The sequence below is a fragment of the Taudactylus pleione genome, unplaced genomic scaffold, assembly GCF_031769625.1.
Source record: "Taudactylus pleione unplaced genomic scaffold, aTauple2 ptg000032l, whole genome shotgun sequence".
Classification (NCBI taxonomy): Eukaryota; Metazoa; Chordata; class Amphibia; order Anura; family Myobatrachidae; genus Taudactylus; species Taudactylus pleione.
This window is the reverse complement of record NW_028284434.1, coordinates 48,797,170-48,869,258: the sequence shown is the minus strand read 5'-3', so window position 1 is coordinate 48,869,258 and position 72,089 is coordinate 48,797,170.

Sequence of the window (72,089 nt, the reverse complement as noted above, 5' to 3'; positions counted from 1 at the left end):
ACTCAGTTAATTAGTGAGACAACTGGCTTTCAAGTTTCAGTAGCATTGGATCCCACCAGGATCGCTCGGGGTACACAAAATTTTAGATATATTCAGGATCTTGCTAAATTGATAGATAATATCACCGAGATGTATGATGACACTTTCAGGTATACAGGTAGAGAATTGCAAGCATACAAGAAAGAACTGGTGCAACACAGACTAGTGTTAAATTATTTAACCACTGTCACTGGAGGATATTGCGTAACCTTGGCCATCCAATTTGGAGTGAAGTATTGCACCTATGTCACCAATGATACCAGCGATCCCAAAGAGGTAATAGATTGAAAGATGGATGAAATTCTGCTGCTGAAATGGGAATTTTGGAAGAACCATAATGCTTCAGTGGCTGAAGTTGAGGAAAAGGTAGAGGAATGGGTGTCATGGTTGAACCCTATAAAATGGTTTTCAGGCCTAGGGAAATGGGCCCAGGAAATGATCGCAAGCGTAGGCAACTTCCTGATCCTTATACTGGTCATCATCATAGTAATTGGCATATGTGTCCGGTGTGCTCCTATTGTGTGGAAGTGTGGAAAATGTAAGAATAAGGTAAAACGAAGGAACAAAATTATGATGGTGGTCAGTAATGACAATATTAATACTGAGGTAAATATAGAACTGCATTACAACCCTGAACTTGGGAATACCATCATATAATATGTCTAAGACAGAGCTGATCATCTTCCCACCCTCCCACATAACCTCACTTCCCGCTATTTCTTTATCAATTGATGGTATAACTATCTCATCTAACCCCAAAGTGCGCTGTCTTGGAGTTATCCTGGACTCATCCCTCTCCTTCAAACCACATATCAAGAACCTTTCACAGTCCTGTCGTTTCCATCTCAAAAATATTTCTAAGATCAGACCCTATCTCACTCAGGATGCTACAAAAACCCTCATACACTCACTGGTCATCTTCAGATTGGACTATTGTAACCTCCTCCTGTCTGGCCTCCCCAAATCCCATCTCTCTCCTCTCCAGTCTATCCTTAATGCTGCTGCATGGCTTATCTTCCTCTCCAAACGCTCTACATCTGCCTCCCCTCTCCTACAAGCCCTCCACTGGCTCCCCTTCCCTTTTAGAACCCAATTTAAGGTTCTCACGCTCACTTACAAAGCCCTCACCCAATCTTCCCCATATACATCTCTGATCTCATCTCCCTTCACTCTCCTCTCCGCTCTCTTCGTTCAACTAATGCACGCTGCCTTTCATGCGAGCTGATTACTTCCTCCGACTCCCACCTCCAAGATTTTGCCCGCACTGCTCCCCACCTCTGGAACTCTCTCCCACTCCCCATCAGATGCTCCACCTCTTTGCAATCCTTCAAACGGGCTCTCAAAACCCATTATTTCATCAAAGCCTTCCAGCTGTCATTCTAACTCCCTGATACATACACCTTCCTCCCCATCTGTGTCACCCCTGTTTGTCTTCCCCTCCCCTTTTAGAATGTAAGCTCTTATGAGCAGGGCCCTCTAACCTCTTGTACTTCTCCCTACTTTAGTTTCATCTACTTCTTACTCACCACTAGGGCACCTAACACTTGGCTGCTTATGCTCTGTTGCTTATCTGGGTGTTATGGTCACTAATGTAGCAATATATATTATCCATGTCCTGGTCCTGTATTGTATTGTTCTGTAAGTCGCTTGTCTACAACTTGTTTATGTGCTTTGTAAGGCGCTGCGGAACATTTGTGGCACCATATAAATAAATGATAATAATAATGATAATAATAATAATGTATTATATTTAGATGTGCATAAAAAGTATTATCAAAATGTTATTTTAAAAACACCTCAAATAATGTAAGTCCCTAATTCCCCATCAAAACTTCCTTTATAGGACTGGTGCATCCCCACATCTTTAACATGATCTCCCAAGGTCCGCGTTGTGCGTATAATGGTAGTTTTATGTCCCCTCCTAGAGACACATTATTGATGGATTAAGAACCACCTTGTGCCATCCCCTAATAACATTAAGTAATATATGTATGTATACCTATAATTAATTTTAACATCAGGATGTGATAGCATGTTGTTCGCTATCAAAGGGTGGACTGTCGAAGCTGGATTAGTGGCTGAGACAGAATCAGCGTAAAAATTAGCGTGTGCAAAACCATCTTGTGAATGGCAGCTAGACTCCATTTTCGAAAGACGCCATTTTATGTATGTATATATATATATATATATATATATATGTTAAATCCATCATAAATAGAATCTCATGCATAAACACCGCACATTATGCATAGTTGCGCTGCTAACATGACGCACAGTAGCGAATGCACAATATCCTGCATGCGAACACTGTTTATTAGCTGCATGCGTGCACATCTGCCCCACATCAAATAAACCTAACTCGCGTCTTTTCTCATATCCCTAATACTTACATAATGCACACTTACACAAAAGGTTCCATAGCTATAAAGTAAAAGATCCAAGTTTTATTCATTTATTACAAATGCTGTGAAATAAAGACTATTTGGTATCTAAGGTTTAATACATGAGAAATAAACCGTGTTTGGTATTATACTGATCTGCACTTTATCCACAGCTTCCTGGTATCATCGGTGTGAAGATCGGAACATGTGTTCGCAACTTATGGACCATAAAGACATAAAGAACCAAAATGTACTTTGTAAAACCAACAGTCTAGATTGGCATGAGGTGGGAAAACGAAGGCAACAAGCTGTTGGAGGCTGGACTGTGGCCATTTGAATCAACCTGTTAAGTGCCTTGTAACAAACGCACCGTGAAGGAGAGCCAATGGAATCGCAACAAGACCTCTCTTTTGTTCAGCTTATTTCTGGGGGGGTATAAATATGTGCGCTCTGACCCTGGGTTGCTAGTCTATTCTGCTGATTGCTGATTGACGGAGGTCTCTTGCTGATGCCGGAATCTGGTCCCAGAGCACTTGCGTATGTATGACTGTATCTTGGGTCTGTATAATTCTTTGCACTAAATTGTACTTAGATCACAGCGTATAACTGACTGTACTTTACTTGAATAATACTTTGTGCTTTGGAACACATGTTCAAGGTCTAAAGTCTTTATTTTACTGTATGACTGCGTACACAAATAGCGTAAATTTTAGAGGTTTATAGGCAGGGTTTAGAAGGTATAGGTAGGAAGGTATATAGCTAGTATCCTTAAGGTAGATGTATGATTTTGGATGTCAACATGAAGGGACAGGATGTGAGATTGATTAATGTTTATGGGCCACAAACACCGGGTGATATAAAATGTCTCTTTAGGGAGATAAAACCTTTTATTTTTATAGCCCAGGAGGTTATCTTTGGAGGTGACTTTAATACAATTGTTAGGCTAAAAGACAGGGGAGTCTCAAGGTGACCTCTGGGCTATGATTCCAATTTTTTAGTTAGTATGATCAGACAGGCTGGTTTGGTAGATGTGCATATTCGTCACTCCCCAGACCTCATGGGTTTCAGTTATTTAAGTGGTAGCCATAGGTCTAGGATAGATAGGCTGTTTGTTATGGAAACTTCTAAAACTTCATCCCTTGGGGTGAGGTTGGTGGAGTTTTCGGATCACGGTTTTCTCTCTGTAACTTTGAATGCCTCAGAAACCCCTCAGAAAGGGTGGGGACTATGGCATTTGAACTCAGAGCTTCTGGAGGAAGAGAGAGTTAGGCAGTCTTTCAGGGTCTTCTTTCAATCTCAGGAGACACTTCTGCAGGCTGGTTGGAGTAGGTCAGAGTGGTGGAGGTTATTAAAAAGAGAATCTGCAAATTTTTCCGTGGTCTTATAGCTAAGAGAAACTTAATAAAGCAAAATACCCACCATAATCTGAGAAGGAAATTAGAGTTCCTGATCTCTGAGGAGAGAGATGATTGGGAAATCTCTCAAGTGAAGGCACAGATAAAGGATTTCCAATATAACCAACTGGCATCCTTGGTTTTGGAGAGGGATTATGGTATGTACCACTCGCCGGATCCCTACCAGAGCTGTAGGAGGTCGGTCGATGCTAAACAAGTCAGAGGACTGGTAGACAGACAAGGTGTCCTTCATATTGATAAGAGGGGCATTCTGTTTGTTATTGTGTCCTATTATTCTGATCTCTTGTCTGAGCAGCCACTTATCAGAGAAAGGATGGAGGAATTTCTGAGGGGAACCCCTGGTCTGAGTCCTCAGGGTACCTCTCTTGACTCTTTGGCAAGTGATGTAACTGCAGAGGAAGTTAGGAAAGCAATAATGGGGTTAAACCCCAAAAAGTCACCAGGACCGGATGGATTAACATCTGAGTTTTATAAGATCTTTGTTGACCTCCTGACTCCTCACCTAGTGGAAGTATTTAATGAGAGCCTTCCATGAGGTTATCTGCACTTATTTTGCTGTCTAAAGGAAAGGATTCGTCTCGTATTGAGAATTGGTGCCCCATAGCCCTTCTTAATATGGACAGGAAGATTCTGGCAAAAGTACTGTTTAACATGCTTTCAGAAAATTCTGATTTATTGCTTTCACCTTCTCAGCACTGTACTGTGAAGGTTCGTAGCACCTTTAGTGCTGTCCTTGGTGTCCGGGAGGCCATTGAGCGGTGCAGGGCTGAGAAGTGGAGAAAGTATCTACTGGCATTGGATCAGTCAAAGGCTTATGACTGAGTGAATCATGAGTTCCTTTGGGCCCTACTGAAATGGTATGGTCTTCCAGAGAGGGTGGTAAATTGGCTGCAAATGATATATCATATGGCTAAAAGCTTCCCACTGGTGAACGGTTGGGTGGGTCCTACCTTTGGTGTAGGCTCGGGGGTTTGTCAGGGTTGTCCCCTGAGCCCTCTCCTATATGTCTTTGCAATTGATCCCTTCATCAGGAGGGTAGAGTGTGGGACTGTAGGGGGGGGGGTGCAGCTGAGTCCGGAGTTTGCATTAAAGGTGGCTCACGCGGATGATGTTATGGTGGTTCTGTCCTCACAGGTGGAGGCCCATGACATAGAACTTCTCATTTGCGAATACTCTGAAGCCTCATGCTCTAGAGTGAACCGGGAAAATGTGATGTTTTCTGGATGGGGGAGGAAGGTGAGCTTTTCTCCCTTCCGGACAGCTTCCCTCAGGTCAACAAGCAGATCAAAATTTTAGGTATCAAATTCGATCATGGAGACTGTGCCTCCCTAAATTGGGATCAGAAGCTGGAAGATGCTACTAAGAAGGTGGAGAGCTGGAAAAGATGGAAAAGATGGAAATTATCTTTGAGGGAAAGGGTTGACTTGTGCAAAACTTATCTGCTTCTGATTTTTTTGTATGTCAGTTACGTGTCCTTTTTGCCCCAATCTATGTGGTCCAGATTGAATTCTTTATTCTTCCTGTTGTTGTGGAAGAATAGGATCAATATAGTTTAGAGAGGTATCACCTGTAGACAGAGGAAAGATGGAGGTTTAGGTATGGTAAACTCTATGATCTTTTTTGTTACTGCTTTTATAAAGCTTAACATTGGGAGTATGTTTTTAGATACTCCTCCTCGGTGGGTAGAGGGATTCAGACCTAGGTGTGTTCCCCTTCCTCAGGTTTTGGATAGACGGAGGCCAAGTAAGAAGTTTTCGGATTTGGCATGGTTACCTCCTGATCTATGTGATCCAGAGCTTGAAGGTGATAAAGCAATATGGTGTGGGAGTGAGTGAAGTCAAAAACTTTTCTAGGAGGGAGTTGGAGAAAAGAATTTTGCAGACTCACTTTCATGTCCCACTGTCACTGAGGGACTGCCCGGGTAATGTTGTTTCAGCTGGGTTAGCTTTGTTAAATTCACAGAGGATACCATCAAAGTTCAAAGATATTGCCTAGGTCACTTTTCATGGAAGGCTTTATGTTGGAGGGAACCTCAGGTGGTGGAGTGCCAGTGAACGTGGTTGTCCATGGGAAGAATGTCCAGGGGTGGAGTAGACGATGGACCAATTCCTGCTTGAGTGTCCCTTTAATGTAAAAGTTTATGAGGAGGTATCAAAGGCCATTGGTATCCCATGCCTTTCGGGTCTTAGTTACCCTGAGTGGGCTTATGGGGTAGTCAGAAGGTACGGTGGATTTAATTTAACCACAATTTTCTTAGTTAGTTTAGCTGTTAGACATCACACATGGAATGCACGGTGTCAGGTATCCATTCAAAGAAAGATCCTCCCCTGTGATGTGGTGGTGGGTATGGTTCTGCAAGAGGTGAAGAGGATGATGGATCTGGATAAGGGAAGGTTGGATGCTGTCAACTGGTCGCATTGGTGGGGCCAGTTGAAACCCCCTTGAGTGGGTAGTTGAAGGTTTTCCTTGTTCAGCTGGGTTTCTTTCTTCTAATACTCCCTGTAGTTTTTTTCCACAATTTTTTTATGTTTTGGAAAGGTTTTGCATACATCTACCTGAGGGTGGTGTGTAATGGTGAAGGGTCGTCTTAGATAAGTTGGTAGTTATGTTTAGGTAGGTAGTCGTGTTGAAATAGGTAGTTGAGTTTAAAGTAGGTGGTGTTAATTTTAAAATCCTTGCTTACTTTTCTCTGGTATGGGTTAGATAGTATTATGATAGGTTTGGTTTTGGATTTTGGGGCGTAATATGATGGAATATTATGTATACCTATGTTTATTTGGTTATTATGTATATTCTATTTATTTAGTTATGTATTTATAGTATATTTATATATATTTTATGTTGCAAGTTTTAATAAAAGATGCATATTCTTTCACCAAGGGGATTCATTTGGGAGAGGTACCTAAAGTTTCAAGCAGAATTTGGGGCGCTTTTAAAATGTTCATTTTTGGCCAAGTTTTAAGGTCTGTGGCTAAGGGAAATTTTTATATGGGCAATAGTATGGGTGACTCCTGCTTCAAAATTAAGCACCAGAATCAACTTCTTTCACCATGGGGATTCATTTGGGAGAGGTACCTAAAGTTTGGGAGAGGTACCTAAAGTTTCAAGCAGAATTTTGGATGCTTTTAAAATTTTCATTTTTGGCTAAGTTTTAACATCCGCTGCTTAGTTAAATTTTTATACAGGCAATAGTATGGGTGACTCCTGGGTCAAAATTAAGCACCAGAATCAACTTCTTTCAAAATGGGGATTCACTTGGGAAAGGTACTTATAGTTTCAAGCAGAATTTAGGGTGCTTTTAAAATTTTCATTTTTGGCCAAGTTTTAAGGTCCATGGCTTAGGGACATTTTCATATGGGCAATAGTGTCGGTGACTCCTGGGTTAAAATGAAGCACCAGAGTCAACTTCTTTCACCATAGGGATTCATTTGGGAGAGGTACCCAAAGTTTCAAGCAGAATTTGGGGCACTTTTAAAATCTTCATTTTGGCCAAGTTTTAAGGTTCGCGGCTTAGGGAAATTTTCATATGGGCAATAGTCTATGTGACTCCATGGAGGAGGCTGTGAGCTGCTGAGCTGTGCCTGTGTGTGCTGACATGGCAGTAGAGAGAGGGCTTCCCCTGCAGGCTTCCCCAGGCAGGGTGCTTCCTCCTGGGGAAGAGATTGCAGTCCTGGTGCTAAATTCTGCTGCTTTTGTTCAGCACTGTTTTGGTGTGGCACAGGAGCAGTGCCATGACCTGAAGAGGCTTCTTTGGTGGCTGGCCAGCCCGGGGGAATGGCAGGAGATGCAGCTGTAATGATGGAACTACAGCCACCGGTTGGTCCCGTGATCGCGGCAGTCATGGCAGCCCCGGCAGCCCCGGGAGTTTTGGTGAGCTAGGCTACCCCAGGGACATCTAGTGCACCAGCCCCTGGTCTGTCGGTGAGGAGAGCGGGGGACCCCATGGCTGTTGTTATGCGGGATCCACAATGATCGGAGGTCATGGCAGCTCCTGCAGCCCCTGGACTTTCGGTGGGCTTGCCTACCCCGGGGACATCATGTGCACTTGGTCTGCCGGTGAGGAGAGAGGGGCCGGTGTAAGTGGCAGTGGATCGGTGGCTGATGCTATGTGGGAGCTGCGGGGTTCAGAATTCACGGCAGCTGCGGTGGCTCTGGCGGGTATTCATTTGGATGGAGGTGACGAGTCGTCCTCCAAACTACCAGTGGTGGGACCCCCGAGTGAGGCAACTTGGGGGGGTATGGTGGCCCCCGCTGGTGGTGAAGCAGAGGATATGGTGGCTCTGGAGAAGGACAGTACTGAGATACTTATGGAGGCCCCCAGCCCAGTGGTGCTCTCCAAACTACTAGCCGTGGGACAACCGAGTGAGTCAACTTGGGGGGTATAATGGCCCCCGCTGGTAGTGAAGTGGAGGGTTCTGTGAAGGGGGAATTATAAGATGAAGAGCAACTGTCTGCTGGAGAAAGTGAAGAGGATGTATATGCGGCTTTCAGCATTGAACAGCTACAGAAGGAGATTAGGAAAATAAACAACAAAATAAGTGAGAAAAAAAAGAAGAGAAATGCCAGCTTTAATTGGGAGAGGCAGGCTTTTAGGGATGACTTAGCAGCCTTGTCTGTGTCCCTAGAAAATGACAAAGATCGTTTGCACTTTCTTAAAAAAATGAAAAAGAGAGCTGTAAAAACAGAATCAGAGCCTATGGTTGGCACAGAAGGAGTTAATCTTGTGAGCCTGGTGCAGGAGGATGTCCCATGTATGGAAATCGCTGAGGAGGATATGGAATCCATTTCAGGTCGAATGGAGGTCCAGTTGGCGGATGGCAGAGGTCAGAGGGTGCTGAATGAAATCGAACCAAGGGTAAGTGATGAAATGTTCTCTATGTGGGGGGGGCACCAAGAATTGTTGCATGGTCAGGTGCAATCTGTGCGGTGTGGAGGGGCACCCGTATAGTAGGTGCCCAATGGCAAATCATAATGTGGCACCTAGACAAGAAAGGCAGGAGGGAAGGGGAGGAGTGTCTGAGGAGGTAGTAGAGGAAGTGGTGGAGGAAGTAAGGGTGGAACAGGATAAGGTGGTTAGTGAGGGAAGAGGAGAGAGGGTGGTGGAGGGAACTTTCCAGGAAGTCAAGGAGGGAGGGAAGGAGAGAAGGATAAGTGAGGAGGTGTCAGTCGTACTATCAAATAAATTTGATGTTTTTTCTTCGGATGAGGATGGGGAGGTGGTAAGGGAAGGTGATGAATTGTTCCTGGTCACCAGAAAGAGTAAAAGGAAGGCAAAGAGGGCTTTGAAGCAAAGTGAGAAGCAAAGGGATGAAAAGAAAAGAAAGGGTTCAGTTCAGGAAGTGGAGAGGGGGGACCCCATTGGGACTGAACTAAAGGGGAAAACATTAGTCTTGGAGAAGGAAAGGGAAGAGGAGGTGGTGGAGATGGAGGAGACTCAGTTTGAGGTGGTGGAGGAGTCTGTGGTGGAGTCATCTCAGGGGTCAATGGTAGGTCCAAGTGGGGCTGGCAGTGGGGCAGTGTGCCAGGTGATAAAATTTGTGGCTAAGGCCCCTGATCCTGAAATCCTTAAGAGGGGTGGAGTACCATCCCAGGGAGGTTGGGAGAAGGTGGGGTGTGCCACAAGCAGTGGAGAGGCTGACCCACAGGCGGCTGGTTTGTAGGGTTATGTTTTTTGTGTCTGGTGGTGGGTTTTTGATGCAAGGTAAAAGTAAGCAAGGTCTTGTTTTTTATAACCTAGAAACATGGATCCCCATCCTATACGATGTGCCATGATTAATGTGGCTTCCGTGATATCTGAATGTGCTCGAAGGTTGACCTTTGATTTTTTCACCACGGTTGATGTTATTTTTTTATTTTTGCAAGAGACCAGGATTGGTAAGTTGGACCTCCTTCGCAAGGCGAAGCAGGGGTGGAGGAGAGATCCTTCTTACTGGTCTATTGTGGCTGAGCCATATGGTGGGGTGGCAATTCTTTTTACTGATATGGTATCTGTGCACAAGGTTATATAATTACAAGCAGGAAGATGTATGATTTTGGATATCAACATGAAGGGACAAGATATGAGATTGATTAATGTTTATGGACCACAAACACTGGGTGATAGAAAATATCTCTTTATGGAGATAAAACCTTTTATTTTTATAGCCCAGGAGGTTATCTTTGGTTGTGACTTTAATACAATTGTTAGGCTAATAGACAGGGGAGTCTCAAGGAGACCTCTGGGCTATGATTCCAATTTTTTAGTTAGTATGATCAGACAGGCTGGTTTGGTGGATGTGCATATTCGTCACTCCCCAGACCTCACGGGTTTCACTTATTTCAGTGGTAGCCATAGGTCTAGGATAGATAGTTTTTTTGTTAAGGAAACTTCTAAAACTTCATCCCTTGTATTGAGGTTGGTGGAGTTTTCTGATCACGGTTTTCTCTCTGTAACTTTGAATGCCTCAGAAACCCCTCGGAAAGGGCGGGGCCTATGGCATTTGAACTCAGAGCTTCTGGAGGTAGAGAGAGTTAGGCAGTCTTTCAGGGTCTTCTTTCAATCTCAGATGACACTTCTGGAGGCTGGTTGGAGTAGGTCAGAGTGGTGGGAGGTGATTAAAAAGAGAATCTGCAAGTTTTTCCATGGGCTCATAGCTAAGAGAAACTTAATAAAGCAAAATACCTACCATAATCTGAGAAAGAAATTGGATTTCTTGATCTCTGAGGAGAGAGATGATTGGGAAATCTCTCGAGTGAAGGCACAGATGAAAGAATTTCAATATAACCGGCTGGCATCCTTGGTTCTGGAGAGGGATTATGGTATGTACCACTTGCCTGATCCCTACCAGAGCTGTAGGAGGTCAGTCGATGCCAAACATGTCAGAGGACTGGTAGACAGATAGGGTGTCCTTCGTATTGATAAGAGGGGCATTCTGGATGTTATTGTGTCCTACTATTCTGATCTATTATCTGAGCAGCCACTTATCAGAGAAAGGATGGAGGAATTTATGAGGGGAACCCCTGGTCTGAGTCCTCAGGATGCCTCTCTTGACTATTTGGCAAGTGATGTAACTGCAGAGGAAGTTAGGAAAGCAATAATGGGGTTAAACTCCAAAAAGTCTCCAGGGCTGGATGGATTAACTTCCGAGTTTTATAAGATCTTTGCTGACCTCCTGATTCCTCGCCTGGTGGAAGTATTTTATGAGAGCCTGGATGAGGGAATCCTCCCTCCTTCCCTGAGGTTATCTGTGCTTATTTTACTGTTTAAAGGAAATAATTCATCTTGTATTGAGAATTGGTGCCCCATAGCACTTCTTAATACAGACAGAAAGATTCTGGCAAAAGTACTGTTTAATATGCTTTCAGAATATTCAGAGCTATTGCTTTCACCTTCTCAGCACTATACCATGAAGGGTCAAAGCACCTTTAGTGCTGTCCTTGGTGTTCGGGAGGCAATTGAGTGGTGCAGGGCTGAGAAGTGGGGAAAGTATCTACTGGCATTGGATCAGTCTAAGGCCTTTGACTGGGTGAATCATGAGTCCCTTTGGGCCCTACTGAAATGGTATGGTCTTCCAGAGCTGATGGTAAATTGGTTGCAAATGATATATTGTATGGCTAAAAGCTTTCCACTGGTGAATGGTTGGGTAGGTCCTACCTTTGGTGTGGGCTCTGGGGTTCATCAGGGTTGTCCCCTGAGTCCTCTCCTGTATGCTTTTGCAATCGATCCTTTCATCATAAGGGTAGAGTGTGGGACTGTAGGAGGGGAGCAGCTGAGTCTGGAGTTTGCATTAAAGGTGGTGGCCTATGCAGATGATGTCACGGTGGTTCTTTCCTCACAGGTGGAGGCCCGTGACATGGAACATCTCATTTGAGAACACTCTGACGCCTCATGCTGTAGAGTAAACTGGGAAAAGTGTGATGTTTTCTGGATGGGGAGGAAGGTGAGCTTTTCTCCCTTCTGGACAACTTCCCTCAGGTCAATGATCAGATCAAAATTCTAGGCATCAAATTTGATAATGGAGACTATGCCTCCCTAAATTGGGATCAGAAGCTGGAAGATGCTACCAAAAAGGTAGAGAGCTGGAAAAGATGGAAGTTATCTTTGAGAGAAAGGGTTGACCTGTGCAAAACTTACCTGATCCCGATTTTTTTGTATGTCAGTTACGTGTGCTTTCTGCCTCAATCCATGTGGTCCAGATTAAATTCCTTATTCTTCCTGTTGTTATGGAAGAATAGGATCAATATAGTGAAGAGAGGTATCACCTACAGACCAAGGAAAGATGGGGGTTTAGATATGGTAAACCCTGTGATCTTCTTTGTTACAGCTTTTTTAAAGCTTAACATTGGGAGTATGTTTTCAGATGCTCCTCCTTGGTGGGTAGAGGGATTCAGACCATGGGTGTTTCCCTTCCTCAGGTTTTGGATAGATGGAGGCCAAGTGAAAAGTTTTCGGATTCGCCATGGTTACCTCCCGATCTACGTCATCCAGAGCTTGAAGGTGATAAGGCGATATGGTGTGGAAGTGAGTGAAGTCAAAAACTTTTCCAGGAGGGAGTTGGAGAAAATAATTTTGCAGACTCACTTTCATGTTCGGCTGTCACTGAAGGACTGCCCGGGTAATGTCGCTTCGGCTGGGTTAGCTTTGTTAAATTCACAGAGGATACCATCAAAGTTCAAAGATATTGCCTGGCTCACTTTTCATGGAAGGCTTTATGTTGGAGGGAACCTCAGGTGGCAGAATGCCAGTGAACGTGGTTGTCCACTGGCGGAATGTCCAGGGGTGGAGGAGATGATGGACCACTTCCTACTTGAGTGTCTCTTTAATGTAAAAGTTTATGAAGAGGTATTGAAGGCCATTGGTATTCCGTGCCTTTCAGGTCTTAGTTACCCTGAGTGGGCTTATGGGGTAGTCAGAAGGTATGGTGGATTTTATTTAACCACAATTTTCTTAGTTTAGCTGTTAGACATCACACATGGAATGCACGGTGTCAGGTATCCATTCAAAGAAAGATCCTCCCCTGTGATGTGGTGGTGGGTATGATTCTGCAAGAGGTGAAAAAGATGATGGATCTGGATAAGGGAAGGCTGGATGCTGTCAGCTGGTCGCATTGATGGGGCCAGTTGAAACCCCCTTGAGTGGGTGGTTGATAGTTTTTTCCTTGTTCAGCTGGGTTTCTTTTTTCTTCTTACACTCCCCATAGTTATTTTTTCTTTGTCATTTTTTGATGAGAAGGTTTGCATACATCTACCTAAAGGTGGTGGGTAATGGTGGAGGGTAATATTAGATAAGTAGATAGTTATGTTTAAAGTAGGTGGTGTAAGTTCAAATCCTTGTTTACTTTTCCCTTGTATGGGTTAGGTAGTACTATGTTAGGTTTGGTTTGGTTTTATGGTAGGTCGTGGCATAATATGAAGAAATATTATGTATACCTATGGTTTATTTTGTTGTTATGTACTTATGTATTTATTGTATTTATATATCTTTTATGTTGCAAGTTTTAATAACAGAAGCATATTGTTTCGCCATGGGGTTTAATTTGGGAGAGTTATCTAAAGTTTCAACGATATTGGTATATGTAGTAAACAAACTACAATACCCGGCGCTCAAAGATAACTATCTGAAATATTCCACCTGCTAGCTAGTAGCAATCTTTGATCTAGCTAAGACCAAATAATTAAGAAATCAACCTAAAAGCAACAACCTTTGTAGCTACTGCGCAAGGTGGATGGTAATGGTTGGTGTCAATACAAATGTTGTATGTGCTCTCCGTTCAAATTAAATGGAAGACTGGATCAGTAAAATACTCTATTTAATAGCAAATAATTGCACATGAATAATCACAATCCTATTGCTAAGAACTTCAGATGATAATAAATATCATAGCGACAATTGCAACTAGATAAAGAACACAATAGTTAAAAATAAATGGTAAAAGAAATGCTGGCGTCCCAGCTATTAATATAAAATGTAGGACTTCTTGCCCAGCAAGCCCTACCAGGAGGATTTAACATCACTACAGCCGCTCTACTGAGCATTTGCCGAGTAGGACTTGCTGGGCAAGAAGTCCTGCATTTTATATTAATAGCTGGGACGCCAGCATTTCTTTTACCATTTATTTTTAACTATTGTGTTCTTTATCTAGTTGCAATTACCCAGCCAGAAATTGGCATTGTCTTAACACAGGCGTGTTGAGGTCAGGAGCTGCTGGAGGACTTCTTGCCCAGCAAACCCTACCCGTCACACGCATAGCGGGACTTGTCGATCAGCTGACCTTCAGCACACACCTTGCTTGGAATTATCCAGCGGCCAGAGCCGCTACATTGTTACACGCACCTGAGGCAGGAGTCACTGGAGGACTTAACGCCCAGCAAGCCCTGCATGTTTTTTATCAATGGTATATGCCGATTGTGTCTACAGTCTTCATTAGAAGATTAGAAGAGCATACCATTTAGTGCCTTCGATGTGTACATCATATTTACATCATTGTATCCCATGAGATATATATTTATTTGGATACTACTTTGACACAATTGTGAACATCTCCATGGGACCGTATGTATATTAGCGTGGCCACGCTTAGAGCACCTTATATTGTTTACTAAGAGATCAAGTGAATTCCTGCATTTTATATTAATAGCTGGGACGCCAGCATTTCTTTGACCATTTATTTTTAACTATTGTGTTCTTTATCTAGTGCAATTGTCGCTATGATATTTATTATCATCTGAAGTTCTTAGCAATAGGATTGTGATTATTCATGTGCAATTATTTGCTATTAAATAGAGTATTTTACTGATCAAGTCTTCCATTTCATTTGAATGGAGAGCACATACAACATTGTATTGACACCAACCATTACCATCCACCTTGCGCAGTAGCTACAAAGGTTGTTGCTTTTAGGTTGATATCTAAAGATTCAAGCAGAATTTGGGGCGCTTTTAAAATTTTCCTTTTTGGACCAGTTTTAAGGTCCGCGGCTTAGGGAAATTATCATACGGTCAATATTGTGAGTGACTCCTGGGTCAAAATTAAGCACCAGAATCAAATTCTTTCACCATGGGGATTCATTTGGGAGAGGTACCTAAAGTTTCAAGCAGAATTTGGGGCACTTTTAAAATTTTTATTTTTGGGCCAGTTTTAAGGTCTGCGGCTTAGGGAAATTTTCATACAGTCAATATTGTGAGTGACTCCTGGGTCAAAATTAAGAACCAGAATCAACTTCTTTGCCACGGAGATTCATTTGGGAGAGGTACCAAAAGTTTCAAGCAGAATTTGGGGTGCTTTTAAAATTTTCATTTTTGGCACAGTTTTAAGGTCCGCGGCTTAGGGAAATGTTCATAAAGTCAATATTGTGAGTGACTCCTGGGTCAAAATTAAGCACCGGAATCAATTTCTGTCACTGCAGCAAATCTTTTTTAAGGTGTACCGAAAGTTTTAAGCAGAATTTGGGGCACTTTGAAAATTTTTTTTTTGGCCGATTTTTAAGGTCCGGGGCTCATGGAATTTTTCATATGGGCAAATATATTTTTGGAGAGTTCTGTGTCAAAATTAAGCACCAGAATCAACTTCTGTCGCCGCATCAAAATATTTTGGAGATATACCGAAAGTTTTAAGCAGAATTTGGGGCACTTTGAAAATTTATTTTTGGGGCAATTTTTAAGGTACGGGGCTTATGGAATTTTTCATGTGGGTGTATATATTTTTTGGGAGAGTTGTGTCAAAATTAAGCATCAAAATCAACCTTTGTCACTGCAGCAAAACATTTTGGAGGTGTAACGAAAGTTTTAAGCAGAATTTGGGGCTTTTTGAAGCCCAAATTGAAGCCCCAAATGAAAAACATTTTTTGGCCGATTTTTAAGGTCTGGGGCTTACGGAGTTTTTCATTCAGGTAAATATAATTTTGGAGAGTTCTGTGTCAAAATGAAGCACCAGAATCAACTTCTGTCACCTCAGCAAAACATTTAGGAGGTGTACCAAAAGTTTTTAGCAGACTTTGGGGCTTTTGAAAAAACATTTTTTTGGCTGATTTTTAAGGTCCGGGGCTTATGGAATTTTACATAAGGGTAAATATATTTTTGGAGAGTTATGTGTGAAAATGAAGCACCAAAATCAACTTCTGTCACCGCAGCAAAAATTTTTGTGTGTCTATCGAAAGTTTAAGCCGACTTTGGGGCTTTTTAAAAAAAAAAATTTTTGGCCGATTTTTAAGGTCCAGGGCTTCTGGCAATTTTCATATGGGTAAATATATTTTTGGAGAGTTCTGTGTCAAAATTAAGCACCAAAATCAACTTCTGTGACCACAGCAAATCTTTTTTAAAGTGTACCAAAATTTTTAAGCAGAATTTTGGGATTTTGGAAAAAAAAAATTTGGGCAGATTTTTAAGGTCCGGGGCGTATGTAATATTTCAAATGGGTAAATATATTTCTGGAGAGTTCTGTGTCAAAAAAGCACCAAAATCAACTTATGTCACCACAGCAAATCTTTTTAAGGTGTACCGAAAGTTTTAAGCAGAATTTTGGGATTTTGAAAAAAAAAAATTTTACCCGATTTTTTAAGGTCCGGGGCTTACGTCATTTTTCATATGGGTAAATATATTTCTGGAGAGTTCTGTGTCAAAATTAAGCACCAAAATAAACTTCTGTCACCGCAGCAAATATTTTTTAAGGTGTACTGAAAGTTTTAAGTAGAATTTGGGGATTTTTGAAAAAAAAATAATTTTTGGCCGATTTTTAAGGTCCGGGGCTTACGGAATTTTTCACATGGGTAAAAATATTTTTGGAGAGTTCTGTTTCAAAATTAAGCACCAAAATCAACTTTTGTCACCGCTGTAAATCTTTTTTAAGGTGTACCGAAAGTTTTAAGCAGAATTTGGGGCTTTTTGAAAAAAACATTTAACGGACGATTTTTAAGGTCCGGGGATTATGGAATTTTTCATATGGGTAAATATATTTTTGGAGAGTTCTGTGTCAAAATTAAGCACCAAAATCAACTTTTGTCACTGCAGCAAATCTTTTTTAAGTTGTACCAAAAGTTTTAAGCAGAGTTTGGGGATTTTTGGCTGATTTTTAAGGTCCGGGGCTTAAGGAACTTTTCTTACAGGTAAATATATTTTTGGAGAGTTCTGTGTCAAAATTAAGCACCAAAATCAACTTCTGTCACTGCAGCAAATCTTTTTTAAGGTTTACTAAAAGTTTTAAGCAGAATTTGGGGATTTTTGAAAAAAAAAATTTTTAGTCCATTTTTAAGATCCGGGGCTTACGTAATTTTTCATACGGGTAAATATATTTCTGGTGAGTTGTGTCAAAATTAAGCACCAAAACCAACTTCTGTCAAAGCAGCAAATCTTTTTTAAGTTGTACCAAAAGTTTTAAGAAGAATTTGGGGACTTTTGAAAAAAAAAAATTTTCCTCGATTTTTAAGGTCTGGGATTTATGTCATTTTTCATACTGGTAAATATATGTCTGGTGATTTGTATCAAAACTAAGCACCAAAATCAACTTCTGTCACCGAAGCAAATCTTTTTTAAGTTGTACCAAAAGTTTTTAGCAGATTTTGGGGATTTTTGAAAAATAAAAATTTTGGGCTGATTTTTAAGGTACGGGGCTTACGTAATTTTTCATATGGGTAAATATATTTCTGGTGAGTTGTGTCAAAATTAAGCACCAAAACCAACTTCTGCCAAAGCAGCAAATCTTTTTTAAGTTGTACCAAAAGTTTTAAGCAGAATTTGAAGATTTTGAAAAAAAAAAAATTTGTCCGATTTTTAAGGTCCGGGGCTTACGTAATTTTTCATATGGGTAAATATATTTCTGGTGAGTTGTGTCAAAATTAAGCACCAAAACCAACTTCTGCCAAAGCAGCAAATCTTTTTTAAGTTGTACCAAAAGTTTTAAGCAGAATTTGAAGATTTTGAAAAAAAAAATATTTTTGCCCGATTTTTAAGGTCCGGGGCTTACGTAATTTTTCATATGGGTAAATATATTTCTGGTGAGTTGTGTCAAAATTAAACACCAAAACCAACTTCGGTCAATGCAGCAAATCTTTTTTAAGTTGTACCAAAACTTTTAAGCAGAATTTGGGGATTTTTTTCAAAAAAAATTTTGGGACGATTTTTAAGGTTCGGGGCTTATGTAATTTTTCATACGGGTAAATATATTTCTGGTGAGTTGTGTCAAAATTAAGCACCAAAACCAACTTCTGTCAATGCAGCAAATCTTTTTTAAGTTGTACCAAAAGTTTTAAGCAGAATTTGGGGATTATTGAAAAAAAAAAATTTTGGCTGATTTTTAAGGTCGGGGGCTTACGTAATTTTTCATACGGGTAAATATAATTCTGGTGAGTTGTGTCAAAATTAAGCACCAAACCCAACTTCTGTCAACGCAGCAAATCTTTTTTAAGTTGTACCAAAAGTTTTAAGCAGAATTTGGGGACTTTTGAAAAAAAAAATTTTGGCCCGAATTTTAAGGTCCGGTGCTTATGTAATTTTTCATACGGGTAAATATATTTCTGGTGAGTTGTATCAAAATTAAGCACCAAAATCAACTTCTGTCACCACAGCAAATCTTTTTTAAGTTGTACCAAATGTTTTAAGCAGAATTTGGGGACTTTTGAAAAAAAAAAATTTGGGGCCGATTTTTAAGGTCCGGTGCTTATGTAATTTTTCATACGGGTAAATATATTTCTGGTGAGTTGTATCAAAATTAAGCACCAAAATCAACTTCTGTCACCACAGCAAATCTTTTTTAAGTTGTACCAAAAGTTTTAAGCAGAATTTGGGGACTTTTGAAAAAAAAATTTTTGGCCCGATTTTTAAGGTCCGGTGCTTATGTAATTTTTCATACGGGTAAATATATTTCTGGTAATTTGTATCAAAATTAAGCACCAAAATCAACTTCTGTCACCACATCAAATCTTTTTTAAATTGTACCAAAAGTTTTAAGCAGAATTTGGTGAGTTTTGTAAAAAAAAATTTTTGGACGACTTTTATGGTCCGGGGCTTACGTAATTTTTCATAAGGGTAAATATATTTCTGGTGAGTTGTGTGAAAATGAAGCACCATAATCAACTTCTGTCACTGCAGCAAATCTTTTTTAAGTTGTACCAAAAGTTTTAAGCAGAATTAGGGGATTTAAAAAAAAATAAAAATTTTGGTCGATTTTTAAGGTCCGGGGCTTACGTAATTTTTCCTACTGGTAAATATATTTCTGGTGAGTTGCGTCAAAATTAAGCAACAAAACCAACTTCTGTCAATGCAGCAAATCTTTTTTAAGTTGTACCAAAAGTTTGAAGCAGAATTTGGGGCACTTTGAAAATTTATTTTTGGGGCAATTTTTAAGGTACGGGGCTTATGGAATTTTTCATGTGGGTGTATATATTTTTTGGGAGAGTTGTGTCAAAATTAAGCATCAAAATCAACCTTTGTCACTGCAGCAAAACATTGTGGAGGTGTAACGAAAGTTTTAAGCAGAATTTGGGGCTTTTTGAAGCCCCAAATTGAAGCCCCAAATGAAAAACATTTTTTGGCCGATTTTTAAGGTCTGGGGCTTACGGAGTTTTTCATTCAGGTAAATATAATTTTGGAGAGTTCTGTGTCAAAATGAAGCACCAGAATCAACTTCTGTCACCTCAGCAAAACATTTTGGAGGTGTACCAAAAGTTTTTAGCAGACTTTGGGGCTTTTGAAAAAACATTTTTTTGGCTGATTTTTAAGGTCCGGGGCTTATGGAATTTTACATAAGGGTAAATATATTTTTGGAGAGTTATGTGTGAAAATGAAGCACCAAAATCAACTTCTGTCACCGCAGCAAAAATTTTTGTGTGTCTATCGAAAGTTTAAGCCGACTTTGGGGCTTTTTTAAAAAAAAATTTTTGGCCGATTTTTAAGGTCCAGGGCTTCTGGCAATTTTCATATGGGTAAATATATTTTTGGAGAGTTCTGTGTCAAAATTAAGCACCAAATCAACTTCTGTCACTGCAACAAATCTTTTTTAAGGTGTACCGAAAGATGTAAGCAGAATTTGGGGCTTTTTAAAAAAAAATTATTTTTTGCCGATTTTTAAGGTCTGGGGCTTACGTAATTTTTCATATGGGTAAATATTTTTTTGGAGAGTTCTGTGTCAAAATGAAGCACCAAAATCAACTTCTGTCACTGCAGCAAATCTTTTTTAAGGTGTACCAAAAGTTTTAAGCAGAGTTTGGGGCTTTTTGAAAAAAAAAATTTTGGCCAGTTTTTAAGGTCCAGGGCTTATGGAATTTTCCATATGGGTTAATATATTTTTGGAGAGTTCTGTGTCAAAATTAAGCACCAAAATCAACTTTTGTCACCGCAGCAAATCTTTTTTAAGGTGTACCGAAAGTTTTAAGCAAAATTTGGGGCTTTTTAAAAAAAACATTTAACGGCCGATTTTTAAGGTCCGGGGCTTACGGAATTTTTCATACGGGTAAATATATTTTTGGAGAGTTCTGTGTCAAAATTACGCACGAAAATCAACTTCTGTGACCACAGCAAATCTTTTTAAGGTGTACCGAAAGTTTTAAGCAGAATTTTGGGATTTTGAAAGAAAAAAATTTTACCCGATTTTTTAAGGTCCGGGGCTTACGTCATTTTTCATATGGGTAAATATATTTCTGGAGAGTTCTGTGTCAAAATTAAGCACCAAAATAAACTTCTGTCACCGCAGCAAATATTTTTTAAGGTGTACTGAAAGTTTTAAGTAGAATTTGGGGATTTTTGAAAAAAAAAAAAAATTTTGGCCGATTTTTAAGGTCCGGGGCTTACGGAATTTTTCACATGGGTAAAAATATTTTTGGAGAGTTCTGTTTCAAAATTAAGCACCAAAATCAACTTTTGTCACCACTGTAAATCTTTTTTAAGGTGTACCGAAAGTTTTAAGCAGAATTTGGGGCTTTTTGAAAAAAACATTTAACGGACGATTTTTAAGGTCCGGGGATTATGGAATTTTTCATATGGGTAAATATATTTTTGGAGAGTTCTGTGTCAAAATTAAGCACCAAAATCAACTTCTGTCACTGCAGCAAATCTTTTTTAAGTTGTACCAAAAGTTTTAAGCAGAGTTTGGGGATTTTTGGCTGATTTTTAAGGTCCGGGGCTTAAGGAACTTTTCTTACAGGTAAATATATTTTTGGAGAGTTCTGTGTCAAAATTAAGCACCAAAATCAACTTCTGTCACTGCAGCAAATCTTTTTTAAGGTTTACTAAAAGTTTTAAGCAGAATTTGGGGATTTTTGAAAAAAAAAATTTTTAGTCCATTTTTAAGATCCGGGGCTTACGTAATTTTTCATATGGGTAAATATATTTCTGGTGAGTTGTGTCAAAATTAAGCAGCAAAACCAACTTCTGTCAAAGCAGCAAATCTTTTTTAAGTTGTACCAAAAGTTTTAAGAAGAATTTGGGGACTTTTGAAAAAAAAAAAATTTTCCTCGATTTTTAAGGTCTGGGATTTATGTCATTTTTCATACTGGTAAATATATGTCTGGTGATTTGTATCAAAACTAAGCACCAAAATCAACTTCTGTCACCGAAGCAAATCTTTTTTAAGTTGTACCAAAAGTTTTTAGCAGATTTTGGGGATTTTTGAAAAATAAAAATTTTGGGCCGATTTTTAAGGTACGGGGCTTACGTAATTTTTCATATGGGTAAATATATTTCTGGTGAGTTGTGTCAAAATTAAGCACCAAAACCAACTTCTGCCAAAGCAGCAAATCTTTTTTAAGTTGTACCAAAAGTTTTAAGCAGAATTTGAAGATTTTGAAAAAAAAAAAATTTGTCCGATTTTTAAGGTCCGGGGCTTACATAATTTTTCATATGGGTAAATATATTTCTGGTGAGTTGTGTCAAAATTAAGCACCAAAACCAACTTCTGCCAAAGCAGCAAATCTTTTTTAAGTTGTACCAAAAGTTTTAAGCAGAATTTGAAGATTTTGAAAAAAAAAAAATTTGTCCGATTTTTAAGGTCCGGGGCTTACGTAATTTTTCATATAGGTAAATATATTTCTGGTGAGTTGTGTCAAAATTAAGCACCAAAACCAACTTCTGCCAAAGCAGCAAATCTTTTTTAAGTTGTACCAAAAGTTTTAAGCAGAATTTGAGGTTTTTTGAAAAAAAAATATTTTTGCCCGATTTCTAAGGTCCGGGGCTTACGTAATTTTTCATATGGGTAAATATATTTCTGGTGAGTTGTGTCAAAATTAAACACCAAAACCAACTTCGGTCAATGCAGCAAATCTTTTTTAAGTTGTACCAAAACTTTTAAGCAGAATTTGGGGATTTTTTTCAAAAAAAATTTTGGGACGATTTTTAAGGTTCGGGGCTTATGTAATTTTTCATACGGGTAAATATATTTCTGGTGAGTTGTGTCAAAATTAAGCACCAAAACCAACTTCTGTCAATGCAGCAAATCTTTTTTAAGTTGTACCAAAAGTTTTAAGCAGAATTTGGGGATTATTGAAAAAAAAAAATTTTGGCTGATTTTTAAGGTCGGGGGCTTACGTAATTTTTCATACGGGTAAATATAATTCTGGTGAGTTGTGTCAAAATTAAGCACCAAACCCAACTTCTGTCAACGCAGCAAATCTTTTTTAAGTTGTACCAAAAGTTTTAAGCAGAATTTGGGGACTTTTGAAAAAAAAATTTTTGGCCCGAATTTTATGGTCCGGTGCTTATGTAATTTTTTATACGGGTAAATATATTTCTGGTGAGTTGTATCAAAATTAAGCACCAAAATCAACTTCTGTCACCATGGCAAATCTTTTTTAAGTTGTACCAAAAGTTTTAAGCAGAATTTGGGGACTTTTGAAAAAAAAAAATTTGGGGCCGATTTTTAAGGTCCGGTGCTTATGTAATTTTTCATACGGGTAAATATATTTCTGGTGAGTTGTATCAAAATTAAGCACCAAAATCAACTTCTGTCACCACAGCAAATCTTTTTTAAGTTGTACCAAAAGTTTTAAGCAGAATTTGGGGACTTTTGAAAAAAAAATTTTTGGCCCGATTTTTAAGGTCCGGTGCTTATGTAATTTTTCATACGGGTAAATATATTTCTGGTGATTTGTATCAAAATTAAGCACCAAAATCAACTTCTTTCACCACAGCAAATCTTTTTTAAGTTGTACCAAAAGTTTTAAGCAGAATTTGGTGAGTTTTGGAAAAAAAAATTTTTGGACGACTTTTATGGTCCGGGGCTTACGTAATTTTTCATAAGGGTAAATATATTTCTGGTGAGTTGTGTGAAAATGAAGCACCATAATCAACTTCTGTCACTGCAGCAAATCTTTTTTAAGGTGTATCGAAAGTTTTAAGCAGAATTTGGGGCTTTTTGAAAAAAACATTTAACGGACGATTTTTAAGGTCCGGGGATTATGGAATTTTTCATATGGGTAAATATATTTTTGGAGAGTTCTGTGTCAAAATTAAGCACCAAAATCAACTTCTGTCACTGCAGCAAATCTTTTTTAAGTTGTACCAAAAGTTTTAAGCAGAGTTTGGGGATTTTTGGCTGATTTTTAAGGTCCGGGGCTTAAGGAACTTTTCTTACAGGTAAATATATTTTTGGAGAGTTCTGTGTCAAAATTAAGCACCAAATTCAACTTCTGTCACTGCAGCAAATCTTTTTTAAGGTTTACTAAAAGTTTTAAGCAGAATTTGGGGATTTTTGAAAAAAAAAATTTTTAGTCCATTTTTAAGATCCGGGGCTTACGTAATTTTTCATACGGGTAAATATATTTCTGGTGAGTTGTGTCAAAATTAAGCAGCAAAACCAACTTCTGTCAAAGCAGCAAATCTTTTTTAAGTTGTACCAAAAGTTTTAAGAAGAATTTGGGGACTTTTGAAAAAAAAAAATTTTTCCTCGATTTTTAAGGTCTGGGATTTATGTCATTTTTCATACTGGTAAATATATGTCTGGTGATTTGTATCAAAACTAAGCACCAAAATCAACTTCTGTCACCGAAGCAAATCTTTTTTAAGTTGTACCAAAAGTTTTTAGCAGATTTTGGGGATTTTTGAAAAATAAAAATTTTGGGCCGATTTTTAAGGTACGGGGCTTACGTAATTTTTCATATGGGTAAATATATTTCTGGTGAGTTGTGTCAAAATTAAGCACCAAAATCAACTTCTGTCAACGCAGCAAATCTTTTTTTAAGTTGTACCAAAAGTTTTAAGCAGAATTTGAAGATTTTGGAAAAAAAAAAATTTGTCCAATTTTTAAGGTCCGGGGCTTACGTAATTTTTCATATGGGTAAATATATTTCTGGTGAGTTGTGTCAAAATTAAGCACCAAAACCAACTTCTGCCAAAGCAGCAAATCTTTTTTAAGTTGTACCAAAAGTTTTAAGCAGAATTTGAAGATTTTGAAAAAAAAAAAATTTGTCCGATTTTTAAGGTCCGGGGCTTACGTAATTTTTCATATCGGTAAATATATTTCTGGTGAGTTGTGTCAAAATTAAGCACCATAACCAACTTCTGCCAAAGCAGCAAATCTTTTTTAAGTTGTACCAAAAGTTTTAAGCAGAATTTGAGGTTTTTTGAAAAAAAAATATTTTTGCCCGATTTTTAAGGTCCGGGGCTTACGTAATTTTTCATATGGGTAAATATATTTCTGGTGAGTTGTGTCAAAATTAAACACCAAAACCAACTTCGGTCAATGCAGCAAATCTTTTTTAAGTTGTACCAAAACTTTTAAGCAGAATTTGGGGATTTTTTTCAAAAAAAATTTTGGGACGATTTTTAAGGTTCGGGGCTTATGTAATTTTTCATACGGGTAAATATATTTCTGGTGAGTTGTGTCAAAATTAAGCACCAAAACCAACTTCTGTCAATGCAGCAAATCTTTTTTAAGTTGTACCAAAAGTTTTAAGCAGAATTTGGGGATTATTGAAAAAAAAAAATTTTGGCTGATTTTTAAGGTCGGGGGCTTACGTAATTTTTCATACGGGTAAATATATTTCTGGTGAGTTGTATCAAAATTAAGCACCAAAATCAACTTCTGTCACCACATCAAATCTTTTTTAAGTTGTACCAAAAGTTTTAAGCAGAATTTGGGGACTTTTGAAAAAAAAAAATTTGGGGCCGATTTTTAAGGTCCGGTGCTTATGTAATTTTTCATACGGGTAAATATATTTCTGGTGAGTTGTATCAAAATTAAGCACCAAAATCAACTTCTGTCACCACAGCAAATCTTTTTTAAGTTGTACCAAAAGTTTTAAGCAGAATTTGGGGACTTTTGAAAAAAAAATTTTTGGCCCGATTTTTAAGGTCCGGTGCTTATGTAATTTTTCATACGGGTAAATATATTTCTGGTAATTTGTATCAAAATTAAGCACCAAAATCAACTTCTGTCACCACATCAAATCTTTTTTAAATTGTACCAAAAGTTTTAAGCAGAATTTGGTGAGTTTTGTAAAAAAAAAATTTTGGACGACTTTTATGGTCCGGGGCTTACGTAATTTTTCATAAGGGTAAATATATTTCTGGTGAGTTGTGTGAAAATGAAGCACCATAATCAACTTCTGTCACTGCAGCAAATCTTTTTTAAGTTGTACCAAAAGTTTTAAGCAGAATTAGGGGATTTAAAAAAAAAAAAAAATTTTGGTCGATTTTTAAGGTCCGGGGCTTACGTAATTTTTCCTACTGGTAAATATATTTCTGGTGAGTTGCGTCAAAATTAAGCAACAAAACCAACTTCTGTCAATGCAGCAAATCTTTTTTAAGTTGTACCAAAAGTTTGAAGCAGAATTTGGGGCTCTTTGAAAATTTATTTTTGGGGCAATTTTTAAGGTACGGGGCTTATGGAATTTTTCATGTGGGTGTATATATTTTTTGGGAGAGTTGTGTCAAAATTAAGCATCAAAATCAACCTTTGTCACTGCAGCAAAACATTGTGGAGGTGTAACGAAAGTTTTAAGCAGAATTTGGGGCTTTTTGAAGCCCCAAATTGAAGCCCCAAATGAAAAACATTTTTTGGCCGATTTTTAAGGTCTGGGGCTTACGGAGTTTTTCATTCAGGTAAATATAATTTTGGAGAGTTCTGTGTCAAAATGAAGCACCAGAATCAACTTCTGTCACCTCAGCAAAACATTTTGGAGGTGTACCAAAAGTTTTTAGCAGACTTTGGGGCTTTTGAAAAAACATTTTTTTGGCTGATTTTTAAGGTCCGGGGCTTATGGAATTTTACATAAGGGTAAATATATTTTTGGAGAGTTATGTGTGAAAATGAAGCACCAAAATCAACTTCTGTCACCGCAGCAAAAATTTTTGTGTGTCTATCGAAAGTTTAAGCCGACTTTGGGGCTTTTTTAAAAAAAAATTTTTGGCCGATTTTTAAGGTCCAGGGCTTCTGGCAATTTTCATATGGGTAAATATATTTTTGGAGAGTTCTGTGTCAAAATTAAGCACCAAAATCAACTTCTGTCACTGCAACAAATCTTTTTTAAGGTGTACCGAAAGATGTAAGCAGAATTTGGGGCTTTTTAAAAAAAAATTATTTTTTGCCGATTTTTAAGGTCTGGGGCTTACGTAATTTTTCATATGGGTAAATATTTTTTTGGACAGTTCTGTGTCAAAATGAAGCACCAAAATCAACTTCTGTCACTGCAGCAAATCTTTTTTAAGGTGTACCAAAAGTTTTAAGCAGAGTTTGGGGCTTTTTGAAAAAAAAAATTTTGGCCAGTTTTTAAGGTCCAGGGCTTATGGAATTTTCCATATGGGTTAATATATTTTTGGAGAGTTCTGTGTCAAAATTAAGCACCAAAATCAACTTTTGTCACCGCAGCAAATCTTTTTTAAGGTGTACCGAAAGTTTTAAGCAAAATTTGGGGCTTTTTAAAAAAAACATTTAACGGCCGATTTTTAAGGTCCGGGGCTTACGTAATTTTTCATAAGGGTAAATATATTTCTGGTGAGTTGTGTGAAAATGAAGCACCATAATCAACTTCTGTCACTGCAGCAAATCTTTTTTAAGGTGTATCGAAAGTTTTAAGCAGAATTTGGGGCTTTTTGAAAAAAACATTTAACGGCCGATTTTTAAGGTCCGGGGATTATGGAATTTTTCATATGGGTAAATATATTTTTGGAGAGTTCTGTGTCAAAATTAAGCACCAAAATCAACTTCTGTCACTGCAGCAAATCTTTTTTAAGTTGTACCAAAAGTTTTAAGCAGAGTTTGGGGATTTTTGGCTGATTTTTAAGGTCCGGGGCTTAAGGAACTTTTCTTACAGGTAAATATATTTTTGGAGAGTTCTGTGTCAAAATTAAGCACCAAATTCAACTTCTGTCACTGCAGCAAATCTTTTTTAAGGTTTACTAAAAGTTTTAAGCAGAATTTGGGGATTTTTGAAAAAAAAAATTTTTAGTCCATTTTTAAGATCCGGGGCTTACGTAATTTTTCATACGGGTAAATATATTTCTGGTGAGTTGTGTCAAAATTAAGCAGCAAAACCAACTTCTGTCAAAGCAGCAAATCTTTTTTAAGTTGTACCAAAAGTTTTAAGAAGAATTTGGGGACTTTTGAAAAAAAAAAAATTTTCCTCGATTTTTAAGGTCTGGGATTTATGTCATTTTTCATACTGGTAAATATATGTCTGGTGATTTGTATCAAAACTAAGCACCAAAATCAACTTCTGTCACCGAAGCAAATCTTTTTTAAGTTGTACCAAAAGTTTTTAGCAGATTTTGGGGATTTTTGAAAAATAAAAATTTTGGGCCGATTTTTAAGGTACGGGGCTTACGTAATTTTTCATATGGGTAAATATATTTCTGGTGAGTTGTGTCAAAATTAAGCACCAAAATCAACTTCTGTCAACGCAGCAAATCTTTTTTTAAGTTGTACCAAAAGTTTTAAGCAGAATTTGAAGATTTTGAAAAAAAAAAATTTGTCCGATTTTTAAGGTCCGGGGCTTACGTAATTTTTCATATGGGTAAATATATTTCTGGTGAGTTGTGTCAAAATTAAGCACCAAAACCAACTTCTGCCAAAGCAGCAAATCTTTTTTAAGTTGTACCAAAAGTTTTAAGCAGAATTTGAAGATTTTGAAAAAAAAAAAATTTGTCCGATTTTTAAGGTCCGGGGCTTACGTAATTTTTCATACGGGTAAATATATTTCTGGTGATTTGTATCAAAATTAAGCACCAAAATCAACTTCTTTCACCACAGCAAATCTTTTTTAAGTTGTACCAAAGTTTTAAGCAGAATTTGGTGAGTTTTGGAAAAAAAAATTTTTGGACGACTTTTATGGTCCGGGGCTTACGTAATTTTTCATAAGGGTAAATATATTTCTGGTGAGTTGTGTGAAAATGAAGCACCATAATCAACTTCTGTCACTGCAGCAAATCTTTTTTAAGGTGTACCGAAAGTTTTAAGCAGAATTTGGGGCTTTTTGAAAAAAACATTTAACGGCCGATTTTTAAGGTCCGGGGATTATGGAATTTTTCATATGGGTAAATATATTTTTGGAGAGTTCTGTGTCAAAATTAAGCACCAAAATCAACTTCTGTCACTGCAACAAATCTTTTTTAAGGTGTACCGAAAGATGTAAGCAGAATTTGGGGCTTTTTAAAAAAAAATTATTTTTTGCCGATTTTTAAGGTCTGGGGCTTACGTAATTTTTCATATGGGTAAATATATTTTTGGAGAGTTCTGTGTCAAAATGAAGCACCAAAATCAACTTCTGTCACTGCAGCAAATCTTTTTTAAGGTGTACCAAAAGTTTTAAGCAGAGTTTGGGGCTTTTTGAAAAAAAAAATTTTGGCCAGTTTTTAAGGTCCAGGGCTTATGGAATTTTCCATATGGGTTAATATATTTTTGGAGAGTTCTGTGTCAAAATTAAGCACCAAAATCAACTTTTGTCACCGCAGCAAATCTTTTTTAAGGTGTACCGAAAGTTTTAAGCAAAATTTGGGGCTTTTTAAAAAAAACATTTAACGGCCGATTTTTAAGGTCCGGGGCTTACGGAATTTTTCATACGGGTAAATATATTTTTGGAGAGTTCTGTGTCAAAATTACGCACGAAAATCAACTTCTGTGACCACAGCAAATCTTTTTTAAAGTGTACCAAAATTTTTAAGCAGAATTTTGGGATTTTGGAAAAAAAAAATTTGGGCAGATTTTTAAGGTCCGGGGCGTATGTAATATTTCAAATGGGTAAATATATTTCTGGAGAGTTCTGTGTCAAAAAAGCACCAAAATCAACTTATGTCACCACAGCAAATCTTTTTAAGGTGTACCGAAAGTTTTAAGCAGAATTTTGGGATTTTGAAAAAAAAAAATTTTACCCGATTTTTTAAGGTCCGGGGCTTACGTCATTTTTCATATGGGTAAATATATTTCTGGAGAGTTCTGTGTCAAAATTAAGCACCAAAATAAACTTCTGTCACCGCAGCAAATATTTTTTAAGGTGTACTGAAAGTTTTAAGTAGAATTTGGGGATTTTTGAAAAAAAAAAAAAATTTTGGCCGATTTTTAAGGTCCGGGGCTTACGGAATTTTTCACATGGGTAAAAATATTTTTGGAGAGTTCTGTTTCAAAATTAAGCACCAAAATCAACTTTTGTCACCACTGTAAATCTTTTTTAAGGTGTACCGAAAGTTTTAAGCAGAATTTGGGGCTTTTTGAAAAAAACATTTAACGGACGATTTTTAAGGTCCGGGGATTATGGAATTTTTCATATGGGTAAATATATTTTTGGAGAGTTCTGTGTCAAAATTAAGCACCAAAATCAACTTCTGTCACTGCAGCAAATCTTTTTTAAGTTGTACCAAAAGTTTTAAGCAGAGTTTGGGGATTTTTGGCTGATTTTTAAGGTCCGGGGCTTAAGGAACTTTTCTTACAGGTAAATATATTTTTGGAGAGTTCTGTGTCAAAATTAAGCACCAAATTCAACTTCTGTCACTGCAGCAAATCTTTTTTAAGGTTTACTAAAAGTTTTAAGCAGAATTTGGGGATTTTTGAAAAAAAAAATTTTTAGTCCATTTTTAAGATCCGGGGCTTACGTAATTTTTCATACGGGTAAATATATTTCTGGTGAGTTGTGTCAAAATTAAGCAGCAAAACCAACTTCTGTCAAAGCAGCAAATCTTTTTTAAGTTGTACCAAAAGTTTTAAGAAGAATTTGGGGACTTTTGAAAAAAAAAAAATTTTCCTCGATTTTTAAGGTCTGGGATTTATGTCATTTTTCATACTGGTAAATATATGTCTGGTGATTTGTATCAAAACTAAGCACCAAAATCAACTTCTGTCACCGAAGCAAATCTTTTTTAAGTTGTACCAAAAGTTTTTAGCAGATTTTGGGGATTTTTGAAAAATAAAAATTTTGGGCCGATTTTTAAGGTACGGGGCTTACGTAATTTTTCATATGGGTAAATATATTTCTGGTGAGTTGTGTCAAAATTAAGCACCAAAATCAACTTCTGTCAACGCAGCAAATCTTTTTTTAAGTTGTACCAAAAGTTTTAAGCAGAATTTGAAGATTTTGAAAAAAAAAAATTTGTCCGATTTTTAAGGTCCGGGGCTTACGTAATTTTTCATATGGGTAAATATATTTCTGGTGAGTTGTGTCAAAATTAAGCACCAAAACCAACTTCTGCCAAAGCAGCAAATCTTTTTTAAGTTGTACCAAAAGTTTTAAGCAGAATTTGAAGATTTTGAAAAAAAAAAAATTTGTCCGATTTTTAAGGTCCGGGGTTTACGTAATTTTTCATACGGGTAAATATATTTCTGGTGATTTGTATCAAAATTAAGCACCAAAATCAACTTCTTTCACCACAGCAAATCTTTTTTAAGTTGTACCAAAGTTTTAAGCAGAATTTGGTGAGTTTTGGAAAAAAAAATTTTTGGACGACTTTTATGGTCCGGGGCTTACGTAATTTTTCATAAGGGTAAATATATTTCTGGTGAGTTGTGTGAAAATGAAGCACCATAATCAACTTCTGTCACTGCAGCAAATCTTTTTTAAGGTGTACCGAAAGTTTTAAGCAGAATTTGGGGCTTTTTGAAAAAAACATTTAACGGCCGATTTTTAAGGTCCGGGGATTATGGAATTTTTCATATGGGTAAATATATTTTTGGAGAGTTCTGTGTCAAAATTAAGCACCAAAATCAACTTCTGTCACTGCAACAAATCTTTTTTAAGGTGTACCGAAAGATGTAAGCAGAATTTGGGGCTTTTTAAAAAAAAATTATTTTTTGCCGATTTTTAAGGTCTGGGGCTTACGTAATTTTTCATATGGGTAAATATATTTTTGGAGAGTTCTGTGTCAAAATGAAGCACCAAAATCAACTTCTGTCACTGCAGCAAATCTTTTTTAAGGTGTACCAAAAGTTTTAAGCAGAGTTTGGGGCTTTTTGAAAAAAAAAATTTTGGCCAGTTTTTAAGGTCCAGGGCTTATGGAATTTTCCATATGGGTTAATATATTTTTGGAGAGTTCTGTGTCAAAATTAAGCACCAAAATCAACTTTTGTCACCGCAGCAAATCTTTTTTAAGGTGTACCGAAAGTTTTAAGCAAAATTTGGGGCTTTTTAAAAAAAACATTTAACGGCCGATTTTTAAGGTCCGGGGCTTACGGAATTTTTCATACGGGTAAATATATTTTTGGAGAGTTCTGTGTCAAAATTACGCACGAAAATCAACTTCTGTGACCACAGCAAATCTTTTTTAAAGTGTACCAAAATTTTTAAGCAGAATTTTGGGATTTTGGAAAAAAAAAATTTGGGCAGATTTTTAAGGTCCGGGGCGTATGTAATATTTCAAATGGGTAAATATATTTCTGGAGAGTTCTGTGTCAAAAAAGCACCAAAATCAACTTATGTCACCACAGCAAATCTTTTTAAGGTGTACCGAAAGTTTTAAGCAGAATTTTGGGATTTTGAAAAAAAAAAATTTTACCCGATTTTTTAAGGTCCGGGGCTTACGTCATTTTTCATATGGGTAAATATATTTCTGGAGAGTTCTGTGTCAAAATTAAGCACCAAAATAAACTTCTGTCACCGCAGCAAATATTTTTTAAGGTGTACTGAAAGTTTTAAGTAGAATTTGGGGATTTTTGAAAAAAAAAAAAATTTTGGCCGATTTTTAAGGTCCGGGGCTTACGGAATTTTTCACATGGGTAAAAATATTTTTGGAGAGTTCTGTTTCAAAATTAAGCACCAAAATCAACTTTTGTCACCACTGTAAATCTTTTTTAAGGTGTACCGAAAGTTTTAAGCAGAATTTGGGGCTTTTTGAAAAAAACATTTAACGGACGATTTTTAAGGTCCGGGGATTATGGAATTTTTCATATGGGTAAATATATTTTTGGAGAGTTCTGTGTCAAAATTAAGCACCAAAATCAACTTCTGTCACTGCAGCAAATCTTTTTTAAGTTGTACCAAAAGTTTTAAGCAGAGTTTGGGGATTTTTGGCTGATTTTTAAGGTCCGGGGCTTAAGGAACTTTTCTTACAGGTAAATATATTTTTGGAGAGTTCTGTGTCAAAATTAAGCACCAAATTCAACTTCTGTCACTGCAGCAAATCTTTTTTAAGGTTTACTAAAAGTTTTAAGCAGAATTTGGGGATTTTTGAAAAAAAAAATTTTTAGTCCATTTTTAAGATCCGGGGCTTACGTAATTTTTCATACGGGTAAATATATTTCTGGTGAGTTGTGTCAAAATTAAGCAGCAAAACCAACTTCTGTCAAAGCAGCAAATCTTTTTTAAGTTGTACCAAAAGTTTTAAGAAGAATTTGGGGACTTTTGAAAAAAAAAAAATTTTCCTCGATTTTTAAGGTCTGGGATTTATGTCATTTTTCATACTGGTAAATATATGTCTGGTGATTTGTATCAAAACTAAGCACCAAAATCAACTTCTGTCACCGAAGCAAATCTTTTTTAAGTTGTACCAAAAGTTTTTAGCAGATTTTGGGGATTTTTGAAAAATAAAAATTTTGGGCCGATTTTTAAGGTACGGGGCTTACGTAATTTTTCATATGGGTAAATATATTTCTGGTGAGTTGTGTCAAAATTAAGCACCAAAACCAACTTCTGCCAAAGCAGCAAATCTTTTTTAAGTTGTACCAAAAGTTTTAAGCAGAATTTGAAGATTTTGAAAAAAAAAAAATTTGTCCGATTTTTAAGGTCCGGGGCTTACGTAATTTTTCATATCGGTAAATATATTTCTGGTGAGTTGTGTCAAAATTAAGCACCATAACCAACTTCTGCCAAAGCAGCAAATCTTTTTTAAGTTGTACCAAAAGTTTTAAGCAGAATTTGAGGTTTTTTGAAAAAAAAATATTTTTGCCCGATTTTTAAGGTCCGGGGCTTACGTAATTTTTCATATGGGTAAATATATTTCTGGTGAGTTGTGTCAAAATTAAACACCAAAACCAACTTCGGTCAATGCAGCAAATCTTTTTTAAGTTGTACCAAAACTTTTAAGCAGAATTTGGGGATTTTTTTCAAAAAAAATTTTGGGACGATTTTTAAGGTTCGGGGCTTATGTAATTTTTCATATGGGTAAATATATTTCTGGTGAGTTGTGTCAAAATTAAGCACCAAAACCAACTTCTGTCAATGCAGCAAATCTTTTTTAAGTTGTACCAAAAGTTTTAAGCAGAATTTGGGGATTATTGAAAAAAAAAAATTTTGGCTGATTTTTAAGGTCGGGGGCTTACGTAATTTTTCATACGGGTAAATATAATTCTGGTGAGTTGTGTCAAAATTAAGCACCAAACCCAACTTCTGTCAACGCAGCAAATCTTTTTTAAGTTGTACCAAAAGTTTTAAGCAGAATTTGGGGACTTTTGAAAAAAAAATTTTTGGCCCGAATTTTAAGGTCCGGTGCTTATGTAATTTTTCATACGGGTAAATATATTTCTGGTGAGTTGTATCAAAATTAAGCACCAAAATCAACTTCTGTCACCACAGCAAATCTTTTTTAAGTTGTACCAAAAGTTTTAAGCAGAATTTGGGGACTTTTGAAAAAAAAAAATTTGGGGCCGATTTTTAAGGTCCGGTGCTTATGTAATTTTTCATACGGGTAAATATATTTCTGGTGAGTTGTATCAAAATTAAGCACCAAAATCAACTTCTGTCACCACAGCAAATCTTTTTTAAGTTGTACCAAAAGTTTTAAGCAGAATTTGGGGACTTTTGAAAAAAAAAAATTTTGGGCCGATTTTTAAGGTCCGGGGCTTATGTAATTTTTCATACGGGTAAATATATTTCTGGTGAGTTGTATCAAAATTAAGCACCAAAATCAACTTCTGTCACCACAGCAAATCTTTTTTAAGTTGTACCAAAAGTTTTAAGCAGAATTTGGGGACTTTTGAAAAAAAAATTTTTGGCCCGATTTTTAAGGTCCGGTGCTTATGTAATTTTTCATACGGGTAAATATATTTCTGGTAATTTGTATCAAAATTAAGCACCAAAATCAACTTCTGTCACCACATCAAATCTTTTTTAAATTGTACCAAAAGTTTTAAGCAGAATTTGGTGAGTTTTGTAAAAAAAAAATTTGGGACGACTTTTATGGTCCGGGGCTTACGTAATTTTTCATAAGGGTAAATATATTTCTGGTGAGTTGTGTGAAAATGAAGCACCATAATCAACTTCTGTCACTGCAGCAAATCTTTTTTAAGTTGTACCAAAAGTTTTAAGCAGAATTAGGGGATTTAAAAAAAAATTAAAATTTTGGTTGATTTTTAAGGTCCGGGGCTTACGTAATTTTTCCTACTGGTAAATATATTTCTGGTGAGTTGCGTCAAAATTAAGCAACAAAACCAACTTCTGTCAATGCAGCAAATCTTTTTTAAGTTGTACCAAAAGTTTGAAGCAGAATTTGGGGCACTTTGAAAATTTATTTTTGGGGCAATTTTTAAGGTACGGGGCTTATGGAATTTTTCATGTGGGTGTATATATTTTTTGGGAGAGTTGTGTCAAAATTAAGCATCAAAATCAACCTTTGTCACTGCAGCAAAACATTGTGGAGGTGTAACGAAAGTTTTAAGCAGAATTTGGGGCTTTTTGAAGCCCCAAATTGAAGCCCCAAATGAAAAACATTTTTTGGCCGATTTTTAAGGTCTGGGGCTTACGGAGTTTTTCATTCAGGTAAATATAATTTTGGAGAGTTCTGTGTCAAAATGAAGCACCAGAATCAACTTCTGTCACCTCAGCAAAACATTTTGGAGGTGTACCAAAAGTTTTTAGCAGACTTTGGGGCTTTTGAAAAAACATTTTTTTGGCTGATTTTTAAGGTCCGGGGCTTATGGAATTTTACATAAGGGTAAATATATTTTTGGAGAGTTATGTGTGAAAATGAAGCACCAAAATCAACTTCTGTCACCGCAGCAAAAATTTTTGTGTGTCTATCGAAAGTTTAAGCCGACTTGTCACTGCAGCAAATCTTTTTTAAGTTGTACCAAAAGTTTTAAGCAGAGTTTGGGGATTTCTGGCTGATTTTTAAGGTCCGGGGCTTAAGGAACTTTTCTTACAGGTAAATATATTTTTGGAGAGTTCTGTGTCAAAATTAAGCACCAAAATCAACTTCTGTCACTGCAGCAAATCTTTTTTAAGGTTTACTAAAAGTTTTAAGCAGAATTTGTGGATTTTTGAAAAAAAAAAAAATTTGTCCGATTTTTAAGGTCCGGGGCTTACGTAATTTTTCATATGGGTAAATATATTTCTAGTGAGTTGTGTCAAAATTAAGCACCAAAACCAACTTCTGCCAAAGCAGCAAATCTTTTTTAAGTTGTACCAAAAGTTTTAAGCAGAATTTGAGGTTTTTTGAAAAAAAAATATTTTTGCCCGATTTTTAAGGTCCGAGGCTTACGTAATTTTTCATATGGGTAAATATATTTCTGGTGAGTTGTGTCAAAATTAAGCACCAAAACCAACTTCTGTCAATGCATCAAATCTTTTTTAAGTTGTACCAAAAGTTTTAAGCAGAATTTGGGGATTATTGAAAAAAAAAAATTTTGGCTGATTTTTAAGGTCGGGGGCTTATGTAATTTTTCATACGGGTAAATATAATTCTGGTGAGTTGTGTCAAAATTAAACACCAAACCCAACTTCTGTCAATGCAGCAAATCTTTTTTAAGTTGTACCAAAAGTTTTAAGCAGAATTTGGGGACTTTTGAAAAAAAAATTTTTGGCCCGATTTTTAAGGTCCGGTGCTTATGTAATTTTTCATATGGGTAAATATATTTCTGGTGAGTTGTATCAAAAGTAAGCACCAAAATCAACTTCTGTCACCACAGCAAATCTTTTTTAAGTTGTACCAAAAGTTTTAAGCAGAATTTGGGGACTTTTGAAAAAAAAAAATTTTGGGCCGATTTTTAAGGTCCGGGGCTTACGTAATTTTTCATACGGGTAAATATATTTCTGGTGAGTTGTGTCAAAATTAAGCACCAAAATCAACTTCTGTCACAGCAGCAAATGTTTTTTAAGTTGTACCAAAAGTTTTAAGCAGAATTTGGTGAGTTTTTGAAAAAAAAATTTTTGGACGACTTTTATGGTCCGGGGCTTACGTAATTTTTCATAAGGGTAAATATATTTCTGGTGAGTTGTGTGAAAATGAAGCACCATAATCAACTTCTGTCACAGCAGCAAATCTTTTTTAAGTTGTACCAAAAGTTTTAAGCAGAATTAGGGGATTTTAAAAAAAAAAAATTTTGGTCGATTTTTAAGGTCCGGGGCTTACATAATTTTTCCTACTGGTAAATATATTTCTGGTGAGTTGCATCAAAATTAAGCAACAAAACCAACTTCTGTCAATGCAGCAAATCTTTTTTAAGTTGTACCAAAAGTTTTAAGCAGAATTTGGGGACTTTTGAAAAAAAAAAATTTTTGCCCGATTTTTAAGGTCCGGGGCTTACATCATTTTTCGTATGGGTAAATATATTTCTGGTGAGTTGTGTCAAAACTAAGCAGCATAATCAACTTCTGTCAACACAGGAAATCTTTTTTAAGTTGCACCAAAAGTTTTAAGCAGAATTTGGGGATTTAAAGAAAAAAAATTTTGGCCCGATTCTTAAGGTCTGGGGCTTACGTAATTTTTCATATGGGTAAATATATTTCTGGTGAGTTGTGTCAAAATTAAACACCAAAATCAAGTACTGTCACCACAGCAAATATTTTTAAGTTGTACCAAAAGTTTTAAGCAGAATTTGGGGATTTTTGAAAAAAAAAATTTTGGGCTGAATTTTAAAGTCCGGGGCTTACGTCATTTTTCGTATGGGTAAATATATTTCTTTTGAGTTGTGTCAAAATTAAGCACCATAATCAACTTCTGTCAATGTAGTAAATCTTTTTTAAATTGCACCAAAAGTTTTAAGCAGAATTTGGGGACTTTTGAAAAAAAAAAAAATTTTTGCCCGATTTTTAAGATCCGGGGCTTACGTAATTTTTGTTACGGGTAAATATATTTCTGGTGAGTTGTGTCAAAATTAAGCACCAAAACCAACTTCTGTCACAGCAGCAAATCTTTTTTAAGTTGTACCAAAAGTTTTAAGAAGAATTTGGGGACTTTTGAAAAAAAAAATTTTTCCTCGATTTTTAAGGTCTGGGATTTATGTCATTTTTCATACTTGTAAATATATTTCTGGTGATTTGTATCAAAACTAAGCACCAAAATCAACTTCTGTCACCGAAGTAAATCTTTTTTAAGTTGTACCAAAAGTATTTAGCAGATTTTGGGGATTTTTGAAAAATAAAAATTTTGGGCCGATTTTTAAGGTACGGGGCTTACGTAATTTTTCATATGGGTAAATATATTTCTGGTGAGTTGTGTCAAAATTAAACACCAAAATCAACTACTGTCACCACAGCAAATATTTTTAAGTTGTACCAAAAGTTTTAAGCAGAATTTGGGGATTTTTGAAAAAATAAAATTTTGGGCTGATTCTTAAGGTCTGGGGCTTACGTAATTTTTCATATGGGTAAATATATTTCTGGTGAGTTGTGTCAAAATTAAACACCAAAATCAACTACTGTCACCACAGCAAATATTTTTAAGTTGTACCAAAAGTTTTAAGCAGAATTTGGGAATTTTTGAAAAAAAAAAATTTTTGCCCGATTTTTAAGATCCGGGGCTTACGTAATTTTTCATACGTGTAAATATATTTCTGTTGAGTTGTGTCAAAATTAAGCACCAAAACCAACTTCTGACACAGCAGCAAATCTTTTTTAAGTTGTACCAAAAGTTTTAAGCAGAATTTGTGGTTTTTTGAAAAAAAAATATTTTTGCCCGATTTTTAAGGTCCGGGGCTTACGTAATTTTTCATATGGGTAAATATATTTCTGGTGAGTTGTGTCAAAATGAAACACCAAAACCAACTTCGGTCAACGCAGCAAATCTTTTTTAAGTTGTACCAAAACTTTTAAGCAGAATTTGGGGATTTAAAAAAAAAAAATTTTGGGCCGATTTTTAAGGTTCGGGGCTTATGTAATTTTTCATATGGGTAAATATATTTCTGGTGAGTTGTGTCAAAATTAAGCACCAAAATCAACTTCTGTCAATGCAGCAAATCTTTTTTAAGTTGTACCAAAAGTTTTAAGCAGAATTTGGGGATTATTGAAAAAAAAAAATTTTGGCTGATTTTTAAGGTCGGGGGCTTACATAATTTTTCCTACTGGTAAATATATTTCTGGTGAGTTGTGTCAAAATTAAGCACCAAAACCAACTTCTGCCAAAGCAGCAAATCTTTTTTAAGTTGTACCAAAAGTTTTAAGCAGAATTTAAAGATTTTGAAAAAAAAAAAATTTGTCCGATTTTTAAGGTCCGGGGCTTACGTAATTTTTCATATGGGTAAATATATTTCTGGTGAGTTGTGTCAAAATTAAGCACCAAAACCAACTTCTGCCAAAGCAGCAAATCTTTTTTAAGTTGTACCAAAAGTTTTACGCAGAATTTGAAGATTTTGAAAAAAAAAAAATTTGTCCGATTTTTAAGGTCCGGGGCTTACGTAATTTTTCATATGGGTAAATATATTTCTGGTGAGTTGTGTCAAAATTAAGCACCAAAACCAACTTCTGCCAAAGCAGCAAATCTTTTTTAAGTTGTACCAAAAGTTTTAAGCAGAATTTGAGGTTTTTTGAAAAAAAAATATTTTTGCCCGATTTTTAAGGTCCGGGGCTTACGTAATTTTTCATATGGGTAAATATATTTCTGGTGAGTTGTGTCAAAATTAAACACCAAAACCAACTTCTGTCAACGCAGCAAATCTTTTTTAAGTTGTACCAAAAGTTTTAAGCAGAATTTGGGGACTTTTGAAAAAAAAATTTTTGGCCCGAATTTTAAGGTCCGGTGCTTATGTAATTTTTCATACGGGTAAATATATTTCTGGTGAGTTGTATCAAAATTAAGCACCAAAATCAACTTCTGTCACCACAGCAAATCTTTTTTAAGTTGTACCAAAAGTTTTAAGCAGAATTTGGGGACTTTTGAAAAAAAAAAATTTGGGGCCGATTTTTAAGGTCCGGTGCTTATGTAATTTTTCATACGGGTAAATATATTTCTGGTGAGTTGTATCAAAATTAAGCACCAAAATCAACTTCTGTCACCACAGCAAATCTTTTTTAAGTTGTACCAAAAGTTTTAAGCAGAATTTGGGGACTTTTGAAAAAAAAATAATTTTTGGCCGATTTTTAAGGTCCGGTGCTTATGTAATTTTTCATACGGGTAAATATATTTCTGGTGAGTTGTATCAAAATTAAGCACCAAAATCAACTTCTGTCACCACAGCAAATCTTTTTTAAGTTGTACCAAAAGTTTTAAGCAGAATTTGGGGACTTTTGAAAAAAAAATTTTTGGCCCGATTTTTAAGGTCCGGTGCTTATGTAATTTTTCATACGGGTAAATATATTTCTGGTAATTTGTATCAAAATTAAGCACCAAAATCAACTTCTGTCACCACATCAAATCTTTTTTAAATTGTACCAAAAGTTTTAAGCAGAATTTGGTGAGTTTTGTAAAAAAAAAATTTGGGACGACTTTTATGGTCCGGGGCTTACGTAATTTTTCATAAGGGTAAATATATTTCTGGTGAGTTGTGTGAAAATGAAGCACCATAATCAACTTCTGTCACTGCAGCAAATCTTTTTTAAGTTGTACCAAAAGTTTTAAGCAGAATTAGGGGATTTAAAAAAAAATTAAAATTTTGGTTGATTTTTAAGGTCCGGGGCTTACGTAATTTTTCCTACTGGTAAATATATTTCTGGTGAGTTGCGTCAAAATTAAGCAACAAAACCAACTTCTGTCAATGCAGCAAATCTTTTTTAAGTTGTACCAAAAGTTTGAAGCAGAATTTGGGGCACTTTGAAAATTTATTTTTGGGGCAATTTTTAAGGTACGGGGCTTATGGAATTTTTCATGTGGGTGTATATATTTTTTGGGAGAGTTGTGTCAAAATTAAGCATCAAAATCAACCTTTGTCACTGCAGCAAAACATTGTGGAGGTGTAACGAAAGTTTTAAGCAGAATTTGGGGCTTTTTGAAGCCCCAAATTGAAGCCCCAAATGAAAAACATTTTTTGGCCGATTTTTAAGGTCTGGGGCTTACGGAGTTTTTCATTCAGGTAAATATAATTTTGGAGAGTTCTGTGTCAAAATGAAGCACCAGAATCAACTTCTGTCACCTCAGCAAAACATTTTGGAGGTGTACCAAAAGTTTTTAGCAGACTTTGGGGCTTTTGAAAAAACATTTTTTTGGCTGATTTTTAAGGTCCGGGGCTTATGGAATTTTACATAAGGGTAAATATATTTTTGGAGAGTTATGTGTGAAAATGAAGCACCAAAATCAACTTCTGTCACCGCAGCAAAAATTTTTGTGTGTCTATCGAAAGTTTAAGCCGACTTGTCACTGCAGCAAATCTTTTTTAAGTTGTACCAAAAGTTTTAAGCAGAGTTTGGGGATTTCTGGCTGATTTTTAAGGTCCGGGGCTTAAGGAACTTTTCTTACAGGTAAATATATTTTTGGAGAGTTCTGTGTCAAAATTAAGCACCAAAATCAACTTCTGTCACTGCAGCAAATCTTTTTTAAGGTTTACTAAAAGTTTTAAGCAGAATTTGGGGATTTTTGAAAAAAAAAAAAATTTGTCCGATTTTTAAGGTCCGGGGCTTACGTAATTTTTCATATGGGTAAATATATTTCTAGTGAGTTGTGTCAAAATTAAGCACCAAAACCAACTTCTGCCAAAGCAGCAAATCTTTTTTAAGTTGTACCAAAAGTTTTAAGCAGAATTTGAGGTTTTTTGAAAAAAAAATATTTTTGCCCGATTTTTAAGGTCCGAGGCTTACGTAATTTTTCATATGGGTAAATATATTTCTGGTGAGTTGTGTCAAAATTAAGCACCAAAACCAACTTCTGTCAATGCATCAAATCTTTTTTAAGTTGTACCAAAAGTTTTAAGCAGAATTTGGGGATTATTGAAAAAAAAAAATTTTGGCTGATTTTTAAGGTCGGGGGCTTATGTAATTTTTCATACGGGTAAATATAATTCTGGTGAGTTGTGTCAAAATTAAACACCAAACCCAACTTCTGTCAATGCAGCAAATCTTTTTTAAGTTGTACCAAAAGTTTTAAGCAGAATTTGGGGACTTTTGAAAAAAAAATTTTTGGCCCGATTTTTAAGGTCCGGTGCTTATGTAATTTTTCATATGGGTAAATATATTTCTGGTGAGTTGTATCAAAAGTAAGCACCAAAATCAACTTCTGTCACCACAGCAAATCTTTTTTAAGTTGTACCAAAAGTTTTAAGCAGAATTTGGGGACTTTTGAAAAAAAAAAATTTTGGGCCGATTTTTAAGGTCCGGGGCTTACGTAATTTTTCATACGGGTAAATATATTTCTGGTGAGTTATGTCAAAATTAAGCACCAAAATCAACTTCTGTCACAGCAGCAAATGTTTTTTAAGTTGTACCAAAAGTTTTAAGCAGAATTTGGTGAGTTTTTGAAAAAAAAATTTTTGGACGACTTTTATGGTCCGGGGCTTACGTAATTTTTCATAAGGGTAAATATATTTCTGGTGAGTTGTGTGAAAATGAAGCACCATAATCAACTTCTGTCACTGCAGCAAATCTTTTTTAAGTTGTACCAAAAGTTTTAAGCAGAATTAGGGGATTTAAAAAAAAAAAAAAATTTTGGTCGATTTTTAAGGTCCGGGGCTTACATAATTTTTCCTACTGGTAAATATATTTCTGGTGAGTTGCATCAAAATTAAGCAACAAAACCAACTTCTGTCAATGCAGCAAATCTTTTATAAGTTGTACCAAAAGTTTTAAGCAGAATTTGGGGACTTTTGAAAAAAAAAAATTTTTGCCCGATTTTTAAGGTCCGGGGCTTACGTCATTTTTCGTATGGGTAAATATATTTCTGGTGAGTTGTGTCAAAACTAAGCAGCATAATCAACTTCTGTCAACACAGGAAATCTTTTTTAAGTTGCACCAAAAGTTTTAAGCAGAATTTGGGGATTTAAAGAAAAAAAATTTTGGCCCGATTCTTAAGGTCTGGGGCTTACGTAATTTTTCATATGGGTAAATATATTTCTGGTGAGTTGTGTCAAAATTAAACACCAAAATCAAGTACTGTCACCACAGCAAATATTTTTAAGTTGTACCAAAAGTTTTAAGCAGAATTTGGGGATTTTTGAAAAAAAAAATTTTGGGCTGAATTTTAAAGTCCGGGGCTTACGTCATTTTTCGTACGGGTAAATATATTTCTTTTGAGTTGTGTCAAAATTAAGCACCATAATCAACTTCTGTCAATGCAGTAAATCTTTTTTAAATTGCACCAAAAGTTTTAAGCAGAATTTGGGGACTTTTGAAAAAAAAAAAAAAATTTTGCCCGATTTTTAAGATCCGGGGCTTACGTAATTTTTGTTACGGGTAAATATATTTCTGGTGAGTTGTGTCAAAATTAAGCACCAAAATCAACTTCTGTCAAAGCAGCAAATCTTTTTTAAGTTGTACCAAAAGTTTTAAGCAGAATTTGAAGATTTTGAAAAAAAAAAAAATTTATCCGATTTTTAAGGTCCGGGGCTTACGTAATTTTTCATATGGGTAAATATATTTCTAGTGAGTTGTGTCAAAATTAAGCACCAAAACCAACTTCTGCCAAAGCAGCAAATCTTTTTTAAGTTGTACCAAAAGTTTTAAGCAGAATTTGAGGTTTTTTGAAAAAAAAATATTTTTGCCCGATTTTTAAGGTCCGAGGCTTACGTAATTTTTCATATGGGTAAATATATTTCTGGTGAGTTGTGTCAAAATTAAGCACCAAAACCAACTTCTGTCAATGCATCAAATCTTTTTTAAGTTGTACCAAAAGTTTTAAGCAGAATTTGGGGATTATTGAAAAAAAAAAAATTTTGGCTGATTTTTAAGGTCGGGGGCTTATGTAATTTTTCATACGGGTAAATATAATTCTGGTGAGTTGTGTCAAAATTAAACACCAAACCCAACTTCTGTCAATGCAGCAAATCTTTTTTAAGTTGTACCAAAAGTTTTAAGCAGAATTTGGGGACTTTTGAAAAAAAAATTTTTGGCCCGATTTTTAAGGTCCGGTGCTTATGTAATTTTTCATATGGGTAAAAATATTTCTGGTGAGTTGTATCAAAAATAAGCACCAAAATCAACTTCTGTCACCACAGCAAATCTTTTTTAAGTTGTACCAAAAGTTTTAAGCAGAATTTGGTGAGTTTTTGAAAAAAAAAATTTTGGACGACTTTTATGGTCCGGGGCTTACGTAATTTTTCATAAGGGTAAATATATTTCTGGTGAGTTGTGTGAAAATGAAGCACCATAATCAACTTCTGTCACTGCAGCAAATCTTTTTTAAGTTGTACCAAAAGTTTTAAGCAGAATTAGGGGATTTAAAAAAAAAAAAAATTTTGGTCGATTTTTAAGGTCCGGGGCTTACATAATTTTTCCTACTGGTAAATATATTTCTGGTGAGTTGCATCAAAATTAAGCAACAAAACCAACTTCTGTCAATGCAGCAAATCTTTTTTAAGTTGTACCAAAAGTTTTAAGCAGAATTTGGGGACTTTTGAAAAAAAAATATTTTTGCCCGATTTTTAAGGTCCGGGGCTTACATCATTTTTCGTATGGGTAAATATATTTCTGGTGAGTTGTGTCAAAACTAAGCAGCATAATCAACTTCTGTCAACACAGGAAATCTTTTTTAAGTTGCACCAAAAGTTTTAAGCAGAATTTGGGGATTTAAAGAAAAAAAAATTTGGCCCGATTCTTAAGGTCTGGGGCTTACGTAATTTTTCATATGGGTAAATATATTTCTGGTGAGTTGTGTCAAAATTAAACACCAAAATCAAGTACTGTCACCACAGCAAATATTTTTAAGTTGTACCAAAAGTTTTAAGCAGAATTTGGGGATTTTTGAAAAAAAAAATTTGGGGCTGAATTTTAAAGTCCGGGGCTTACGTCATTTTTCGTATGGGTAAATATATTTCTTTTGAGTTGTGTCAAAATTAAGCACCATAATCAACTTCTGTCAATGTAGTAAATCTTTTTTAAATTGCACCAAAAGTTTTAAGCAGAATTTGGGGACTTTTGAAAAAAAAAAAAAAAATTTTGCCCGATTTTTAAGATCCGGGGCTTACGTAATTTTTGTTACGGGTAAATATATTTCTGGTGAGTTGTGTCAAAATTAAGCACCAAAACCAACTTCTGTCACAGCAGCAAATCTTTTTTAAGTTGTACCAAAAGTTTTAAGAAGAATTTGGGGACTTTTGAAAAAAAAAATTTTTCCTCGATTTTTAAGGTCTGGGATTTATGTCATTTTTCATACTTGTAAATATATTTCTGGTGATTTGTATCAAAACTAAGCACCAAAATCAACTTCTGTCACCGAAGTAAATCTTTTTTAAGTTGTACCAAAAGTATTTAGCAGATTTTGGGGATTTTTGAAAAATAAAAATTTTGGGCCGATTTTTAAGGTACGGGGCTTACGTAATTTTTCATATGGGTAAATATATTTCTGGTGAGTTGTGTCAAAATTAAACACCAAAATCAACTACTGTCACCACAGCAAATATTTTTAAGTTGTACCAAAAGTTTTAAGCAGAATTTGGGGATTTTTGAAAAAATAAAATTTTGGGCTGATTCTTAAGGTCTGGGGCTTACGTAATTTTTCATATGGGTAAATATATTTCTGGTGAGTTGTGTCAAAATTAAACACCAAAATCAACTACTGTCACCACAGCAAATATTTTTAAGTTGTACCAAAAGTTTTAAGCAGAATTTGGGAATTTTTGAAAAAAAAAAATTTTTGCCCGATTTTTAAGATCCGGGGCTTACGTAATTTTTCATACGTGTAAATATATTTCTGTTGAGTTGTGTCAAAATTAAGCACCAAAACCAACTTCTGACACAGCAGCAAATCTTTTTTAAGTTGTACCAAAAGTTTTAAGCAGAATTTGTGGTTTTTTGAAAAAAAAATATTTTTGCCCGATTTTTAAGGTCCGGGGCTTACGTAATTTTTCATATGGGTAAATATATTTCTGGTGAGTTGTGTCAAAATGAAACACCAAAACCAACTTCGGTCAACGCAGCAAATCTTTTTTAAGTTGTACCAAAACTTTTAAGCAGAATTTGGGGATTTAAAAAAAAAAAAATTTGGGCCGATTTTTAAGGTTCGGGGCTTATGTAATTTTTCATATGGGTAAATATATTTCTGGTGAGTTGTGTCAAAATTAAGCACCAAAATCAACTTCTGTCAATGCAGCAAATCTTTTTTAAGTTGTACCAAAAGTTTTAAGCAGAATTTGGGGATTATTGAAAAAAAAAAATTTTGGCTGATTTTTAAGGTCGGGGGCTTACATAATTTTTCCTACTGGTAAATATATTTCTGGTGAGTTGTGTCAAAATTAAGCACCAAAACCAACTTCTGCCAAAGCAGCAAATCTTTTTTAAGTTGTACCAAAAGTTTTAAGCAGAATTTGAAGATTTTGAAAAAAAAAAAATTTGTCCGATTTTTAAGGTCCGGGGCTTACGTAATTTTTCATATGGGTAAATATATTTCTGGTGAGTTGTGTCAAAATTAAGCACCAAAACCAACTTCTGCCAAAGCAGCAAATCTTTTTTAAGTTGTACCAAAAGTTTTACGCAGAATTTGAAGATTTTGAAAAAAAAAAAATTTGTCCGATTTTTAAGGTCCGGGGCTTACGTAATTTTTCATATGGGTAAATATATTTCTGGTGAGTTGTGTCAAAATTAAGCACCAAAACCAACTTCTGCCAAAGCAGCAAATCTTTTTTAAGTTGTACCAAAAGTTTTAAGCAGAATTTGAGGTTTTTTGAAAAAAAAATATTTTTGCCCGATTTTTAAGGTCCGGGGCTTACGTAATTTTTCATATGGGTAAATATATTTCTGGTGAGTTGTGTCAAAATTAAACACCAAAACCAACTTCGGTCAATGCAGCAAATCTTTTTTAAGTTGTACCAAAACTTTTAAGCAGAATTTGGGGATTTTTTTCAAAAAAAATTTTGGGACGATTTTTAAGGTTCGGGGCTTATGTAATTTTTCATATGGGTAAATATAATTCTGGTGAGTTGTGTCAAAATTAAGCACCAAACCCAACTTCTGTCAACGCAGCAAATCTTTTTAAGTTGTACCAAAAGTTTTAAGCAGAATTTGGGGACTTTTGAAAAAAAAAATTTTGGGCCGAATTTTATGGTCCGGTGCTTATGTAATTTTTCATACGGGTAAATATATTTCTGGTGAGTTGTATCAAAATTAAGCACCAAAATCAACTTCTGTCACCACAGCAAATCTTTTTTAAGTTGTACCAAAAGTTTTAAGCAGAATTTGGGGACTTTTGAAAAAAAAAAATTTGGGGCCGATTTTTAAGGTCCGGTGCTTTTGTAATTTTTCATACAGGTAAATATATTTCTGGTGAGTTGTATCAAAATTAAGCACCAAAATCAACTTCTGTCACCACAACAAATCTTTTTGAAGTTGTACCAAAAGTTTTAAGCAGAATTTGGGGACTTTTGAAAAAAAAAAATTTTTGGCCGATTTTTATGGTCCGGTGCTTATGTAATTTTTCATACGGGTAAATATATTTCTGGTGAGTTGTATCAAAATTAAGCACCAAAATCAACTTCTGTCACCACCGCAAATCTTTTTTAAGTTGTACCAAAAGTTTTAAGCAGAATTTGGGGACTTTTGAAAAAAAAATTTTTGGCCCGATTTTTAAGGTCCGGTGCTTATGTAATTTTTCATACGGGTAAATATATTTCTGGTGATTTGTATCAAAATTAAGCACCATAATCAACTTTTGTCACCACATCAAATCTTTTTTAAGTTGTACCAAAAGTTTTTAGCAGAATTTGGGGACTTTTGAAAAAAAAAAATTTTTGGCCGATTTTTAAGGTCCGACTTACGTAATTTTTCATACAGGTAAATATATTTCTGGTGAGTTGTGTCAAAATTAAGCACCAAAATCAACTTCTTTCACCACAGCAAATCTTTTTTAAGTTGTACCAAAAGTTTTAAGCAGAATTTGGTGAGTTTTGGGAAAAAAAAATTTTGGATGACTTTTATGGTCCGGGGCTTATGTAATTTTTTATAAGGGTAAATATATTTCTGGTGAGTTGTGTGAAAATGAAGCACCATAATCAACTTCTGTCACTGCATCAAATCTTTTTTAAGTTGTACCAAAAGTTTTAAGCAGAATTAGGGGATTTAAAAAATAAAAAAAAATTTTGGTCGATTTTTAAGGTCCGGGGCTTACGTAATTTTTCCTACTGGTAAATATATTTCTGGTGAGTTGCGTCAAAATTAAGCAACAAAATCAACTTCTGTCACCGAAGTAAATCTTTTTTAAGTTGTACCAAAAGTTTTAAGCAGATTTTGGGGATTTTTGAAAAATAAAAATTTGGGGCCGATTTTTAAGGTACGGGGCTTACGTAATTTTTCATATGGGTAAATATATTTCTGGTGAGTTGTGTCAAAATTAAGCACCAAAACCAACTTCTGCCAAAGCAGCAAATCTTTTTTAAGTTGTACCAAAAGTTTTAAGCAGAATTTGAAGATTTTGAAAAAAAAAAAATTTGTCCGATTTTTAAGGTCCGGGGCTTACGTAATTTTTCATATGGGTAAATATATTTCTGGTGAGTTGTGTCAAAATTAAGCACCAAAACCAAATTCTGCCAAAGCAGCAAATCTTTTTTAAGTTGTACCAAAAGTTTTAAGCAGAATTTGAAGATTTTGAAAAAAAAAAAATTTGTCCGATTTTTAAGGTCCGGGGATTACGTAATTTTTCATATGGGTAAATATATTTCTGGTGAGTTGTGTCAAAATTAAGCACCAAAACCAACTTCTGCCAAAGCAGCAAATCTTTTTTAAGTTGTACCAAAAGTTTTAAGCAGAATTTGAGGTTTTTTGAAAAAAAAATATTTTTGCCCGATTTTTAAGGTCCGGGGCTTACGTAATTTTTCATATGGGTAAATATATTTCTGGTGAGTTGTGTCAAAATTAAACACCAAAACCAACTTCGGTCAATGCAGCAAATCTTTTTTAAGTTGTACCAAAAGTTTTAAGCAGAATTTGGGGACTTTTGAAAAAAAAATTTTGGGACGATTTTTAAGGTTCGGGGCTTATGTAATTTTTCATACGGGTAAATATAATTCTGGTGAGTTGTGTCAAAATTAAGCACCAAACCCAACTTCTGTCAACGCAGCAAATCTTTTTAAGTTGTACCAAAAGTTTTAAGCAGAATTTGGGGACTTTTGAAAAAAAAATTTTTGGCCCGAATTTTATGGTCCGGTGCTTATGTAATTTTTCATACGGGTAAATATATTTCTGGTGAGTTGTATCAAAATTAAGCACCAAAATCAACTTCTGTCACCACAGCAAATCTTTTTTAAGTTGTACCAAAAGTTTTAAGCAGAATTAGGGGATTTAAAAAAAAAAAAAAATTTTGGTCGATTTTTAAGGTCCGGGGCTTACGTAATTTTTCCTACTGGTAAATATATTTCTGGTGAGTTGCGTCAAAATTAAGCAACAAAACCAACTTCTGTCAATGCAGCAAATCTTTTTTAAGTTGTACCAAAAGTTTGAAGCAGAATTTGGGGCACTTTGAAAATTTATTTTTGGGGCAATTTTTAAGGTACGGGGCTTATGGAATTTTTCATGTGGGTGTATATATTTTTTGGGAGAGTTGTGTCAAAATTAAGCATCAAAATCAACCTTTGTCACTGCAGCAAAACATTTTGGAGGTGTAACGAAAGTTTTAAGCAGAATTTGGGGCTTTTTGAAGCCCCAAATTGAAGCCCCAAATGAAAAACATTTTTTGGCCGATTTTTAAGGTCTGGGGCTTACGGAGTTTTTCATTCAGGTAAATATAATTTTGGAGAGTTCTGTGTCAAAATGAAGCACCAGAATCAACTTCTGTCACCTCAGCAAAACATTTTGGAGGTGTACCAAAAGTTTTTAGCAGACTTTGGGGCTTTTGAAAAAACATTTTTTTGGCTGATTTTTAAGGTCCGGGGCTTATGGAATTTTACATAAGGGTAAATATATTTTTGGAGAGTTATGTGTGAAAATGAAGCACCAAAATCAACTTCTGTCACCGCAACAAAAATTTTTGTGTGTCTATCGAAAGTTTAAGCCGACTTTGGGGATTTTTTAAAAAAAAATTTTTTAGCCGATTTTTAAGGTCCAGGGCTTCTGGCAATTTTCATATGGGTAAATATATTTTTGGAGAGTTCTGTGTCAAAATTAAGCACCAAAATCAACTTCTGTCACCGCAACAAATCTTTTTTAAGGTGTACCGATTGATGTAAGCAGAATTTGGGGCTTTGTAAAAAAAAATTATTTTTTGCCGATTTTTAAGGTCTGGGGCTTACGTAATTTTTCATATGGGTAAATATATTTTGGAGAGTTCTGTGTCAAAATGAAGCACCAAAATCAACTTCTGTCACTGCAGCAAATCTTTTTTAAGGTGTACCAAAAGTTTTAAGCAGAGTTTGGGGCTTTTTGAAAAAAAAATTTTTGGCCAGTTTTTAAGGTCCAGGGCTTATGGAATTTTCCATATGGGTTAATATATTTTTGGAGAGTTCTGTGTCAAAATTAAGCACCAAAATCAACTTTTGTCACCGCAGCAAATCTTTTTTAAGGTGTACCGAAAGTTTTAAGCAGAATTTGGGGCTTTTTAAAAAAAACATTTAACGGCCGATTTTTAAGGTCCGGGGCTTACGGAATTTTTCATATGGGTAAATATATTTTTGGAGAGTTCTGTGTCAAAATTACGCACGAAAATCAACTTCTGTGACCACAGCAAATCTTTTTTAAAGTGTACCAAAATTTTTAAGCAGAATTTTGGGATTTTGGAAAAAAAAAATTGGGGCAGATTTTTAAGGTCCGGGGCGTATGTAATATTTCAAATGGGTAAATATATTTCTGGAGAGTTCTGTGTCAAAAAAGCACCAAAATCAACTTATGTCACCACAGCAAATCTTTTTAAGGTGTACCGAAAGTTTTAAGCAGAATTTTGGGACTTTGAAAAAAAAAAATTTTACCCGATTTTTTAAGGTCCGGGGCTTATGTCATTTTTCATATGGGTAAATATATTTCTGGAGAGTTCTGTGTCAAAATTAAGCACCAAAATAAACTTCTGTCACCGCAGCAAATATTTTTTAAGGTGTACTGAAAGTTTTAAGTAGAATTTGGGGATTTTTGAAAAAAAAAAAATAAAAATTGCCGATTTTTAAGGTCCGGGGCTTACGGAATTTTTCACATGGGTAAAAATATTTTTGGAGAGTTCTGTGTCAAAATTAAGCACCAAAATCAACTTCTGTCAACGCAGCAAATCTTTTTTAAGGTTTACTAAAAGTTTTAAGCAGAATTTGGGGATTTTTGAAAACAAAAATTTTTAGTCCATTTTTAAGATCCGGGGCTTACGTAATTTTTCATACGGGTAAATATATTTCTGGTGAGTTGTGTCAAAATTAAGCACCAAAACCAACTTCTGTCAAAGCAGCAAATCTTTTTTAAGTTGTACCAAAAGTTTTAAGAAGAATTTGGGGACTTTTGAAAAAAAAAAAATTTTCCTCGATTTTTAAGGTCTGGGATTTATGTCATTTTTCATACTGGTAAATATATGTCTGGTGATTTGTATCAAAAGCACCAAAATCAACTTCTGTCACCGAAGCAAATCTTTTTTAAGTTGTACCAAAAGTTTTTAGCAGATTTTGGGGATTTTTAAAAAATAAAAATTTTGGGCCGATTTTTAAGGTACGGGGCTTACGTAATTTTTCATATGGGTAAATATATTTCTGGTGAGTTGTGTCAAAATTAAGCACCAAAATCAACTTCTGTCAACGCAGCAAAACTTTTTTTAAGTTGTACCAAAAGTTTTAAGCAGAATTTGAAGATTTTGAAAAAAAAAAAATTTGTCCGATTTTTAAGGTACGGGGCTTACGTAATTTTTCATATGGGTAAATATATTTCTGGTGAGTTGTGTCAAAATTAAGCACCAAAATCAACTTCTGTCAACACAGCAAAACTTTTTTTAAGTTGTACCAAAAGTTTTAATCAGAATTTGAAGATTTTGAAAAAAAAAAAAATTTCCGATTTTTAAGGTCCGGGGCTTACGTAATTTTTCATATGGGTAAATATATTTCTGGTGAGTTGTGTCAAAATTAAGCACCAAAACCAACTTCTGCCAAAGCAGCAAATCTTTTTTAAGTTGTACCAAAAGTTTTAAGCAGAATTTGAGGTTTTTTGAAAAAAAAATATTTTTGCCCGATTTTTAAGGTCCGAGGCTTACGTAATTTTTCATATGGGTAAATATATTTCTGGTGAGTTGTGTCAAAATTAAGCACCAAAACCAACTTCTGTCAATGCAGCAAATCTTTTTTAAGTTGTACCAAAAGTTTTAAGCAGAATTTGGGGATTATTGAAAAAAAAAAATTTTGGCTGATTTTTAAGGTCGGGGGCTTATGTAATTTTTCATACGGGTAAATATAATTCTGGTGAGTTGTGTCAAAATTAAGCACCAAACCCAACTTCTGTCAATGCAGCAAATCTTTTTTAAGTTGTACCAAAAGTTTTAAGCAGAATTTGGGGACTTTTGAAAAAAAAAATTTTGGCCCGATTTTTAAGGTCCGGTGCTTATGTAATTTTTCATACGGGTAAATATATTTCTGGTGAGTTGTATCACAATTAAGCACCAAAATCAACTTCTGTCACCACAGCAAATCTTTTTTAAGTTGTACCAAAAGTTTTAAGCAGAATTTGGGGACTTTTGAAAAAAAAAAATTTTGGGCCGATTTTTAAGGTCCGGTGCTTATGTAATTTTTCATACGGGTAAATATATTTCTGGTGAGTTGTATCAAAACTAAGCACCAAAATCAACTTCTGTCACCGCAGCAAATCTTTTTTAAGTTGTACCAAAAGTTTTAAGCAGAATTTGGTGAGTTTTGGAAAAAAAAATTTTTGGACGACTTTTATGGTCAGGGGCTTACGTAATTTTTCATAAGGGTAAATATATTTCTGGTGAGTTGTGTGAAAATGAAGCACCATAATCAACTTCTGTCACTGCAGCAAATCTTTTTTAAGTTGTACCAAAAGTTTTAAGCAGAATTAGGGGATTTAAAAAAAAAAAAATTTTGGTCGATTTTTAAGGTCCGGGGCTTACATAATTTTTCCTACTGGTAAATATATTTCTGGTGAGTTGCGTCAAAATTAAGCAACAAAACCAACTTCTGTCAATGCAGCAAATCTTTTTTAAGTTGTACCAAAAGTTTTAAGCAGAATTTGGGGACTTTTGAAAAAAAAAAATTTTTGCCCGATTTTTAAGGTCCGGGGCTTACGTCATTTTTCGTATGGGTAAATATATTTCTGGTGAGTTGTGTCAAAACTAAGCACCATAATCAACTTCTGTCAACACAGGAAATCTTTTTTAAGTTGCACCAAAAGTTTTAAGCAGAATTTGGGGATTTAAAAAAAAAAAATTTTGGCCCGATTCTTAAGGTCTGGGGCTTACGTAATTTTTCATATGGGTAAATATATTTCTGGTGAGTTGTGTCAAAATTAAACACCAAAATCAAGTACTGTCACCACAGCAAATATTTTTAAGTTGTACCACAAGTTTTAAGCAGAATTTGGGGATTTTTGAAAAAAAAAATTTTGGGCTGATTTTTAAAGTCCGGGGCTTACGTCATTTTTCGTACGGGTAAATATATTTCTGGTGAGTTGTGTCAAAATTAAGCACCATAATCAACTTCTGTCAACGCAGTAAATCTTTTTTAAATTGCACCAAAAGTTTTAAGCAGAATTTGGGGACTTTTGAAAAAAAAAAATTTTCCTCGATTTTTAAGGTCTGGGATTTATGTCATTTTTCATACTTGTAAATATATTTCTGGTGATTTGTATCAAAACTAAGCACCAAAATCAACTTCTGTCACCGAAGCAAATCTTTTTTAAGTTGTACCAAAAGTTTTTAGCAGATTTTGGGGATTTTTGAAAAATAATAATTTTGGGCCGATTTTTAAGGTTCGGGGCTTACGTAATTTTTCATATGGGTAAATATATTTCTGGTGAGTTATGTCAAAATTAAGCACCAAAATCAACTTCTGTCAACGCAGCAAATCTTTTTTTAAGTTGTACCAAAAGTTTTAAGCAGAATTTGAAAATTTTTGAATAAAAAAAAAAATTGCCCAATTTTTAAGGTCCGGGGCTTACGGAATTTTTCACATGGGTAAAAATATTTTTGGAGAGTTCTGTTTCAAAATTAAGCACCAAAATCAACTTTTGTCACCACTGTAAATCTTTTTTAAGGTGTACCGAAAGTTTTAAGCAGAATTTGGGGCTTTTAGAAAAAAACATTTAACGGCCGATTTTTAAGGTCCGGGGATTATGGATTTTTTCATAAGGGTAAATATATTTTTGGAGAGTTCTGTGTCAAAATTAAGCACCAAAATCAACTTCTGTCACTGCAGCAAATCTTTTTTAAGTTGTACCAAAAGTTTTAAGCAGAGTTTGGGGATTTTTGGCTGATTTTTAATGTCCGGGGCTTAAGGAACTTTTCTTACAGGTAAATATATTTTTGGAGAGTTCTGTGTCAAAATTAAGCACCAAAATCAACTTCTGTCAACGCAGCAAATCTTTTTTAAGGTTTACTAAAAGTTTTAAGCAGAATTTGGGGATTTTTGAAAACAAAAATTTTTAGTCCATTTTTAAGATCCGGGGCTTACGTAATTTTTCATACGGGTAAATATATTTCTGGTGAGTTGTGTCAAAATTAAGCACCAAAACCAACTTCTGTCAAAGCAGCAAATCTTTTTTAAGTTGTACCAAAAGTTTTAAGAAGAATTTGGGGACTTTTGAAAAAAAAAAATTTTTCCTCGATTTTTAAGGTCTGGGATTTATGTCATTTTTCATACTGGTAAATATATGTCTGGTGATTTGTATCAAAACTAAGCACCAAAATCAACTTCTGTCACCGAAGCAAATCTTTTTTAAGTTGTACCAAAAGTTTTAAGCAGAATTTGAGGTTTTTTGAAAAAAAAAATATTTTTGCCCGATTTTTAAGGTCCGAGGCTTACGTAATTTTTCATATGGGTAAATATATTTCTGGTGAGTTGTGTCAAAATTAAGCACCAAAACCAACTTCTGTCAATGCAGCAAATCTTTTTTAAGTTGTACCAAAAGTTTTAAGCAGAATTTGGGGATTATTGAAAAAAAAAAATTTTGGCTGATTTTTAAGGTCGGGGGCTTATGTAATTTTTCATACGGGTAAATATATTTCTGGTGAGTTGTGTCAAAATTAAGCACCAAACCCAACTTCTGTCAATGCAGCAAATCTTTTTTAAGTTGTACCAAAAGTTTTAAGCAGAATTTGGGGACTTTTGAAAAAAAAAATTTTGGCCCGATTTTTAAGGTCCGGTGCTTATGTAATTTTTCATACGGGTAAATATATTTCTGGTGAGTTGTATCACAATTAAGCACCAAAATCAACTTCTGTCACCACAGCAAATCTTTTTTAAGTTGTACCAAAAGTTTTAAGCAGAATTTGGGGACTTTTGAAAAAAAAAAATTTGGGGCCGATTTTTAAGGTCCGGTGCTTATGTAATTTTTCATACGGGTAAATATATTTCTGGTGAGTTGTATCAAAACTAAGCACCATAATCAACTTCTGTCACCGCAGCAAATCTTTTTTAAGTTGTACCAAAAGTTTTAAGCAGAATTTGGTGAGTTTTGGAAAAAAAAATTTTTGGACGACTTTTATGGTCAGGGGCTTACGTAATTTTTCATAAGGGTAAATATATTTCTGGTGAGTTGTGTGAAAATGAAGCACCATAATCAACTTCTGTCACTGCAGCAAATCTTTTTTAAGTTGTACCAAAAGTTTTAAGCAGAATTAGGGGATTTAAAAAAAAAAAAAAAAAATTTTGGTCGATTTTTAAGGTCCGAGGCTTACATAATTTTTCCTACTGGTAAATATATTTCTGGTGAGTTGCGTCAAAATTAAGCAACAAAACCAACTTCTGTCAATGCAGCAAATCTTTTTTAAGTTGTACCAAAAGTTTTAAGCAGAATTTGGGGACTTTTGAAAAAAAAAAATTTTTGCCCGATTTTTAAGGTCCGGGGCTTACGTCATTTTTCGTATGGGTAAATATATTTCTGGTGAGTTGTGTCAAAACTAAGCACCATAATCAACTTCTGTCAACACAGGAAATCTTTTTTAAGTTGCACCAAAAGTTTTAAGCAGAATTTGGGGATTTAAAAAAAAAAAAATTTTGGCCCGATTCTTAAGGTCTGGGGCTTACGTAATTTTTCATATGGGTAAATATATTTCTGGTGAGTTGTGTCAAAATTAAACACCAAAATCAAGTACTGTCACCACAGCAAATATTTTTAAGTTGTACCACAAGTTTAAAGCAGAATTTGGGGATTTTTGAAAAAAAAAATTTTGGGCTGATTTTTAAAGTCCGGGGCTTACGTCATTTTTCGTACGGGTAAATATATTTCTGGTGAGTTGTGTCAAAATTAAGCACCATAATCAACTTCTGTCAACGCAGTAAATCTTTTTTAAATTGCACCAAAAGTTTTAAGCAGAATTTGGGGACTTTTGAAAAAAAAAAATTTTCCTCGATTTTTAAGGTCTGGGATTTATGTCATTTTTCATACTTGTAAATATATTTCTGGTGATTTGTATCAAAACTAAGCACCAAAATCAACTTCTGTCATCGAAGCAAATCTTTTTTAAGTTGTACCAAAAGTTTTTAGCAGATTTTGGGGATTTTTGAAAAATAAAAATTTTGGGCCGATTTTTAAGGTTCGGGGCTTACGTAATTTTTCATATGGGTAAATATATTTCTGGTGAGTTATGTCAAAATTAAGCACCAAAATCAACTTCTGTCAACGCAGCAAATCTTTTTTTAAGTTGTACCAAAAGTTTTAAGCAGAATTTGAAGATTTTTGAAAAAAAAAAAAATTGCCCAATTTTTAAGGTCTGGGGCTTACGTAATTTTTCATATGGGTAAATATATTTCTGGTGAGTTGTGTCAAAATTAAACACCAAAACCAACTTTGGTCAACGCAGCAAATCTTTTTTAAGTTGTACCAAAACTTTTAAGCAGAATTTGGGGATTTTTTTTAAAAAAAAATTTGGGCTGATTTTTAAGGTTCGGGGCTTACGTAATTTTTCATATGGGTAAATATATTTCTGGTGAGTTGTGTCAAAAATAAACACCAAAATCAACTACTGTCACCACAGCAAATATTTTTAAGTTGTACCAAAAGTTTTAAGCAGAATTTGGGGATTTTTGAAAAAATAAAATTTTGGGCTGATTCTTAAGGTCTGGGGCTTACGTAATTTTTCATACGTGTAAATATGTTTCTGTTGAGTTGTGTCAAAATTAAGCACCAAAACCAACTTCTGTCAAAGCAGCAAATCTTTTTTAAGTTGTACCAAAAGTTTTAAGAAGAATTTGGGGACTTTTGGAAAAAAAAAAAATTTCCTCGATTTTTAAGGTCTGGGATTTATCATTTTTCATACTGGTAAATATATTTCTGGTGATTTGCATCAAAACTAAGCACCAAAATCAACTTCTGTCACCGAAGTAAATCTTTTTTAAGTTGTACCAAAAGTTTTTAGCAGATTTTGGGGATTTTTGAAAAATAAAAATTTTGGGCCGATTTTTAAGGTACGGGGCTTACGTAATTTTTCATATGGGTAAATATATTTCTGGTGAGTTGTGTCAAAATTAAGCACAAAAAATCAACTTCTGTCAACGCAGCAAATCTTTTTTTAAGTTGTACCAAAAGTTTTAAGCAGAATTTGAAGATTTTTGAGAGAAAAAAATTTGTCCGATTTTTAAGGTCGGGGGCTTACGTAATTTTTCATATGGGTAAATATATTTCAGACGAGTTGTGTCAAAATTAAGCACCAAAACCAACTTCTGTCACAGCAGCAAATCTTTTTTAAGTTGTACCAAAAGTTTTAAGCAGAATTTGTGGTTTTTTGAAAAAAAAATATTTTTGCCCGATTTTTAAAGTCCGGGGCTTACGTAATTTTTCATATGGGTAAATATATTTCTGGTGAGTTGTGTCAAAATGAAACACCAAAACCAACTTCGGTCAACGCAGCAAATCTTTTTTAAGTTGTACCAAAACTTTTAAGCAGAATTTGGGGATTTTTAAAAAAAAACAATTTGGGGCCGATTTTTAAGGTTCGGGGTTTATGTAATTTTTCATACGGGTAAATATATTTCTGTTGAGTTGTGTCAAAATTATGCACCAAAATCAACTTCTGTCAATGCAGCAAATCTTTTTTAAGTTGTACCAAAAGTTTTAAGCAGAATTTGGGGATTATTGAAAAAAAAAAATTTTGGCTGATTTTTAAGGTCGGGGGATTACGTAATTTTTCATACGGGTAAATATATTTCTGGTGAGTTGTGTCCAAATTAAGCACCAAACCCAACTTCTGTCAATGCAGCAAATCTTTTTTAAGTTGTACCAAAAGTTTTAAGCAGAATTTGGGGACTTTTGAAATAAAAATTTTTGGCCCGATTTTTAAGGTCCGGTGCTTATGTAATTTTTCATTCGGGTAAATATATTTCTGGTGATTTGTGTCAAAATTAAGCACCAAAATCAACTTCTGTCACCACAGCAAATCTTTTTTAAGTTGTACCAAAAGTTTTAAGCAGAATTTGGGGATTATTGAAAAAAAATAATTTTTGCCGATTTTTAAGGTCCGGGACTTACATCATTTTTCGTATGGGTAAATATATTTCTGGTGAGTTGTGTCAAAATGAAGCACCAAAATCAACTTCTGTCACCGCAGCAAATCTTTTTTAAGTTGTACCAAAAGTTTTAAGCAGAATTTGTGGTTTTTTGAAAAAAAAATATTTTTGCCCGATTTTTAAAGTCCGGGGCTTACGTAATTTTTCATATGGGTAAATATATTTCTGGTGAGTTGTGTCAAAATGAAACACCAAAACCAACTTCGGTCAACACAGCAAATCTTTTTTAAGTTGTACCAAAACTTTTAAGCAGAATTTGGGGATTTTTTTTTAAAAAAAATTTGGGGCCGATTTTTAAGGTTCGGGGCTTATGTAATTTTTCATACGGGTAAATTTATTTCTGGTGAGTTGTGTCAAAATTAAGCACCAAAATCAACTTCTGTCAATGCAGCAAATCTTTTTTAAGTTGTACCAAAAGTTTTAAGCAGAATTTGGGGATTATTGAAAAAAAAAAATTTTGGCTGATTTTTAAGGTCGGGGGCTTACGTAATTTTTCATACGGGTAAATATATTTCTGGTGAGTTGTGTCAAAATTAAGCACCAAACCCAACTTCTGTCAATGCAGCAAATCTTTTTTAAGTTATACCAAAAGTTTTAAGCAGAATTTGGGGACTTTAGAAATAAAAATTTTTGGCCCGATTTTTAAGGTCCGGTGCTTATGTAATTTTTCATACGGGTAAATATATTTCTGGTGATTTGTGTCAAAATTAAGCACCAAAATCAACTTCTGTCACCACAGCAAATCTTTTTTAAGCTGTACCAAAAGTTTTAAGCAGAATTTGGGGATTATTGAAAAAAAATAATTTTTGGCCGATTTTTAAGGTCCGGGACTTACATCATTATTCATACGGGTAAATATATTTCTGGTGAGTTGTGTCAAAATGAAGCACCAAAATCAACTTCTGTCACCGCAGCAAATCTTTTTTAAGTTGTACCAAAAGTTTTAAGCAGAATTTGGTGAGTTTTGGAATAAAAAATTTTTGGACGACTTTTATGGTCCGGGGCTTATGTAATTTTTTATAAGGGTAAATATATTTCTGGTGAGTTGTGTGAAAATGAAGCACCATAATCAACTTCTGTCGCTGCATCAAATCTTTTTTAAGTTGTACCAAAAGTTTTAAGCAGAATTAGGGGATTTAAAAAATAAAAAAAAATTTCGGTCGATTTTTAAGGTCCGGGGCTTACGTAATTTTTCCTACTGGTAAATATATTTCTGGTGAGTTGCATCAAAATTAAGCAACAAAATCAACTTCTGTCAATGCAGCAAATCTTTTTTAAGTTGTACCAAAAGTTTTAAGCAGAATTTGTTGATTTTTGGGAAAAACATTTTTTTGACGATTTTTAAGGCCCGGGGCTTACATAATTTTCATAAGGATAAATATATTTCTGGTGTGTTGTGTGAAAATGAAGCACCATAATCAACTTCTGTCACCGTAGCAAATCTTTTTTAAGTTGTACCAAAAGTTTTAAGCAGAATTTGGGGATATTTGAAAAATAAAAATTTTGGACCGATTTTTAAGGTACGGGGCTTACGTAATTTTTCATATGGGTAAATATATTTCTGGTGAGTTGTGTCAAAATTAAGCACCAAAATCAACTTCTGTCACAGCAGCAAATCTTTTTTAAGTTGTACCAAAAGTTTTAAGCAGAATTTGAAGATTTTTGAAAAAAAAAATTTTTGCCCGATTTTTAAGGTCCGGTGCTTACGTCATTTTTCATATGGGTAAATATATTTCTGGTGAGTTGTGTCAAAATTAAGCACCAAAACCAACTTCTGTCAACGCAGCAAATCTTTTTTAAGTTGTACCAAAAGTTTTAAGCAGAAATTGTGGTTTTTTGAAAAAAAAAATTTTGGGCCGATTTTTAAGGTCCGGGGCTTACGTAATTTTTCATACGGGTAAATATATTTCTGGTGAGTTGTGTCAAAGTTAAACACCAAAATCAAATTCTGTCAATGCAGCAAATCTTTTTTTAAGTTGTACCAAAAGTTTTAAGCAGAATTTGGGGATTTTTGAAAAAAAAATTTTTTGGCCGATTTTTAAGGTCCGGGGCTTTCGTAATTTTTCATATGGGAAAATATATTTCTGGTGAGTTGTGTCAAAATTAAGCACCAAAATCAACTTCTGTCACAGCAGCAAATCTTTTTTAAGTTGTACCAAAAGTTTTAAGCAGAATTTGAAGATTTTTGAAAAAAAAATTTTTGGCCCGATTCTTAAGGTCTGGGGCTTACGTAATTTTTCATATGGGTAAATATATTTCTGGTGAGTTGTGTCAAAATTAAGCACCAAAACCAACTTCTGTCACCGCACCAAATCTTTTTTTAGTTATACCAAAAGTTTTAAGCAGAATTTGGGGACTTTTGAAAAAAAAAATTTTTGCCTGATTTTTAAGGTCCGGGGCTTACGTAATTTTTCATATGGGTAAATATATTTCTGGAGAGTTCTGTGTCAAAATTAAGCACCAAAATAAACTTCTGTGACCACAACAAATCTTTTTTAAGGTGTACCAAAATTTTTAAGCAAAATTTGGGGCTTTTTAAAATAAACAATTTTTAGCCGATTTTTAAGATCCAGGGCTTACGGAATTTTTCACATGGGTAAAAATATTTTTGGAGAGTTCTGTTTCAAAATTAAGCACCAAAATCAACTTTTGTCACCGCTGTAAATCTTTTTTAAGATGTACCGAAAGTTTTAAGCAGAATTTGGGGCTTTTTGAAAAAAACATTTAACGGCCGATTTTTAAGGTCCGGGGCTTATGGAATATTTCATATGGGTAAATATATTTTTGGAGAGTTCTGTGTCAAAATTAAGCACCAAAATCAACTTCTGTCACTGCAGCAAATCTTTTTTAAGTTGTACCAAAAGTTTTAAGCAGAGTTTGGGGATTTTTGAAAAAAAAAATTTTTAGTCCATTTTTAAGATCCGGGGCTTACGTAATTTTTCATATGGGTAAATATATTTCTGGTGAGTTGTGTCAAAATTAAGCACCAAAATCAACTTCTGTCAAAGCAGCAAATCTTTTTTAAGTTGTACCAAAAGTTTTAAGTAGAATTTGGGGACTTTTGAAAAAAAAAAAAATTTCCTCGATTTTTAAGGTCTGGGATTTATGTCATTTTTCATACTGGTAAATATATTTCTGGTGATTTGTATCAAAACTAAGCACCAAAATCAACTTCTGTCACCAAAGCAAATCTTTTTTAAGTTGTACCAAAAGTTTTTAGCAGATTTTGGAAATTTTTGAAAAATAAAACTTTTGGGCCGATTTTTAAGGTACGGGGCTTATGTAATTTTTCATATGGGCAAATATATTTCTGGTGAGTTGTGTCAAAATTAAGCACCAAAATCAACTTCTGTCAGCGCAGCAAATCTTTTTTTAAGTTGTACCAAAAGTTTTAAGCAGAATTTGAAGATTTTTGACAAAAAAAAAAATTTGTCCGATTTTTAAGGTCCGGGGCTTACGTAATTTTTCATATGGGTAAATATATTTCTGGTGACTTGTGTCAAAATTAAGCTCCAAAACCAACTTCTGTCAACGCAGCAAATCTTTTTTAAGTTGTACCCAAAGTTTTAAGCAGAATTTGTGGTTTTTTGAAAAAAAATATTTTTGCCCGATTTTTAAGGTCCGGGGCTTACGTAATTTTTCATATGGGTAAATATATTTCTGGTGAGTTGTGTCAAAATTAAGCACCAAACCCAACTTCTGTCAACGCAGCAAATCTTTTTTAAGTTGTACCAAAAGTTTTAAGCAGAATTTGGGGATTTTTGAAAAATAAAAATTTTGGACTGATTTTTAAGGTACGGGGCTTACGTCATTTTTTGTATGGGTAAATATATTTCTGGTGAGTTGTGTCAAAATTAAGCACCAAAATCATCTTCTGTCAACGCAGCAAATCTTTTTTTAAGTTGTACCAAAAGTTTTAAGCAGAAATTGAGGTTTTTTGAAAAAAAAAATTTTGGGCCAATTTTTAAGGTCCGGGGCTTACGTAATTTTTCATATGGGAAAATATATTTCTGGTGAGTTGTGTCAAAATTAAGCACCAAAATCATCTTCTGTCACAGCAGCAAATCTTTTTTAAGTTGTTCCAAAAGTTTTAAGCAGAATTTGAAGATTTTTGAAAAAAAAAATTTTGGGCCGATTCTTAAGGTCTGGGGCTTACATAATTTTTCATATGGATAAATATATTTCTGGTGAGTTGTGTCAAAATTAAGCACCAAAACCAACTTCTGTCACCGCACCAAATCTTTTTTTAGTTATACCAAAAGTTTTAAGCAGAATTTGGGGACTTTTGAAAAAAAAATTTTTTGCCCGATTTTTAAGGTCCGGTGATTATGTAATTTTTCATACGGGTAAATATATTTCTGGTGATTTGTATCAAAATTAAGCACCAAAATCAACTTCTGTCACCACAGCAAATCTTCTTTAAGTTGTACCAAAAGTTTTAAGCAGAATTTGGGGACTTTTGAAAAAAAATAATTTTTGGCCGATTTTTAAGGTCCGGGGCTTACGTAATTTTTCATATGGGTAAATATATTTCTGGTGAGTTGTGTCAAAATTAAGCACCAAAATAAACTTCTGTGACCACAACAAATCTTTTTTAAGGTGTACCAAAATTTTTAAGCAAAATTTGGGGCTTTTTAAAATAAACAATTTTTAGCCGATTTTTAAGATCCAGGGCTTACGGAATTTTTCACATGGGTAAAAATATTTTTGGAGAGTTCTGTTTCAAAATGAAGCACCAAAATCAACTTTTGTCACCGCTGCAAATCTTTTTTAAGGTGTACCGAAAGTTTTAAGCAGAATTTGGGGCTTTTTGAAAAAAACATTTAACGGCCGATTTTTAAGGTCCGGGGCTTATGGAATATTTCATATGGGTAAATATATTTTTGGAGAGTTCTGTGTCAAAATTAAGCACCAAAATCAACTTCTGTCACTGCAGCAAATCTTTTTTAAGTTGTATCAAAAGTTTTAAGCAGAGTTTGGGGATTTTTGGCTGATTTTTAATGTCCGGGGCTTAAGAAACTTTTCTTACAGGAAAATATATTTTTGGAGAGTTCTGTGTCAAAATTAAGCACCAAAATCAACTTCTGTCACCACAACAAATCTTTTTTAAGGTTTACTAAAAGTTTTAAGTAGAATTTGGGGATTTTTGAAAAAAAAAATTTTTAGTCCATTTTTAAGATCCGGGGCTTACGTAATTTTTCATATGGGTAAATATATTTCTGGTGAGTTGTGTCAAAATTAAGCACCAAAATCAACTTCTGTCAAAGCAGCAAATCTTTTTTAAGTTGTACCAAAAGTTTTAAGTAGAATTTGGGGACTTTTGAAAAAAAAAATTTTTCCTCGATTTTTAAGGTCTGGGATTTATGTCATTTTTCATACTGGTAAATATATTTCTGGTGATTTGTATCAAAACTAAGCACCAAAATCAACTTCTGTCACCAAAGCAAATCTTTTTTAAGTTGTACCAAAAGTTTTTAGCAGATTTTGGGGATTTTTGAAAAATAAAAATTTTGGGCCGATTTTTAAGGTACGGGGCTTATGTAATTTTTCATATGGGTAAATATATTTTTGGTGAGTTGTGTCAAAATTAAGCACCAAACCCAACTTCTGTCAACGCAGCAAATCTTTTTTAAGTTGTACCAAAAGTTTTAAGCAGAATTTGGGGATTTTTGAAAAATAAAAATTTTGGACCGATTTTTACGGTACGGGGCTTACGTCATTTTTTGTATGGGTAAATATATTTCTGGTGAGTTGTGTCAAAATTAAGCACCAAAATCATCTTCTGTCAACGCAGCAAATCTTTTTTTAAGTTGTACTTAAAGATTTAAGCAGAATTTGGGGATTTTTAAAAAAAAAACATTTTTGGCCGATTTTTAAGGTCCGGGGCTTACGTAATTTTTCATATGGGTAAATATATTTCTGGTGAGTTGTGTCAAAATTAAGCACCAAAACCAACTTCTGTCAATGCAGCAAATCTTTTTTAAGTTGTACCAAAAGTGTTAAGCAGAATTTGGGGATTTAAAAAAAAAAAAATTTTGGGCCGATTCTTAAGGTCCGTGGCTTACGTAATTTTTCATACGGGTAAATATATTTCTGGTGATTTGTATCAAAATTAAGCACCAAAATCAACTTCTGTCACCACAGCAAATCTTCTTTAAGTTGTACCAAAAGTTTTAAGCAGAATTTGGGGACTTTTGAAAAAAAATAATTTTTGGCCGATTTTTAAGGTCCGGGGCTTACGTAATTTTTCATATGGGTAAATATATTTCTGGTGAGTTGTGTCAAAATTAAGCACCAAAATAAACTTCTGTGACCACAACAAATCTTTTTTAAGGTGTACCAAAATTTTTAAGCAAAATTTGGGGCTTTTTAAAATAAACAATTTTTAGCCGATTTTTAAGATCCAGGGCTTACGGAATTTTTCACATGGGTAAAAATATTTTTGGAGAGTTCTGTTTCAAAATTAAGCACCAAAATCAACTTTTGTCACCGCTGTAAATCTTTTTTAAGGTGTACCGAAAGTTTTAAGCAGAATTTGGGGCTTTTTGAAAAAAACATTTAACGGCCGATTTTTAAGGTCCGGGGCTTATGGAATATTTCATATGGGTAAATATATTTTTGGAGAGTTCTGTGTCAAAATTAAGCACCAAAATCAACTTCTGTCACTGCAGCAAATCTTTTTTAAGTTGTACCAAAAGTTTTAAGCAGAGTTTGGGGATTTTTGAAAAAAAAAATTTTTAGTCCATTTTTAAGATCCGGGGCTTACGTAATTTTTCATATGGGTAAATATATTTCTGGTGAGTTGTGTCAAAATTAAGCACCAAAATCAACTTCTGTCAAAGCAGCAAATCTTTTTTAAGTTGTACCAAAAGTTTTAAGTAGAATTTGGGGACTTTTGAAAAAAAAAAAATTTTCCTCGATTTTTAAGGTCTGGGATTTATGTCATTTTTCATACTGGTAAATATATTTCTGGTGATTTGTATCAAAACTAAGCACCAAAATCAACTTCTGTCACCAAAGCAAATCTTTTTTAAGTTGTACCAAAAGTTTTTAGCAGATTTTGGAAATTTTTGAAAAATAAAACTTTTGTGCCGATTTTTAAGGTACGGGGCTTACGTAATTTTTCATATGGGTAAATATATTTCTGGTGAGTTGTGTCAAAATTAAGCTCCAAAACCAACTTCTGTCAACGCAGCAAATCTTTTTTAAGTTGTACCCAAAGTTTTAAGCAGAATTTGTGGTTTTTTGAAAAAAAATATTTTTGCCCGATTTTTAAGGTCCGGGGCTTACGTAATTTTTCATATGGGTAAATATATTTCTGGTGAGTTGTGTCAAAATTAAGCACCAAACCCAACTTCTGTCAACGCAGCAAATCTTTTTTAAGTTGTACCAAAAGTTTTAAGCAGAATTTGGGGATTTTTGAAAAATAAAAATTTTGGACCGATTTTTAAGGTACGGGGCTTACGTCATTTTTTGTATGGGTAAATATATTTCTGGTGAGTTGTGTCAAAATTAAGCACCAAAATCATCTTCTGTCAACGCAGCAAATCTTTTTTTAAGTTGTACCAAAAGTTTTAAGCAGAAATTGTGGTTTTTTGAAAAAAAAAATTTTGGGCCGATTTTTAAGGTCCGGGGCTTACGTAATTTTTCATATGGGTAAATATATTTCTGGTGAGTTGTGTCAAAGTTAAACACCAAAATCAAATTCTGTCAATGCAGCAAATCTTTTTTAAGTTGTACCAAAAGTTTTAAGCAGAATTTGGGGATTTTTGAAAAAAAAAATTTTGGGCCGATTTTTAAGGTCCGGGGCTTACGTAATTTTTCATATGGGAAAATATATTTCTGGTGAGTTGTGTCAAAATTAAGCACCAAAATCATCTTCTGTCACAGCAGCAAATCATTTTTAGTTATACCAAAAGTTTTAAGCAGAATTTGGGGACTTTTGAAAAAAAAAATTTGGGGCCGATTCTTAAGGTCTGGGGCTTACATAATTTTTCATATGGGTAAATATATTTCTGGTGAGTTGTGTCAAAATTAAGCACCAAAACCAACTTCTGTCACCGCACCAAATCTTTTTTTAGTTATACCAAAAGTTTTAAGCAGAATTTGGGGACTTTTGAAAAAAAAAATTTTTGCCCGATTTTTAAGGTCCGGTGATTATGTAATTTTTCATACGGGTAAATATATTTCTGGTGATTTGTATCAAAATTAAGCACCAAAATCAACTTCTGTCACCACAGCAAATCTTCTTTAAGTTGTACCAAAAGTTTTAAGCAGAATTTGGGGACTTTTGAAAAAAAATAATTTTTGGCCGATTTTTAAGGTCCGGGGCTTACGTAATTTTTCATATGGGTAAATATATTTCTGGTGAGTTGTGTCAAAATTAAGCACCAAAATAAACTTCTGTGACCACAACAAATCTTTTTTAAGGTGTACCAAAATTTTTAAGCAAAATTTGGGGCTTTTTAAAATAAACAATTTTTAGCCGATTTTTAAGATCCAGGGCTTACGGAATTTTTCACATGGGTAAAAATATTTTTGGAGTGTTCTGTTTCAAAATGAAGCACCAAAATCAACTTTTGTCACCGCTGTAAATCTTTTTTAAGGTGTACCGAAAGTTTTAAGCAGAATTTGGGGCTTTTCGAAAAAAACATTTAACGGCCGATTTTTAAGGTCCGGGGCTTATGGAATATTTCATATGGGTAAATATATTTTTGGAGAGTTCTGTGTCAAAATTAAGCACCAAAATCAACTTCTGTCACTGCAGCAAATCTTTTTTAAGTTGTACCAAAAGTTTTAAGCAGAGTTTGGGGATTTTTGGCTTATTTTTAATGTCCGGGGCTTAAGAAACTTTTCTTACAGGAAAATATATTTTTGGAGAGTTCTGTGTCAAAATTAAGCACCAAAATCAACTTCTGTCACCACAACAAATCTTTTTTAAGGTTTACTAAAAGTTTTAAGTAGAATTTGGGGATTTTTGAAAAAAAAAATTTTTAGTCCATTTTTAAGATCCGGGGCTTACGTAATTTTTCATATGGGTAAATATATTTCTGGTGAGTTGTGTCAAAATTAAGCACCAAAATCAACTTCTGTCAAAGCAGCAAATCTTTTTTAAGTTGTACCAAAAGTTTTAAGTAGAATTTGGGGACTTTTGAAAAAAAAAATTTTTCCTCGATTTTTAAGGTCTGGGATTTATGTCATTTTTCATACTGGTAAATATATTTCTGGTGATTTGTATCAAAACTAAGCACCAAAATCAACTTCTGTCACCAGAGCAAATCTTTTTTAAGTTGTACCAAAAGTTTTTAGCAGATTTTGGGGATTTTTGAAAAATAAAAATTTTGGGCCGATTTTTAAGGTACGGGGCTTATGTAATTTTTCATATGGGTAAATATATTTCTGGTGAGTTGTGTCAAAATTAAGCACCAAAATCAACTTCTGTCAGCGCAGCAAATCATTTTTTAAGTTGTACCAAAAGTTTTAAGCAGAATTTGAAGATTTTTGACAAAAAAAAAATTTGTCCGATTTTTAAGGTCGGGGGCTTACGTAATTTTTCATATGGGTAAATATATTTCTGGTGAGTTGTGTCAAAATTAAGCACCAAACCCAACTTCTGTCAACGCAGCAAATCTTTTTTAAGTTGTACCAAAAGTTTTAAGCAGAATTTGGGGATTTTTGAAAAATAAAAATTTTGGACCGATTTTTACGGTACGGGGCTTACGTCATTTTTTGTATGGGTAAATATATTTCTGGTGAGTTGTGTCAAAATTAAGCACCAAAATCATCTTCTGTCAACGCAGCAAATCTTTTTTTAAGTTGTACTTAAAGATTTAAGCAGAATTTGGGGATTTTTGAAAAAAAACATTTTTGGCCGATTTTTAAGGTCCGGGGCTTACGTAATTTTTCATATGGGTAAATATATTTCTGGTGAGTTGTGTCAAAATTAAGCACCAAAACCAACTTCTGTCAATGCAGCAAATCTTTTTTAAGTTGTACCAAAAGTGTTAAGCAGAATTTGGGGATTTAAAAAAAAAAAAATTTTGGGCCGATTTTTAAGGTCCGTGGCTTACGTAATTTTTCATATGGGTAAATATATTTCTGGTGAGTTGTGTCAAAATTAAGCACCAAAACCAACTTCTGTCAATGCAGCAAATCTTTTTTAAGTTGTACCAAAAGTTTTAAGCAGAATTTGGGGATTTTTGAATAAAAAAATTTTTGCCCGATTTTTAAGGTCCCGTGGCTTACGTAATTTTTCATACGGGTAAATATATTTCTGGTGAGTTGTGTCAAAATTAAGCACCAAAACCAACTTCTGTCAATGCAGCAAATCTTTTTTAAGCTGTACAAAAATGTTTTAAGCAGAATTTGTGGTTTTTTGAAAAAAAAAATTTTGGGCCGATTTTTAATGTCCGGAGCTTACGTAATTTTTCATATGGGTAAATATATTTCTGGTGAGTTGTGTCAAAATTAAGCACCAAAACCAACTTCTGTCAACGCAGCAAATCTTTTTTTAGTTATACCAAAAGTTTTAAGCAGAATTTGGGGACTTTTGAAAAAAAAATTTTTTGCCCGATTTTTAAGGTCCGGTGCTTATGTAATTTTTCATATGGGTAAATATATTTCTTGTGTTTTGTTTCAAAATTAAGCACCAAAATCAACTTCTGTCACCACAGCAAATCTTTTTTAAGTTATACCAAAAGTTTTAAGCAGAATTTGGGGACTTTTGAAAAAAAATAATTTTGAGCCGATTTCTAAGGTCCGGGGCTTACGTAATTTTTCATATGGGTAAATATATTTCTGGTGAGTTGTGTCAAAATTAAGCACCAAAGTCAACTTCTGTCACCACAGCAAATCTTTTTTAAGTTGTACCAAAAGTTTTAAGCAGAATTTGGTGATTTTTGGGAAAAATATTTTTTTGACGATTTTTAAGGCCCGGGGCTTACATAATTTTCATAAGGATAAATATATTTCTGGTGTGTTGTGTGAAAATGAAGCACCATAATCAACTTCTGTCACCGCAGCAAATCTTTTTTAAGTTGTACCAAAAGTTTTAAGCAGAATTTGGGGATTTTTGAAAAAAAAAAATTTGGGGCTGATTTTTAAAGTCCGGTGCTTACAACATTTTTCATATGAGTAAATATATTTCTGGTGAGTTGTGTTAAAATTAAGCACCAAAATCAACTTCTGTCACCGAAGCAAATCTTTTTTAAGTTGTACCAAAAGTTTTAAGCAGAATTTGGGGATATTTGAAAAATAAAAATTTTGGACCGATTTTTAAGGTTCGGGGCTTACGTAATTTTTCATACGGGTAAATATATTTCTGGTGAGTTGTGTCAAAATTAAGCACCAAAATCAACTTCTGTCACAGCAGCAAATCTTTTTTAAGTTGTACGAAAAGTTTTAAGCAGAATTTGAAGATTTTTGAAAAAAAAAATTTTTGGCCGATTTTTAAGGTCCGGTGCTTACGTCATTTTTTGTATGGGTAAATATATTTCTGGTGAGTTGTGTCAAAATTAAGCACCAAAACCAACTTCTGTCAATGCAGCAAATCTTTTTTTAGTTATACCAAAAGTTTTAAGCAGAATTTGGGGACTTTTGAAAAAAAAAATTTTTCCCCGATTTTTAAGGTCCGGTGATTATGTAATTTTTCATACGGGTAAATATATTTCTGGTGATTTGTATCAAAATTAAGCACCAAAATCAACTTCTGTCACCACAGCAAATCTTCTTTAAGTTGTACCAAAAGTTTTAAGCAGAATTTGGGGACTTTTGAAAAAAAATAATTTTTGGCCGATTTTTAAGGTCCGGGGCTTACGTAATTTTTCATATGGGTAAATATATTTCTGGTGAGTTGTGTCAAAATTAAGCACCAAAATAAACTTCTGTAACCACAACAAATCTTTTTTAAGGTGTACCAAAATTTTTAAGCAAAATTTGGGGCTTTTTAAAATAAACAATTTTTAGCCGATTTTTAAGATCCAGGGCTTACGGAATTTTTCACATGGGTAAAAATATTTTTGGAGAGTTCTGTTTCAAAATGAAGCACCAAAATCAACTTTTGTCACCGCTGTAAATCTTTTTTAAGGTGTACCGAAAGTTTTAAGCAGAATTTGGGGCTTTTTGAAAAAAACATTTAACGGCCGATTTTTAAGGTCCGGGGCTTATGGAATATTTCATATGGGTAAATATATTTTTGGAGAGTTCTGTGTCAAAATTAAGCACCAAAATCAACTTCTGTCACTGCAGCAAATCTTTTTTAAGTTGTACCAAAAGTTTTAAGCAGAGTTTGGGGATTTTGGGCTGATTTTTAATGTCCGGGGCTTAAGAAACTTTTCTTACAGGAAAATATATTTTTGGAGAGTTCTGTGTCAAAATTAAGCACCAAAATCAACTTCTGTCACCACAACAAATCTTTTTTAAGGTTTACTAAAAGTTTTAAGTAGAATTTGGGGATTTTTGAAAAAAAAAAATTTTAGTCCATTTTTAAGATCCGGGGCTTACGTAATTTTTCATATGGGTAAATATATTTCTGGTGAGTTGTGTCAAAATTAAGCACCAAAATCAACTTCTGTCAAAGCAGCAAATCTTTTTTAAGTTGTACCAAAAGTTTTAAGTAGAATTTGGGGACTTTTGAAAAAAAAAAATTTTCCTCGATTTTTAAGGTCTGGGATTTATGTCATTTTTCATACTGGTAAATATATTTCTGGTGATTTGTATCAAAACTAAGCACCAAAATCAACTTCTGTCACCAAAGCAAATCTTTTTTAAGTTGTACCAAAAGTTTTTAGCAGATTTTGGGGATTTTTGAAAAATAAAAATTTTGGGCCGATTTTTAAGGTACGGGGCTTATGTAATTTTTCATATGGGTAAATATATTTCTGGTGAGTTGTGTCAAAATTAAGCACCAAAATCAACTTCTGTCAGCGCAGCAAATCTTTTTTTAAGTTGTACCAAAAGTTTTAAGCAGAATTTGAAGATTTTTGACAAAAAAAAAATTTGTCCGATTTTTAAGGTCGGGGGCTTACGTAATTTTTCATATGGGTAAATATATTTTTGGTGAGTTGTGTCAAAATTAAGCACCAAACCCAACTTCTGTCAACGCAGCAAATCTTTTTTAAGTTGTACCAAAAGTTTTAAGCAGAATTTGGGGATTTTTGAAAAATAAAAATTTTGGACCGATTTTTACGGTACGGGGCTTACGTCATTTTTTGTATGGGTAAATATATTTCTGGTGAGTTGTGTCAAAATTAAGCACCAAAATCATCTTCTGTCAACGCAGCAAATCTTTTTTTAAGTTGTACTTAAAGATTTAAGCAGAATTTGGGGATTTTTGAAAAAAAACATTTTTGGCCGATTTTTAAGGTCCGGGGCTTACGTAATTTTTTATATGGGTAAATATATTTCTGGTGAGTTGTGTCAAAATTAAGCACCAAAACCAACTTCTGTCAATGCAGCAAATCTTTTTTAAGTTGTACCAAAAGTGTTAAGCAGAATTTGGGGATTTAAAAAAAAAAAAATTTTGGGCCGATTCTTAAGGTCCGTGGCTTACGTAATTTTTCATACGGGTAAATATATTTCTGGTGATTTGTATCAAAATTAAGCACCAAAATCAACTTCTGTCACCACAGCAAATCTTCTTTAAGTTGTACCAAAAGTTTTAAGCAGAATTTGGGGACTTTTGAAAAAAAATAATTTTTGGCCGATTTTTAAGGTCCGGGGCTTACGTAATTTTTCATATGGGTAAATATATTTCTGGTGAGTTGTGTCAAAATTAAGCACCAAAATAAACTTCTGTGACCACAACAAATCTTTTTTAAGGTGTACCAAAATTTTTAAGCAAAATTTGGGGCTTTTTAAAATAAACAATTTTTAGCCGATTTTTAAGATCCAGGGCTTACGGAATTTTTCACATGGGTAAAAATATTTTTGGAGAGTTCTGTTTCAAAATTAAGCACCAAAATCAACTTTTGTCACCGCTGTAAATCTTTTTTAAGGTGTACCGAAAGTTTTAAGCAGAATTTGGGG